At 35.8% G+C, this 72,089-nt stretch overlaps 2 protein-coding genes across 2 annotated transcripts; one reads left to right on the top strand and one right to left on the bottom strand.

The window, feature by feature from the left end:
• Positions 1–32,074: 32,074 nt before the first annotated feature.
• LOC131057591 (uncharacterized) lies at positions 32,075–32,554 on the top strand. Its single transcript, XM_057991742.2, has one exon. The coding sequence runs from the start codon at positions 32,075–32,077 to the stop codon at positions 32,552–32,554; it is 480 nt and encodes a 159-aa protein (XP_057847725.2).
• Positions 32,555–34,634: 2,080 nt separating this feature from the next.
• Positions 34,635–57,717, bottom strand: LOC131057601 (disease resistance protein Roq1-like). Its single transcript, XM_057991750.2, has 10 exons — positions 57,188–57,717; positions 55,942–57,088; positions 55,572–55,838; positions 54,753–55,440; positions 53,418–54,643; positions 52,908–53,169; positions 37,068–37,193; positions 36,552–36,794; positions 36,151–36,311; positions 34,635–35,000 (listed from the first exon to the last, which is right to left on the bottom strand). The coding sequence occupies exons 1-10, from the start codon at positions 57,715–57,717 to the stop codon at positions 34,635–34,637; spliced, it is 5,016 nt and encodes a 1,671-aa protein (XP_057847733.2).
• Between the last annotated feature and the right edge of the window lie 14,372 nt (positions 57,718–72,089).

The following is a 72,089-nucleotide window of genomic DNA, read 5'->3' as shown; positions in this document are numbered from 1 at the left end:
TTGTAAATTAATCATTAATATGTGCAAATTTATCTCAGGACATGATCATTGGACTATCATCAAAGACATTCTTGATTTGCATATAGATATGGTTAATACTGCCTGTTTTACGCAAGCATCACTCAGGTCATCTTGGTCCAATTAAACCTCGATGCTTGTGCTAACTTGCAATATCAAAATCTAAGAAAGTAGTGCTCAGGTCATCATGGTTCAATTATACCATCGATGTTTGCACTCACTTCCCACATCTTAAAAGCTCAATGATGACACAAAGCAATAACCCAATGACTGGTCCGATCGCAGCTTTGCATTTCATTTGTATTTATCTTGCATTTCATTCTTGCATAGGATCACAAAAGATCATCTTATCCAAGGCCAAATCTATCACAGGAATCATCAATGTATCCTCATAGGTGTATACACAATCAAAATGATGACTCATCTCTCTCCCAATGTTGTCGACCTCAAGCGAATCTTATGATACTCCCTCGATTGTACCAACATCAGCACATTTGAATCTTCTTGCAACATGGTATCAAGACAATGTGAGTTCTTTATCCAATCAATCTTATCAATTCTATCAATCAATATCATCTGATCCATTCTATCATGTCTTATACAAGATGTATCTTTCCTGGAACCATCTATTTTGATCAAGTCTTATACAGGATATATCGTTCTTGAAACCAGATGCTTTGATCATCTTTGTCTTATACAGGAGGTGTCATTTTTGAAACCAGACTTGATCTCGATCTCATCAATTTAATCAATCTTATCAATTCAATCAAGCTCTATCAATCATCGCATCGAGAACCACATCACCATGATCAAAGAACTCACATTTCATCAATAAACATTGCAGAAATCACATCATTTCTAATCGGGAAATCAATTTCGCAAAGATTCAAACACTCCAAAGGTCAATTGATCTCCCGAGGGGGAATCATCGTATCACAATTTATCAATCAATGTCTGGGGCATCCTATCGAACCAATATCACATCAACATCATCAAAATGAGATTATTCTTTGAATCAATGCGTCATCACACCTCGCTTCAAAGAGGGGCAAAATGTAGACACCTAAAAATGGTCTGAAGATAATTAATTAAATAAGCAATTATTTAATTAATCCCCCTTCCCAATTTAATTAAATTCATTAGCAATTTGATTAAATTCTCCATTCACCTGCTTATTAATAAATCTAAATATTTATTTAATAAGTTCATTTCAATAGTCCCCTTTGATTAATTAATCCTCCCCCCATTTAATTCATTTCTTCTAATCCTCGAATTAATTAAAATAAATCAATTTATGAGTTGTTGAAAGTTAATTAGCCTTTTCCTATTATTTGAATTTGTAAATTCAAATTCCCCACATGGCTCCTAAGTTCTAACCACCTAACCCATTCCACCTGATCCTGGTTTTAGCTAACCCCATCCTAACCTCCTATGGGTATTCTCCCCTTGAGACACATGGCACTTATGCCACATGTCTCCTCCCTTGGATACTTGCCCTCTTATGAGCAAGGCTCATTGACACTTGTCACCATAGAGATGACAAGTGTCCCTCCCTCCAACCTCTTCTCCAACCTCCTCCAATTTGACCCTTGATATCTTTAGATTCAATCTTGACCATTGATTCCCGCCACCTCACCCCTGGCCTTGGAAATCCTATAAATATCCTCCATTTTGGAGCACAAAGGATCCCATCTCATCTCATTTCAAGCATTGTTATTATAGGCATATCCATTCTTGCATATCATTTAAGCATTGTTATCATAGGCAATTGCAGCTTAGGTCTAGCTTAATTTGATCATCTTCTAGCTTAATTGCATCTATCATTTAGCATAATCATGCATACCATTAGCATAATTAGCTTCTTGGATCAATCTAGCATAATCATACATTCATCTAGCTTGCACATCATATCATTTTAAATGCTTCGTCTTGGTGTAGTCAAGTCACTGGGATTGCTCATCTAGATCTGAGAGAAAATCCACACTCGCATCTCTTAGGAGGCGATAGGTCGCTTTGTCACGGTTTATCTTTCATTTGATTTAAGTTTGCTAACCATGCTTGTAATGATCTATTAAGTGTTTGTGCTACAACTGCAGGTATTGTACTTCACACACACGACATAATGAATGCCTCATTTATCAAAGAAAATTTTGCCTCTAATGGTTTCAAATTTTTATGAAAGTAGGTAGGGTCGATCAAATGACCAATTGGAAACATTTTTAGGTACTTTGTATTGTCTCCAGAACTATATGTTTTTATTTTCATCATAAATGGACCTAATTGCCGCACCCTCAAGAGACAACTATGAGTATTTTTTATATTTTTTGAAAAATATCCCTATATAACACTATACAAAATTATTTCAAAGTCAAGGAAGAACCATCTAAAAATAGAGCTCCACTTTCTAAATTCCTAAGAATAGTGTGGGTTAATCTTTGATAGATCCGTCATTGAAAGTATCAACAATAGAAATGAAAGAAATCACTCAATTTCTGATACAAATAAAAAAGAGTGATAATCTTGAGCTTAATATTAGCAAATTATATGAGGAAGTAGTTGGATGTTCCTCATGGAAATTCTAGAAAAAATTGGTTTCTATGATAATTTGAGGGTATTGATCTTAGAATGAAGTAGAAGTTGAATCCCTTTTTCCTGGTTTTCTTATTATTATTTTAATCATGCAACATTGACACAAAAATAATTAAGGAATTTTTTATGATGATCATTCTTTGTATACAAAAAAAACTCTATTAAATAGAGAATAGACACCAGTTTAACTGAAGTTTAGTTATACTACATAGTTAACATTTTTAATAGTTCCACATTGCTATAAAAGGTTGGCCTAGCCTTACCAAGGTATGGGACCAATAATTTATTTAGTCTTGATGTTGACACAATCACACCACCTTTTATGAGAATTCATCAGTGTCATGTACCAATAAATTCCTATTTTGAACTAATAGTCCCACACATTTGGTTTAGTTCAAAAGTGTTTTAGCCTCATTATTTTTGGTAGATGTTTCTCAATCCTAGTTATATGATAATTATTTATTTCACATACACACACAAGCAACTATTTTGAGATACACAAGTGGTTTCCGGCCATGAAATCATGTGAAAGAGTGGAAGGAGAGGAGCGACTTTTCCCTCCTAGAGGAGCTCCTCGCTCAGGATGATACTAAATATTCTTGAACTAGTCGCATTCTTTATTGGTAATCAAATGAGAGGATATATATATTGATTTCTAGGATTGACAAAGGATAAATGATGTCGATGTTGTCAAGGAATGATTTGCTATTATCAAAAAGTTGATTGTCTTGATCTAATGAATATCTAAAAGTTTGAATTGACACAAACTTTTGTTGTTGCACCTCATAAAATCGATATTGACTATAATGAAACTAATCAGACATACATACAAGGACATTTGGGAATGATCTAACAAAAAATACACTTTAAAATATGTTTCCTTCACTTTCTAGATATATCAAAGTTGAGGTGGTGTCTAGAAATAATTTAAGTAGATTGCCAAGTTAGTGGGTAAATGGGTTCTCCCAGATCAGACCCCTTGGTAGACTATACAAGCATTGATGAGAGAAATTGAAGACAAAATTTCTAGACATGTAGATCAACCTATATGATGATGCATATTCACTTCCTTTATTGTTGTTTTAGAATTGAAGTATGCTCTAACAATTCACTTAATTAAAATAAATGCACAATGAATCTGTTTAAATACAATGCAATAACAATTTGTTGCATGGAATTTGTGCTAGGTCTAGATCAACCAATAATGGCTAATAAAAGTGAATTGGAAAGAACTTGGAATTTCATTTTGATGACTTGAATTTCAAGGGTCGACACATGTCTCAACTATAATATGAAGGGATAAAATGTATGTCACAAAATACTAAAATTTTATCGTTCCCATGTTATTTCCATGTATTTGTAAATATGTTACTATATTAAGACATTCACATCAAAAAAGGGGATGACCCCACAATGTAGCGGTTAGTTGCGAGCCTCCTACATGGGAGGGCTTGGGTTCGAGTTTGCTCAAGGCCCATGTGTCCCACACACAAGCAATGGAGAGATAAGGTGATGCTTGGGCGTGTAAGATATGATGACACAAGGAGATATAAGGGTGCTATTGCCAAGAAAATATGAGGATGAGGCCCCTAAAAAATGTGGTCTCATTGGTTCATTGCTCCAGTCAAAAGTGATTCAGCTTCGGCCCATTACCAAGCAAAAAAAAAACAAAAGACATTCACATCAAAGAAGAGATAAACGTAAAAGAGAATTTGCATAGGTATTCTAATTTTTCAATTACATTTTGTCTTTGTTTTGATGTGCAGTGAATGTAACATAGGCATTGTTGTAAACTATGTGGAAATTCTCAATAAATATGAAAGTAAATATTTGAACACTCATAAAAAGTTACATGTCATTTGAAAAGAATACAAGTATTCTTCTTGCCCCTTCCTTATAATGAGTGCTCCATTGAAACTTGCAAAATAAAAAAACTATATAATGAGTAGCATTTGCTACATGATCAAAATGATCATAAACTACAAGTTGTTTTAATTATATACGGAAAATGAGAAGATCATGGATACAATTTTTTTACTCGTTTAGAAAATGGTATGAAAAATATTTAGCTATAAGGAAATACATTAAAGGTTTATGTAATGTGACCATGCTATACAACTCCAAATTGTGTGGTACAACAAGATACAAATTTTCAAGATAATCTCCTTGTCTAAATACAATGATAAATCTCTATCTAGTTATGTAATTGATCTTCACCATGAAAAGTGTTATCACCAATATATGTCCCCCTTCAATTAGGTGCATCTATCAAATGAAAAGAAGTGGAAGAGGAGGAAAAAGATACATGATAATGATATTTATACAAGGAAAAAGACAATTGAATAAGATATTATTATATTGGAACACATATCATGGGAAACTTGTATGATGCCCCATGATTGCTCCAAAATTCAAGTGATCAATGAGAGAGCTCTACAAACTACATACAAACATGTTAGGATAAGATATGGCGACTTAATATAAGCATGATGATAAGGAACATAAATATGTAATCATAAGATACAGACATGATACGGATTTGAGCATGAAAAATATGTGAGAGAATTTTGATAACAACTCAAGCATAAGAAACATGAATGATGCATGGATAAAGTAGATACACATGGAGTTATACACCATTGTATGGGTGAGTAAGGCTGACATATAGACTTGTGTGGTGGGGCATAGATCATTCACCTATTCTTGAAAGGCAATTATAATAACTTTGCTAAAAGTCACAAGGGCAATTCGGGGCCAGCTGGGAGTGGGGGGGTTAAGAGATCACTATGGTAACTTTGTTTCGGCAGTGACACTCCCCTTGGGCTCTCAGTCCAATCACTTAGCCAAAGCCATAGGAGCATTTTAGGTCATTGACCTTGCTAGAAAATTGAACATTAAAAATCTATGGATAGAGGGGGACTCTAAAACATTATTGAATACCTTTTAGGTAATTCCCCCCCTCATGGACCATAAAAAATTGGATCGATGAAGCTAGATACCTCATTAACAACTTTGATAATGTAAAAATCTCACATGTGTTTAGGGAAGCAAATGTGGTCGCTGACTATTTTGCCAACGAAGGAGTCAAGCTCTCTGACCGACAGACATGGAAATCCTACAAGGATTTAGAAGAAGGAGTGAACAACTTAATTGGATATAATATTATGCATGGAAAAGTTGCCATTTCAAAAAATGATTAAGTGGATCAGAGAAAGGATTTGTGTCATTCACTACAATGGCAGTGCCATAATTACCCTTTCAAATCACATGAAGTGGTAGTTTTGTGGGTACATAGGCATCACTATAGATTTGTAACAAATATTGTCTACTCTGCAAGTGAGAATAGAGAAACTTTCGAAAAAATGGGGGGTAACAGGAAAAGGGTGGAGCCGAAAAGATGTGAAAAGCACCAGAGGAACCAGAATGTATGGAAATAAATTGATAAAGGGGGGCTAAAACCTTTCCTGGAAAACTTCACAACACTAACCCTGACATTATGAGGTATTTCATCAAAAAATGGAAGGAGGAAGGTATTATTTTGTCTGGAAGAAAAGTGATAATCAATGGGGGTCTTATTGGGGAAGTTACAGGCCTCTCTATAGAAGGAATGCAATTCTTCCCTGACAGGAAAATATTTGATGAAGCGGTCATTAAATTCCCAAAAATGGATGAGGAGACGGAAGCTCTGCTTAAGGTTTCAAATAGCTACTTTGAGGCCAGCACCATAAAGAAGCTCTGGAGGGAGGTACTAAGAGCGGTGATGTAATACATAATAGTTGATGGGAGATTCACAAGGGTTTATGGCTACCACTTCATCCTCCTCAACCACTTCAGGTATAAGGTCAAGGTTTCTTTCCCCCATTATTTGTTGTGTTCTCTTAAACATTGTATTCTAGAACACTGTATAAGTCCTAGGAATGTACATTTTTTGCATGTTGGTCTTATCCAACTCATTCATGAGTACTTTGCTAATTTGCCTACCCTGTCTAATCTCATTTTTTCCTTGGACTCGGAAGGGTATGACACTGAAATTAGTGTGTCTGAGGGTAATTCTGATGGGGAATCGGACTGGGAAGAGGAAATTAATCCCCCCCAGTAAAAAGGCACCTAAAAAATCCCCTTTGAGTAGGCCTTCGGGCAAACAAGAGCTCTCTGTGAAAACCCTTTCGAAGGATAAAAAGAAAATGAAAGCCATTCCTAAGAATAAGTTGGTTTCTTACTATGAGGAATCGTTGGGTGAACCCTCTGATACTTATAGTTCCCCTAAAGAATCCCATTCTTCTCACCTTGCTATTGACAGAGAGAACAGAACAAGATTTCCTAAAGACCTCAATCCGGATGAACATTACTTCAAGTTGGATAGAGAATCTCCAGATGATGTGTTGGTTATTGCCAGGAACAACCTAGTGGACCTTTTTAGGGTTTGTAAATGGGATTTTCATGAAATCAATGACATTAACCTAAAGAATAGGGCTGCTACTAGTAAATTGGATGCGCTGGTTGAAAAAGTGCAGCCTCAAAAGACCGAAGGGGCTATCTGGACCGAGGAAGAAAAACTATCCATGGCAGAGTGTCTACAAAGAATGGTAGAACTTATAGAAAAAATGAAAAAAAGAAAATGAGAAGAAAAACATGCAGCTTGAAGGGGAAGTTAGCAAAATTGAGGAAACTTTGAATACCATAATGAAACAAAGTTGACCACAAGATTATGAAGAATTCTGCGGCCACGATGAATACGATAGTGGATAAACTGGAAAAATCCCAATAGGGTACCCTGATTGTGGACCTTGATACTGATAGAGAAAAAGGCCATAAAGAGGAGTCTTGTCCATCCAAGAGAACTAGAGACAACCTAAAGATAAAGGCAGAGTCCTCCAATCAGGAGCTTCAAGACCTAAAAAAGGCCCCCCAAGAGATGAATACTCTGGAGAATGAGATAGATGAGACTATAAAGTCTTGAGGTTAATGTTTATCTAGTTTTAGTTCCTGCTGTCTTTTTGGTCTGGTTTTCTTTCCTTTTGTGTGTTTGACAACTTTTCCATGCTGGTGAACTTAAACTTTTAAAATATTTTTTCCTGTAACTCTGTGGTTTCGGGTCCTTGTAAAACCCATTTTTTCCCTACTAAAAAACTTAGCTAAAAGTCACTTTTTTAATCTAGTGTTGAGGTTGCATGACATGTTTAATTTAGGGAAACACTTCTATAATTCAATAACTCTTGCTTCTCATTGAAATTTTGATGCTTTAAATATTTTTTGAGTAAAACTCTTGGTGATTATGCAAGTAGGTATGCCCAAGAATTATAAGGTTGGAATAAATTGGTGTAGTGTCATATACTATCTCTTCATAAAAATCTAAATAATACATGAGAAGAAACATTAACATGTGGCATGCTTATCTCTAGTTCTACAAGAATCAATCCATCACGAACTATTATCTCTAGTTCTACAAGAATCAATCCATCACGAACTATCAAGCTACAAATGAGACATGGCTGGAAAATTCAAGTAGGTGATGGTGGCTTTAAAAATGAGATTTTTTATGTCACTAAAATAAATTTGATAGTGGAAACACTTTCTACATTGATCGATAAGGATCTATGAGGACATGAGAAATATATTTTAGTGTCTTTAAAGGAAAAAATATTAACACAAAAAATTACATTCAGTAATAGAATTTATCCTAGAAAACTTCGTTTGAGAAAAAATGTAACCTCCTAATCTCAAACCAATATGTTCATAGCAAAAATTTGATTACAACACACTAAGAGGCTCCATCCTTCACAAGGAAACACCCAGCCTAAGTTTGGGGAAATCTTCCCAACATAACCCCTAAAAAATTACATCATACATCTCTTAGGTAGTAATATATTGTTAGAATCAAGGAACACTGACAGGGGAGAGGGGTGAATCAGTGTTATGCCGAATTCCAAATTTACAAACTTATTCTTTATCCATTGGTTAGCAATGCATAATATTAAAGAATATAAACAAGCAGTAAATAAACCACAAATCCACAACATCATAATTTTTACGTGGAAACCTGGAAAGGGGAAAACCACGGTGGGGCTGGAACCCACAATATTCATATTCTATGGCTAGGAATATACATAAATATTACATAGATAGGGAGTGCACTTGCATTGAGGCTCACTGCCTAGAGCTTACTGCTCAAATATAATTGCTCGGAAGGCTACGACCCTTAGGAAAGTCTCGCTGACTTACAGTTTGATTACAATAATGAAATACAGTGAAATTAACTCTAAATTAGCATCTGGCAATGCATGAATGAGTTTTGGTTAAGCACTAGATCTCTGACTGTACTCGCTCTGCAAATACTTTGTTTCTGTCTCAGTTAGCTACCAAATTATCTATGAACCAAATGCGCATGTGAAACTGCACCCAATCACACCAAAATGGATCACCACATCAGTGATATACTGAAAACCAATTGCCAATTCAATCTTATATATCCAGTCATAACGAAAGTAATCCTCTCCAAGTCGCCTATCAAAAAGTATAGTGTGTAGTCACATACCGGCTTCAATCTCCAACAAAAAATAGCACTAGATCAAAAGAATATATTCACATGCTTCCTAAGGATCTTCCCATTCACTGAGATCACAAAATCAATCACCGCAATCACTGAAAATATTTCTGGACCAAAACTGCACTAGAATAACCTTGTTTTATTGGTTGATTGGCTACCGGTTAACTCCTGCTTTCGAATAAGAGAAATAACAACCACCAGATCAAATCTGCAAGAAGAGTAGCCATCAATGACAAACCTAAATCATGAATCAAGCATCGAAAGTCACCGGATGAGTGTCAATTGTGAACAATCTCCCCCTTTGGCATTGATGGCAACACTTGTGAAAAATGTCTAAGTGTTGAAACCTGAGAAATGTACACTAGATCAAGAATGAAATAATTGTAAGGCTCCCCCTTAGATCAATAATCCAAAATATGCATCACTGAACTATACACTCCATATGCAACCAATCTGTACATTTTTCACCTTATCTCTCCCCCTTTGACAACAATGCCAAAGATAGGGTCTGAAGCAAAATTTCCTGTACATATATACACATCAAATGACTAGATCTATATATACTTGAGTACATCTGCATATGCAACCTTAAGGAACCCAAAATAGGTGTTCCACCCTACCCACAATTTCTCCAAAATTGAAATAAACCGTTCAAAACATAAGCATGGAATTCTATTGCATGCAACTCAGTTGGAGTCTCCTGGGTCATATATTGAATACAGTCCATCTTATGGCACACCAAGGTATCTAACTAAGGACCAATTACGTTCTCGAGTTCACCTTCCTGCCTTACCATTTTCTCCTTCTCCTCAAAATTCCCAATCTTTTCCATAAGAGTCAAAATTTGACCTTCAACACTGCCAGATAAGTTAATCGTAGGGTCATAGCTTGGGAAATCTGAGCTAACTAACCTCTACAATTATCTATCTGCTCGTTTATTTTAGTAGATTTTTTTTTCAAAATTAGACAAGACTTATAAATCTTACCACCTTCCATTAAGGCCTCATCAATTAATTTCAGTTCTTTGTCAAGATGGGCCTTATCACTATCAATCATTTGCAAAAATGTTTGTATTCTTGCATCTTTGAATTTCTCCAAATCTCACCTAGCTGATGCCTTGGTCAAATAATCAAATTGAGTAGATATATGTTCTACCAAGTGTTGGAGCTTACCAGATGAACTGGCATTAGCATCAAGTTGCAATTCCAGAACTACCTGTTCTAAAACTTTAATAGATTTCTCAATAAGATTCTTTTCTTCTAACTCAGATTGTGCTAAGGGTTAGTGCAGGATCAAGGGGGGCCAAAAAGTGGCGATGTGAAAAAAATAGCCTTCTTCACTCTCCTAAAAATGCGAAAATCCATGTTGACTTTTTGCTTGGCCTGGGTGTCAGTACACCTTGGCCTAGTAATTACCTATGCAAATCGGATATCCGATTTTTATTTGTAATTTTAATTTAAAAAACATATTATATAATATATAATCTATTATTATATAATATAATATAATATAATATTATATTATATATAATATAATAATGTAATATTATATTATATTATATATAATATAATATTAATTGTTTACATTCAATTAGGTTAAAAATAGGGGATAACAATGAAAACACTGACGAACATCAACTGCAACAGCCAAACCCTCATTTGCCAAACCCCCCCTCAATTCAGGATTTGATTGCACAAAATTTGAATGAATTGAGGGGGATTGCAGAAGTATATCATAGGATCCCCCGTCTAAACCCAATGTTTGATCCTCTCACGTCGATCATAAAAAGTATGGAAACCATGACTGAGGAGTACGATGCCGCCCTTTTGTGGCGAGATTCTATGAGGGAAAAATATGCAGATGGCTTGTCATATAAGGATATCAAGGATCTTGAGATATCCAAAGCCGAAATTGCCTCATTGTTTGTCAATCCCCATACTAGTCAGCCTGTAGATCCCCAAAAAACAAAACTTTCTATTAAATGGTGCACAAATGATGGGATTGTCAAAAACTTTTGGGATCATTGGTGGATGGTTTTTGACAAACCACCCAACAAAAATCTTGATATCCCCTTCTATTTTATAAAAAAATTGTATGCTGAGTTTGTTTTACACAAACATGTGAACTACCTTGACATCCAACCTTTCTAGGGTGTAGGTTTAGGTATGCCCCAAAATAGACCTGGGGCAGTTAGAGTAGTCCAGGGCCCGTATGTCCCCCCTCCTCCTGTTGATCCCCCACCTCTAGTGCAGCATCCTACTATCATTCGTGAGGCAGCTTCATGAACCATATCAACTATTCACTCTTTGAGTAGCCTTTTGGTTTCTTAGACCACATCAGTAGCTCATCCTACTATTGATGGTAGCGGTGCATCTGGTGGCATTGACATGTCATCCTCGGCTCCACACATATGCGTGCCCCATAGTTGTGTCATGTGTGGGTACGTATGCTTGGGTATAGTAGGACAACCCGTCGATGTCTTCACATGCTAGAGGCGAGGAGGCACCGTCATCATACATTGATGATGTAGTGGTAAGATTTGTATTTTCACAGTTCATGTTATATTTTAAATCAAATATTTATAAATTAGATAATATTAAGTACTAATTTTTATTTACATGGTCTATTTAATAGTTGATGACCGAGGATGAGTTGAGACAGATTCAGGAGGGCACCTTGTCGGCCATTTCATTTGGCCTTGATAGCTTGACGGTGCATATATTACTGCACCTAGTCGTTTGTATTTTATTATACCTACATGCTCATCATTTATATTGGTATTAATTAGATTATGTAGTAACTTGCATGTATATCTTATTTTACTCTTGTAGGGCACAAGCAGCATGAGTGCGGAGTAGTGTGATTTAGGATCTGGTAGTGTAGTTGGAGACAACGGAAAGGTAATTGAATGCAAATATGATTGAATGAATAGTTTAAATAACTTATAGTGATTATACATGTCTAGACATAGATTGATAGTTTCATATACTTGTTGTGTATGTATACAGAGAATCCTTGGCTTCACATCCTTGATGACTACACCTAGTATACTTGAAGAAGAAGAAGAGATGCCTCGAGTAGATGTGTGTTTATTTTATTTTTTGATTAGTAGATATAATTTGTTATTATCAGTGATAATTATATGCTAACTTGTATCAATGTCATGTTTTTGAACATATGTAGGTTGTTTATGAAAATATTCAAAACATACCTCCTCTACTAAAGACATACATCAAGAGTCCTGCAAAGTTGAAGAGAAAATGTGGAGATGAGGTAAAGATGAATAGTTCAATTATAGTTCATTTTTATGTTAACTTTTCGAATGTGAATTATATAATATAACTAATATTAATCGTGGTTTGTTTTTCTTGTGCAGGATCCTTCAGAGCCGAGTAGTGTGGTGAAGAGGATCGATTTTGATGATCCATCAGTAGCTTAGGATGTTATAGATAGTTTTGGGATGCTTACAGGTCTAGTTGGCATGTATATTTTGTATATGGACATACATTCACATATTTAGACATACATTTTGTTTCAGTTGGCATTTATGCCATATTTGTGTATGGACATACATTTGTAATCATTTGACATTTTTATATATACAGAAGTTGATATTCAATCATATAAATTGTTGCTCATCTGTGCGTGGTGTTATCATGGAAATCTTTAATCTTCATTCCAATAATTAACAATGGTTAATAATGGCTATTTAATGAACAATACAATTCATTTCATTTCATTTCATCGTAAGTGTTGTTTTTATAATGAACAATATAATTCATTTAATGAACAATACAATACAATTTATGAACAATCAATTCATTTAATCAACAATACAATACAATTCATTCAATGAACAATACATTTCATGAACAATACAATTCATTTAACGAACAATACAATACAATTCATTTAATGAACAATACTTGATATAATTCATTATTGCCCCCCACCTCAGTCGAATGCTTGGAGTTTTATTAGGGCAGCAATTTTTCGGTTGGCGAAAAAATTGTCAGTCTCACTCAATGGAATGTTGTCGCGTGGCCGATTTCTCATTCTGCTCATCGCGATGACGAATCGTTGGCTCCAACATGTCCAGTTAGGCAATATTACCCTACGCATGCTCCTGTTTTGCCCCCCCAACTCAATCAAACGCTCGGGGTCATACCCTACCGGTGTCGTCCCTTGAGTGCCCTAAGTGCTCAAAATTGTCAAACTTTGACGGGCCCTAACTCGGAATCCGTGGCACCTGCGAACATTCCGTTTAAACCTATGGAGCCATGAGAGGGGTCCCTACAAAAGCCTATCTCGGTTTTTCAAGTTGCCCTACGATTTTATTAGGGCAGCAATTTTTCGGTTGGCAAAAAAATCGTCAGTCTCACTCAATGGAATGTTGTCGCGTGCCTGATTTCTCGTTTTGCTTGTCACGATGATGAACCATCAGCTCCGACATGTCCAGTTAGGCATTATTACCCTATGCATGCTCCTATTTTTCCCCCCCACTCAATTGAATGCTCGGGGTCATACCCTACCAGCGTCGTCCCTTGAGCGCCCTAAGTGCTCAAAATTGTCAAACTTTGATGGGCCCTAACTCAGAATTTGTGGCACCTGCGAACAATTAGTTTGAACCTACGGGGCCATGAGAGGGGTCCCTACGAAAGCCTATCTTGGTTTTTCAAGTTGTCCTACGGTTTTATTAGGGCAGCAATTTTTTGGTTGGCGAAAAAATCGTCAATCTCACTCAATGGAATGTTGTCGCGTGGCCAATTTCTCCTTCTGCTCGTCGTGATGATGAACCGTCAACTCTGACATGTCCAGTTAGGCATTATTACCCTACGCATGCTCCTATTTTTCCCCCCCACTCAATCGAATGCTCGGGGTCATACCCTACCGACGTCGTCCCTTGAGCGCCCTAAGTGCTCAAAATTGTCAAACTTTGATGGGCCCTAACTCAGAATCCGTGGCACCTGCGAACGTTCTGTTTAAACCTACGGGGCCATGAGAGGGGCCCCTATGAAAGCCTATCTCGGTTTTTCAAGTTGCCCTATGGTTTTATTCGGGCAGCAATTTTTCAGTTGGCAAAAAAATCGTCAGTCTCACTCAATGGAATGTTGTCTCGTGGCCGATTTCTTGTTCTTCTCGTCGCGATGATGAACCATCGGCTCCGACATGTCCAGTTAGGCATTATTACCCTACGCATGCTCCTATTTTTCCCCGCCACTTGATCGAACGCTCGGGGTCATACCCTACCGACGTCATCCCTTGAACGCCCTAAGTGCTCAAAATTGTCAAACTTTGATGGGCCCTAACTTGGAATTCGTGGCACCTGTGAATGATTCATTTGAACCTATGAGGCCATGAGAGGGGTCCCTATGAAAGCCTATCTTGGTTTTTCAAGTTGCCCTACGGTTTTATTAGGGCATAAATTTTTCGGTTGGTGAAAAAATCGTCAGTCTCACTCAATGGAATGTTATCACGTGGCCAATTTCTCGTTCTTCTCATCGTGATGACAAACCATCAGCTCCAACATGTCTAGTTAGGCATTATTACCCTATGCATGCTCCTATTTTCCCCCCCACTCGATCGAATGCTCGGGGTCATACCCTACCGGCGTCATCCCTTGAGCGTCCTAAGTGCTCAAAATTGTCAAACTTTGACGGGCCCTAACTCGGAATCTATGGCACCTGCAAATGATTCATTTGAACCTATGGGGCCATGAGAGGGGTCCCTACGAAAGCCTATCTCGGTTTTTCAATTTTCCCTACGGTTTTATTAGGGCAGCAATTTTTTGGTTGGCAAAAAAATCGTCAGTCTCACTCAATGGAATGTTGTCGTGTGGCTGATTTCTCATTCTGCTCGTCGCAATGACGAGCCACCGGTGCTGACATGTCTAGTTAGGCATTATTACCCTATGTATGCTCCTATTTTTCCCCCCCACTCGATCGAATGCTCGGGGTCATACCCTACCGACATCGTCCCTTGAGCGCCTTAAGAGCTCAAAATTGTCAAACTTTGACGAGCCCTAACTCGGAATCTATGGCACCTATTAATGTTCCATTTAAACCTACGAGGCCATGAGAGGGTTCCCTACGAAAGCCTATCTTGGTTTTTCAAGTTGCCCTACGGTTTTATTAGGGCAACAATTTTTCAGCTGGCGAAAAAATCATCAGTCTCACTCAATGGAATGTTGTCGTGTGGCCAATTTCTTGTTCTGCTCATCGCGATGATGAACCATTGGCTCCGACATGTCTAGTTAGGCATTATTATCCTACACATGCTCCTATTTTTCCCCCCCACTCGATCGAACACTCGAGGTCATACCCTACCGACATCGTCCCTTGAGCGCCCTAAGTGCTCAATATTGTCAAAATTTGATGGGCCCTAACTCAGAATTCATGGCACCTGCGAACGATCCATTTGAACCTATGGGGCCACGAGAGGGGTCCCTACGAAAGCCTATCTCGGTTTTTCAAGTTGCCCTACGGTTTTATTAGGGCAGCAATTTTTTGGTTGGCGAAAAAATTGTCAGTCTCACTCAATGGAATGTTGTCGCGTGGCCGATTTCTCCTTCTTCTCATTGTGATGATGAACCGTTGGCTCTGACATGTCCAGTTAGGCATTATTACCCTACGCATGCTCCTATTTTGCCCCCCCACTCGATCGAACGCTCGGGGTCATACCCTACGCATGTGACATCCATGAAGGGATATGAAAGGATATTTTGTAAACAATCATAAACCTTTAATGATAATCAAGTTGAAGCCTTGAGATTTATGCAATATGGTTCAAGTCCAAAACTGTACCTTGAAGCCACACACTCTTCCCTCTCCCAGCATACAGTAATGAGTCACAAGTTAACATAGAATTTGGAAGGATTTGATGAGAGTGTTTTGATTTTACTTACGTCTTGTGTATTATAATATAGAACAATTTTCCAATGTGACATCTTCATATGAGAGAAAAGCTTCATTTTATCTCAATACAGTTGTACCTATTTCATTATTAGAAAAAATAAATAAGTTCTGCACTAAACTGCAATAAATAAATTAGTATCCTCTATATTATGGATTTGAATTGATGTTCTCAAATAGTTATTATTCCTACACCTCACACTCACAAGATTAATAATGAAATGAAATTTATGATTCATCAAATGCTGACAAAGTCTAGTCAAAGTTCAACTTCAAGATGTATACAACATATCATATTCAACTTCAAGATGCATACAACTTACCATATTCAAGCTCATGCCAACCACCACTTGGATATTGTTATATGTCGATTAAAGTACAATATATGTAATAAAACCATAGAGTCTTACAAAAAAGCCATCATAGACCATCTATATTGATTAAAGTACAATTCATTTGTAACAAGGGCACACTCACAATGTGAAGTTGCAAAGCCTTGTGGGAAGCATCAAAATAGAAATTTACTAATCTGACTCATACTACTGTCAAAGCATCAAAGATGCTACTGCTAGAGAACACCATGCTCCATTGTGGAGAGAATATTAGGTGCATCTGATGTCAGCATCTGAAAATGAAAGAATTTTATTCAATTGCCAAAATCTAACTGATTTTATTTTATAAACCATTAATGAATAAAAATAGACAAGGTTACTTGAGTGAAAGTTCGATGACCACCTTGACTAGTCAATGTCAAATGTTTGATTCAATAGATCATCTGTCATGACAATTTGATCCACTGTAGATGTGTCCTGGCCACATGCATTTGAATCATCTTCATGATAATAAACACAACAAGACCCACAATTTAATCTCATTAATGCACAAAGGAATATGTACCATCACCAAGAGAGGGCCTTGTCAATGACGAATGAGCTAGCATGAACCTGTATTTTTAAGAATTGTTAGTCTACACATAAATTGCATGGATGAACATAAGTGGTGTTGCAAAAATATGTCCCTTCCAATTATATCGAGTGTACTCGCTATGTGCATGCAAAAACCATGTTGCCCAAAAAAAAGGTTCATTAATAGACCTGCATTTTGAACACATCCTTAATATACACATAACAAACTTGAACATTAAGGTTTAATGATCATTGTTTGAAATGAAATGCATGATAAAAAAATAAGGCACCATTAAAGACCTACTACTCAAGTGTGCCTGAAGGGTCATCTCTTTGTTTAAGAGTATCCAGTATTGCTTCATGATCAGCAGTAGTCACTGCCCATAGCTCTTTGGTCTTCAGTTTTGCTTGATGCTTCAACAACTTGACATTTGTAGCTATAATAAGGTGTGAATACATTATAATGGTTTTGTGTCTCTCATAGTCTTCAAATGCAGGTATGCCATTCTTTCTAATCATGTATGTTCGCAACCAAGTTCCCACAACATCAAATGAACCTGTAGGATATGTGAACCCATCATCATCTGTCACTGGTTGTGTTAGATTTTTTTTTCCCTATACACATCGTGCCAACCAGTATTCTGATCTCTCTTCATTCCCTTGCGGTGCAACAACTGCAAAAACATGTCCTCGCTGTACAAGATCTGATAGACGATCATACTCAAGTGAACTTTCCATGTCATTGTTTGACAAGGATATTGTTTGAGATAAAGGAGTTAGATAGTGGGGAACCCACGTATCAACCCACTCACTTGACTCGCACTGATCCCAATCACACCGAAGACAACTCTGACAAAAACAAGCTAACGCTCGTGTCCAAATGGTCCATGTACTTGCATCTGAGCTGAGAAATGAATGCATCTTTGAAGAATCTTTAATTGTTTGACAATCCAATCTATCTCCCATTGTTCCCTCCTCAACCAACCAAAAGAATCTGCTCACTGGTAAATCGAGAGTACCTCCATGCGACAATGTTGAACTACACCAATCAACAATAGAACGTGCATTAGAGAAATTTGCACCTGAAATCCTCAATTGCTCCTTAACTATAGCTCTCTTCAAACATGCACCTGCTCCATCATGCTTTCCCTTCCCATGCCCCGCCTCAAAAAACACCAAATATGAGGTATATGCTTCTCCACATGCATTCTACTCAACCAATAAAACATACAGGCATTCTTGAATTGACCCGTACAGTTATTTGACCATATTATATGTCAGTCAATTGCAATATCTTTCTCATGCGAGAACTCAAAAAAATTCTCGAAAGAATGATGCACATACTCGAAGGAGTGTGATCTATCATCACTCATATAAAAATGATACTCCCTAATTATCTTCCTATCCTCTTCTGTACTATCAGGAGCATGTCTATATGTAATGTGAACAAAAATAGCAATCTAGACTAAACTGTACTACTGAGACTGTACCTCATTCTGTGGTTGCAATGCATAGTTCTCTACAAAATCAACCACCGATATAATAGTACCAATCGGGAAAGAGTTCTTACACATCTTGAACTATTGATCCAACCACTAAGACCTATGGGTGTGCCTTGCATACTTGTAGAAAATATTTTCGTTAAAATCCAAAATAAAATCAGCAATACTCACTTCTCTTGAGACTAATTCGCATCTAGAACCTTCACCTCCACTCTTCAAATTATATTTCACTGTCTCATATCTTTTTTTCTCAACATAATTATTTCCAAACTTGTGCTCGCTGCCCTCATGAAAACATGAAACAAACTTTGACAACCCACCGCATTCTGAGCACTTCTCATTCAAACAATCATTTCTATAGAAATAGCAGCCATCATCTCTAGGGCATAAAAATAGATCTTGCAAGTCTCTTGATGATCTTAGAAATAGCATTGCACCACACTCCTGCAACATCTCATTAGTATGCATCGTAGAATGAATATGACATAAAAGTTCATGGTACATTGAAAACTCCACATGGTACTTGCAACAACAGGTATTGCGAATCTTAAGAGGAACACAATAAAATGGTTTCAAAGATTCAAAGGCCCTTTGTGATATTTGCAAAGTTGGATGTAATTCACAAAAAATTTTGTACAAAATTGTTTAGCTTGATTCCAAGAAATGTTTGGGATGCAGTGTGCGGTCTCGATTGTCGATTCTTAATTTCAAAACGTCCTTTACATTGGGTGACACTCTAGAATTAGAGTGCCAAAATTGTTGAATCTCTTCCTTCACATTGTCAGTCAACTTTCTATCAATACGTGGAAGCCTCCCACCAAATGCCCATGTATCTTGTTGAAGTGGATTGTCAAGTCTTTGTCTTCGTGCAAGTGCTCTATCCAAAGTTTTACGGTTTATGTTAAAATCAGCACAAGTTTGTCTCATTTGACGAGCCTTCCTCAATTGATGGCTTACTAAGGAGGTTGTAATCACTCTTCGAGCGGCTCTCTTATCTCTGTCTTTGGTATTCTTTCCAATATAATTGAGAGCATCAAATAGATTTTTTGCAATAATAGAATTTCTCTCCGTCTTCTTGATCAATTTAAATCTTTAATTTGTTTAGCAATGGTCTCAACTTTATCATCTTTAGAAATTGAACAAAGAGTTCGCATTTCTCGCTCAATGTCTTATCGCTAAAATTTTGGTTGAAAAGTTTTGTAGCCCACAACCGAACGGTTCTTGTTGACCTCTTGCCTTCAAGATTCGCAATAATGTTCTTATCGATTTCAAATAACCATTTTGGGGTTCTTGAAGGTCTTGGATTTGGAATTTGTCTTTCATCCATGAGAGGGTCTTCATTTCTAAAGTAATTAGGTGTTACATATGGTTCACTTGGTGAGGGAATTCCACCTTCAATGTTAAAGTTTTCCACATTTTCACTTCCTATGTCAAAATTTTCCACATGTTGAGCATTTTCATGATCACTTTCAACATTTTCAAAATTTTCAATATTTTCACTTTCAAAATTTACATTTTCATTTTCAATAACTTGTGGCACATTTTCAATTTCAATTTCCTCTTCAGTTGAAGTAACATTAGCAATATTTAACATACCTTGTCTTCTCCTCCTATGACATTTTCTATCTCTTTCTCTATACACTTCAACTTGGTCATTTGAAAGTTTTCTTTTGCGTTTAGACTTCCGACGACCACTACTCCCCATTTCCCTCCACACATATGCTCCTTCGTGATTGACAATGTAAGTTTTCACTCTAAGAATCTCCCAAAAGCACAAATTTGTCTCTAGCTGTCTGAAACCCCGTGATCCTCGACATAAAATATAAGACCCAGACTGTCGATCGTTGGAATCTATAGAATGGCCCACAAACCCTTTTTTTCTTGGTTTTTAGTACTAAAATTGGATATCGGATTTTATCTAATATCCGATTTTTGTACAAAAATATGTGGTCCCCCAAAAAAATTCCCGTTGTCGCCATTTATGAACTAAACTACCACATGGCAGAAATCCGATATCTGATTAATTCGGATATCGGATTTTATTGGTCATATTTTAGAGAGAGAGGGAGAGAAGGAGAGAGAGAGAGAGAGAGAGAGAGAGAGAGAGAGAGAGAGAGAGAGAGAGAGAGAGAGAGAAGGATAGGGAGAGAGAGAGAGAGAGAGAAGGAGAGAGAGAGAGACAATATGACCCCCAATGTTATGATTTGGTGTCTTAAGGGGTCCTATGGTGTCGTTAGGGGTCATATGGTGTCTTGTGACACCATCAGAACCCTTAAGACACCAAATCATGTCGTTAGGAGTCATATTGTGTCTTACGGGGTCGTAGGACACAACATGACCCCTAACGACACCATAGGACCCCTTAAGACACCAAATCATGTCATTAGGGGTCATATTGTGTCCTACGACCCCGTAAGACACAATATGACCCCTAACGACATGATTTGGTGTCTTAAGGGGTCCGATGGTTTCGTAAGGGGTCATATGGTGTCCATAAGGGTCATATGGTGTCCCATGAACCCTTATGACCTCTTAGGACACCATATGACCCCTAATGACACCATATTGGGTCACTTTGGGTCATATTGTGTCCTAAGGGGTCATATTGTGTCTTAAGGGGTCTTATGGTGTCCCAAGACACCATATGACCCCTATGGACACCATATGACCCCTAACGACACCATAGGACCCCTTAAGATGCCAAATCATGTCGTTAGGGGTCATATTGTGTCCTACCCGCAATATGACCCCTAACGACATGATTTGGCATCTTAAGGGGTCCTATGGTGTCGTTAGGGGTCATATGGTGTCCATAGGGGTCATATGGTGTCCCATGAACCCTTATGACCTCTTAGGACACCATATGACCCCTAATGACACCATATTGGGTCGCTTTGGGTCATATTGTGTCCTAAGGGATCATATTGTGTCGTAAGGGGTCCTACGGTGTCCCAAGACACCATATGACCCCTAACAACTTCAAATCATGTCGTTAGGGGTCATATTGTGTCCTACGACCCCGTAAGACACAATATGACCCCTAATGACATGATTTGGTGTCTTAAGGGATCCTATGGTGTCGTTAGGGGTCATATGGTGTCTTGTGACACCATAGGACCCTTTAAGACACCAAATCATGTCGTTAGGGGTCATATTTACACCATAGGACCCCTTAAGACACAATATGACCCATTAGGACACAATATGACCCAAAGCGACCCAATATGGTGTCCTTAAGGGTCATATGATGTCCTAAGAGGTCATAAGGGTTCATGGGACACCATACGACCCCTATGGACACCATATGACCCCTAACGACACCATAGGACCCCTTAAGACACCAAATCATGTTGTTAGGGGTCATATTGTGTCCTACGACCCCGTAAGACACAATATGACCCCTAAAGACATGTTTTGGTGTCTTAAGGGGTCCGATGGTGTCGTTAGGGGTCATATGGTGTCCCATGAACCATTATGACCTCTTAGGACACCATATGACCCCTAATGACACCATATTGGGTCACTTTGGGTCATATTGTGTCCTAAGGGGTCATATTATGTATTAAGGGGTCCTATGGTGTCCCAAGACACCATATGACCCCTAACGACACCATAGGACCCCTTAAGACACCAAATCATAACATTAGGGGTCATATTGTGTCTTACGAGGTTGTAGGACACAATATGACCCCTAACAACATGATTTGGTGTCTTAAGGGGTCCTATGGTGTCGTTAGGGGTCATATGGTGTCCATAGGGGTCATATGGTATCCCATGAACCCTTATGACCTCTTAGGACACCATATGACCCCTAATGACACCATATTGTTGTGTCTTAAGGGGTCATAAATATGACCCCTAACGACATGATTTAGTGTCTTAAGGGGTCCTATGGTGTCACAAGGCACCATATGACCCCTAACGACACTATAGGACCCCTTAAGACACCAAATCATGTCATTAGGGGTCATATTGTGTCTTACGGGGTCGTAGGACACAATATGACCCCTAACGACATGATTTGGTGTCCATAGGGGTCATATGGTGTCTTGGGACACCATAGGACCCCTTAAGACACCATAGGACCCCTTAAGACACAATATGATCCCTTAGGACACAATATGACCCAAAGCGATCCGATATGGTGTCACTAGGGGTCATATGGTGTCCTAAGAGGTGATAAGGGTTCATGGGACACCATATGACACCATAGAACCCCTTAAGACACCAAATCATGTTGTTAGGGGTCATATTATGTCTTACAGGGTCGTAGGACACAATATGACCCCTAACGACACAATTTGGTGTCTTAAGGGGTCTTATGGTGTCACAAGACACCATATGATCCCTAATGACACCAATCGACCCCTTAAGACACCAAATCATAACATTAGGGGTCATATTGTGTCTTACGGGGTTGTAGGACACAATATGACCCCTAATGACATGATTTGGTGTCGTTAGGGGTCATATGGTGTCCATAGGGGTCATATGGTGTCCCATGAACCCTTATGACCTCTTAAGACACCATATGACCCCTAATGACACCATATTGGGTCGCTTTGGGTCATATTGTGTCCTAAGGGGTCCTATGGTGTCCCAAGACACCATATGACCCCTACGGACACCATATGACCCCTAACGACATCATAGGACCCCTTAAGACACCAAATCATGTCGTTAGGGGTCATATGGTGTCCTAAGGGGTCATAGACCACAATATGACCCCTTAGGACACAAGATGACCCAATGAGACCCAATATGGTGTCATTAGGGGTCATATGGTGTCTTGAGAGGTCATAAGGGTTCATGGGATGCCATATCACATAACTATCATTAGGGGTCATATTTATGGGTCGTAAGACACAATATGACCCTTAACGACATGATTTGGTGTCTTAAGGGGTCCTATGGTGTCCCAAGACACCATATGACCCCTAACAACACCAAAGGACCCCTTAAGACACCAAATTGTGTCGTTAGGGGTCATATGGTCTCTCTCTCTCTCTCTCTCTCTCTCTCTCTCTCTCTCTCTCTCTCTCTCTTTCTCTCTCTCTCTCTCTCCCCCCCCCTCTCTCTCTCTCTCTTCCTCTCTCCCTCTCCTCCTCTCTCTCTCTCTTCCTCTCTCCCTCTCCTCCTCTCTCTCTCTCTCTCTCTCTCTCTCTCTCTCTCTCTCTTTCTCCCTCTCTCCCTCTCCTTCTCTCTCTCTCTCTCTCTAAAATATGACCAATAAAATCCAATATCCGATTTAATCGGATATCGAATTTCTGCCATGTGGCTGTTTACTTCATAAATGGTGGCAAAGGGAAATTCTTTGGGGACTGCAAATTTTTGTACAAAAATCGGATATCGGATAAAATCTGATATCCGATTTTATCCAATATCCGATTTTTGTACTCAAATTTTCAAATTTCAATTTTCGGCTCGGGAATGCTTTGGTATTAGGCTTGGAAGTGACAAGCCTGGAAAGTCAACTGAAAAAACGTGTTTTTTAGTATTCCTTGATTTTCCAAACTTTACACTGGTGGCTGACGACTTTTTTTGTAGCCAAAATTGATAAAACGAAAAGGGTTTTTTAAGGACATTCCCAAATTTCCAACAATATAAGGCTTGTTTTATTTTGACTTTAGTAAATAATTATTATTTATTTTCTAATTGAATTATGACAATAGTCCTGATTGATATACTTATTGAAAAACACTCATAACTTTCAAATGGTATAACATTTTTTGAAATTGAAACATGCATCACATCCTATGCTTCGTCTACTATAGGGAAAAATTAAAAAAATTTAAATTTCATAAGGTTTTGACCAAGTTAAGGTGGTCAGATGTAGGAGTTTTTGAATTTCTAAAAAGTTGTAGTAAAAAAATCATAAATAATTATTTAATTGATAAATTTTTTTAAAAAAATATGTGTCACATCCGGACATGAGTCTAATACTTATATTATAAATATTATAAAAAAATATTAACATTTGATTGTGATTAGGGTGGTTAGACATACGTCTATTTCTTATTTTTTTCCTGAAATTTTAGTACCACTGCATTGAAATTTGAAATTTTCATCAAATAGGATTTTTTTTCCCCAAAAAACAACTAGTAGCTTAGAAACTACAATCAATTTTCTATATATTCTCTTCTTACATATTTTAAAAATAATATTCACAACTTATTCAAATTTTCATGTCAAGTTGCATAACTCTGATTTTTCTAAAATTTCATTGCCACTTAAGGGCCTGTTTTGGCACAACATAAACCTACACATACCCCTAACTCCTGACTAGCTTGAGCTTGGAGAGTATAAACAACAATCATCCTTTCAGTCGGAGACATTTGATTGAAAGTCTTGTCAAAATTGATGTTAAATTGAGGAAAACTACCTTGGCTTTGTATTTTTGAAGTGTCAGTTGCCATGAGGATTGGAGTTTCTGTTACTTTAGCTTTCTCTTTGATTCGATTCTCTTGTTTTTCCTTTTCCTTTTTCTCTGCCTCCTATCCTACATTACTTCTATCCTTTATGGGTGCCTCTTGTGCACTAGTGTCACCACTTGGTGCACCAACCTCTGCCTCAACTGATTTGTCCTGTGCCTTATCTGCCTCAACCTCTGTTGAATCCAAAAAAAATTGCCCTGCAACATCTTGAGTGTCCTCCATCTTATTTACATCATGCACTGGAGGATTCTCTGCCTGAGTGGTTGCATCTTGTGAATCTACTTCCGGAGGGGAAGTCATAGGTAGTCGGTTCTCAGTGAGAAACTTCTTCCAGATTTCAATAGTTTCTCTCCTTATTTCCTCTACTCTTGCCACCATCAGGTTGTTGAATCTATGTTTATTATTGAATGACTTTTTTATTTTCTTGCAAAATCAACCTATCAATTTCTTCAATAGTGATATTGGTGCACTGAATGACCAGTTCACTTTCCTTCATGTCTTTATCCATCTGACATGCAAATTTTCTTCTACCATCAATTAGACTGTATAGATCTTTCAGAAGATATCTTTCTAATTCAATTAAAGTTTTACTAAATACATCCATATGCAATATGACAACTTCTTCAATCTACCTAAAATCATTGTCATCCAAATTTTCATAATAAACAGAGATATTTTTCAAAAATCCATCTTTAATGATTTCATCTATTAACTCTTGAATGGATAAGGGAGGAATAATATGATACTTAGTTTATGTGGTCTCCATCTTATCGGATTCAATCACCTCATCCAAGTCAGATTTGGTTCTCCTTCCTTGTTTAGGCCTACTGGCCGAAACAGGATCATATTTTTCTTTCTTCTCCTTCTGCCCTTTCTTCTCATCATGGGATTGAGATTTCCGGATCACCCTTGCAAACTCTCCTTTCTTAGGGGATTTTTGAGTCTCTGCATATGACCCCGTCTTAGATGCCACTGGAGATACTGCTACATACTCCCTTTGTGGTTCTTCTTCTTCCTCAGAACACCCTTGCCCTTTACTGATGACCCAAAGGGTTTTGAGTGAGCCAAAGGTGTCTTCACCAAAGTGGGAAAAGATCCCATCACCTTAGCTTTGGCTAGATCTGGTGCAATCTTTTGTTTCTTTGCCTTTTCTACTACATCTCTTGCAGCTCTAACTTTCTCCCTAGAGTGACCTTCCTCCACAAGGATTTCCTCCACCACCTTGACAACTTTCCTTTTCCTTGCCGGTTTAGTGAACTTGGTTTGAAGTTCCATGGGTTTTTCTTTGCAAGTTCCGAACCTTTCTTCTTTTGAGTCTACCGAAGCATTCAGTAGGTGTTGTGCATAAGCATCTAGAGTTCTTGCATGAACCTCATACCCCATATGCATGATCCATACTATCTGGGGTTCAACTACCTCCATGAAATAGATTGTCCCTTCATATTTTCTGACAATCTCCTTAGGGAATCTGACCCTCTGCTTCATCTTATCCTGAAAAAGTCTTGAAAAATGCCTACAAAGTAGCATTTTGGTTGTCCTTGTTTCCAAGACTATCAAGACCCTGCTTGATCTGTTGGGCCACCAGTCTCTCAAATGCCCATTGCACTCTACTAGTTCCGAGGATCTGTTTCAAAAAGTAAAGTGCCAAACAAATAACCAAGGAACCATATTTGAAAACATGCTTTTTATCTTGCTTGATTTTTTTCAAATTGATCATTAACTCCTTCAGCATGATAGTGCACAGATCATAATGTGCATCTTCTCTAGGCATCTCATAAGCTGCATGGATGGATGCGCAAGATACTAAATCTAGTCGGTTAGACTGATATGTACGTTATATCCAATGACCATTACAGAAAATATAACATCATCCTCTTTAATTGTGCTGATCATCAACAATCTCCCATCAAATTTTGCATTGGTTAACTTGTTAACTGTAGGGTTTGTAACTTTCCATAACCCTAGCTTGTCACCAGTTTGATTCAAGCATGTAACAACCCTAATTGCCTTTGGATCTTGTAGGGTTGATCTAGCCACATAAACTCATGATGAATTTTGCTCAACATGTATGTTACCCTCTCCGAATGACACAAAGTTCACTAATTGGGTGAAATCCTTTCTCTGCAACTGCATATATTCTGGCTTAGGGTTACCGATTTCGTCCATGATATAGTCAGTATAGAGATCCAAAATGTCTTTAGTGCCGGTTTCTTTGATTTCATAGTGAATATATGCCTGTATATCAGCAACGTGCAAGACTCTGTGTGGAATGGAAGAGAAAGCTCCAACCGGGTCGTCCTCCATGGATTTGTAAGGATGCTTCTTAAATAGAGGACGAGTTCTATCTTTGAGCTCAACAACCAATGGCCTAGCAATCGAAGAAGAGAATGCCATTTCAAATTTTCAGAAATTCAAACTCAAAAAGTTTCTTCAAGAAAATACCTCAACTGACTGTCGAATGCCCTAGTTCACTTGTTGGATCGCTTCTATCTCTCTGATCACCTAGAATTCTAGATCACGTTGTTCTACAACTTGAAAACACTATTCACAAAGTGAAGAATAATTCTTGTATTTTCCCTTCTAACTTTGTAAACCCTAATTTTACTTTGGAATAAATGCACCTTAGATATCCAACTGGATGCCCTGTTTAACTACCAGATGTCAAAATCAACCATCTAAATCTTGGATATCAACTGAAATTCAATTCCTTCCATTTGCAATCCATCAACTAAAAATCTCATTGAGGGGTATTGCAAGATTTGCTTGAGTTTGCCTCCCCCTAAGGCTGGAAGCCCTAGTTACTAGATGAGGGTTCTGCACCGGATTCAGATATAGATCCACTAGGTTCATATTTCCTTACCTACATCTTCTTATGTTGATCTTTGGTCTCATCAACCTTTTCCTTTCCCTTTTCATCTAATTTGTTATTATTTACCAGAGCGATATTCTTGTTTCTGCAATACTTTGCAATGTGACCGATTTTGTTGCATGCTCGACAAATAACATTATTTTGCATAGGTCCGAAGTTCATCTAATTTGGTCTTGTCTTGCATTGATTAGAGATATGCCCAAACATTTCACAAGCATAACATCTTTTGTTTTGAAATTTATTCATTACTGCTCTACACACATTTGACTTGTGACCAAAATTATTGCATATCAAACATTGACCGGTAAAGGTAGGAGCATTGTTCATGTTGTTTATCCCATTATTAATTTTAATTTTGCATTGATTTGCCATATGACCAAATTTGTTACAGGTAAAGCATCCACCATTGAATTTATGAGCATTAGGTTGTCTTACTGAAGGATTCTTTCTCTTCTTCTGATCAAGTTTTGCATTGCCTTGTCCATATCCAGAGGATTCACCTTTCTCAAATTCAAGTCCTCGCATGTCCTTTCCATGTATCTGACTATCCAACATCTCATCAAGCATTGCTGAGCTAGCTTTGAATTTGTCTTTGTATTCATTGGCAGTAACAAGTTCATCTCTTAAAGTAGCAATTTGTCTTTCAACTTCTGGACCATTGTTCCTTGACTGTGTCAACTCAAGCTTCAATTGATCATTCTCATAGGTAAGCCTGAAGCATTCATCTTCTCTTTCCTTCAATGATTGTGCCATATTTTCTTCATTCTTCTTTTGGTCCTCAATCTCCTTAGTTAACCTCATCACAATGGATTGCATCTCATTCGTCAAAGCAACATTCTCTCTTTCAAGCTTGTTAACTTCATCAACTTTATCTTGGTATTCCTTTGTTAATGACCTAAAGGATCAAGCAAATGTCCCCTTCAACTTTTCCATCAATTCCTTCCTCTTCTCTCTAGAGATATTTGCTTGATCCTTTAGGTCATTAATGAAATCATCAACAACATTGAGTTTCTTCTTCAAGGTAGAGATCTCATTTCTAGCTGCATCAATATCCTCAAGTGCCACACTGAGCTGCGTTTGAAAACCCGAATCGATTGAAACAATCTCCCAGATTTTCCTCAAGTGGTTAGGCTTCCTTAGAGGAACTAGGCTCTGAAACCAATTGTTAGAATCAAGGAACACTGAGAGGGGGGGGGTGAATCAACATTCTGTCGGATTCCAGATTTACAAACTTATTATTTATCCACCGATTAGCAATGCATAATAGTAAAGATCATAAACAAGCTCAATAAATAAACCATAGATCCACAACACCAAAATTTTTACATGGAAACTCGAAAAGGGAAAAACCACAGTGGGGCTGGAACCCACAATATTCATATACTATGGACAGGAGTACATAAAGATTATATAGATAGGGAACACACTTGCATTCAGGATCACTGCCTAGATCTCATTGCTCAAATATAATTTCCCGAAAGGCTACAAGCCTCAAGGAAGTCTCACTGACTTACAGTTTGATTATAATAATGAAATACAATGAAATGAACTCTGAAGTAGCACATGACAACACACTAGATCTCTAACTATACTCGCTCTGAAAATACTCTATTTCTGTCTCAGTCAGCTACCATATTATCTGTGAACCAAATGCGCACGTGAAACTGCACCCAATCACACCAAAATGGATCACCACATCAGTAATACATCGAAAACCAATCACCAATTCAATCTTATATATCTGGTCATAACGAAAGTAATCTTCTCCAAGTTGGCTATCAAAAAGTGTAGCGTGTAGTCACATATCAGCTTCAATCTCCAACAAAACATAGAACTAGATCAAAAGAGTATATTCACATACTTCCTAAGGATCTTCCCATTCACTGAGATCACAAATCAATCACCAAAATCACCGGAAATATTTTCAGACCAAAACTACATTGGAATAACCCTAATTTACTGGTTGACTGGGCTACCGGTTAACTCCTGATTCCGGATAAGAGAAATCATGACCACCGGATCGAATCTTCAAGAAGAGTTGCAATCAATGACAACCCTAAACCATGAATTAAGCATCGAAAGTCACCAGATGAGTGTTAATTGCCAACATATATATCTATATAAATATAGAAGCCATAAATGGTAAGATTTATAAAACAATAGAATACTATTGATAAGGAAAATAAGGACTAGTTGGCACATGTAAGTGAAGTGAGAAGGAGATTGCAAGACAACTATTACTCACAAATTTCACTGCCTATGAACCCGACATGGAACAACAAGGTCATGTTCAGAGTTGAGGATGATTTGAATCTTCACAATGAAACTTCTATTACAATTGTGATATATTGCATTAATGGTCTTAAAGATAGGCCCGTGGGTGCCATGAGGGTCATGCTCTATAGCCTCCTCAAGGGGTATGAAGGATATAGACGCACATGGAGGAGCTTATGTGTGTTAATGTTAGGCTTCCTTGTGGTCATCTGTAGGGTATTCTCAACCTTGTTGCCATGATTTTTGATGGAGATCAACAACTTAATGGCTTGAGCTTCTTCCATATATAGATCACATGGGTAAACCCTAACTTGATGTAATTCCTTTGTGGGCATAAAAATAATACTCTATGTTAAAAAATGACAATTTGGAATATGTAAGGTGGTCATCTACGTTTGATTATATTATCGTAGTTCAAATAAATTTGAAAGAGCATTCAACTTGTGCATTGACTCTAACCTAGGTTATTGCAACAATTATTCAAGGAAGCATACACAAGACAACTATTATGCCTGAAACAAACATGGTCTCATCAAATATAATGATTGATGGATATGAAGAAAATTGGTTTTTCAAAAAGGCACTTTCAGTACTATTTATAAGGATTTAGATAAAATGGGTTTACCAAATCAAAGCATAATGATAATATTCAGGGTCCACAGATCTACCAAGCTATAACTCAATGCTCAAAAGAATTACAAAGGAGTTGATATAGTTTAATATATGTGTTTTTAATAGAACAAGGAGAGCACCTTTCTTTTCAGATGCCTTAAATTTCTGATAGTTCTTCAAAATATCAAATGCCTTCTATTTCTCCTAGAGTTCTTCAAACTGTCAATCTGTTGTAGTTGGTTTAGTTTTTCACATGAATTCATAATTGTATTTATAGTGAGTTTTTGATGACCTACAACAATGCACATTTTTAAACATAAATGCATCTACCAAAAACAAGATATGCATTAACAACAAACCAAAAGAAATCTAATCTATGCTTCTAGCTATCAAATAATCGTAGATTTCAGCTTAGCAAACGAATTGATAAGACAACAAAATCAAATTTTTTATTGCCAACTCACAAAACTGCATCATATAGGCACAAGAAATGAAAGTAGATTTAAAAATATTAGGGTTTTAAAGTTCTTAGATTCTTGAGTTGAAGATAAGATGTTTGTAGGGAAATGGAAACATTGGCTATAACTAAAAACAATAGTTGCAAGTTCAATTTTCAATTTGTTTTGAGGCATGGCAAAAGTCCGCGTGAGAAAACTGAATTCCGACACAAGGAATGCTCACATAATATGGTCTATTAGCTAGATAAAATGAATTAAACAACAAGAACAATTAGAGTAAGAGGACAGTCATGGTCTTTTGGAAGGTCTTTGTCTTCTTCTATTACCTTTTGTAAAATCAAATTAAACTGGGTAAATGAAAAGACATAATTTCAAATAACAAATGATTTTAAAAATGAAATAATCATTTAGATCACAAGGCTATAACATATCATAAATAAAATAATCAAACAACAAGAACAAATGTAGTAAGAAGGGAAATCAAATAACAAGAACAAATATAATAAGAAATGAATTGCGTTCATCTAGAAGATCTTTGTTGTCTTCTATCACTTATCTCATAAGCTATTTTTAGTTTCATAGATGTTAAATTTTTTCATCTTCTAAACTTCTAGAGACACCTAGATGATCAAAACTTATACGTAATGGGAGTCAACCAAAGCATCAGCGCCCAAAGATTTAGAAACGCCTGAAATAATGATAATTAAATCAGATTGAGAGACCTTAGATGGCAAAGCATACAGAAAACAAGTAACATTCACGGTCAAATCGTCTTATTTATTTATGATTGAAGGAGATGACATAAGCGATAACGTACTCTGTCATTAAACAATTAGAGCAGGCTCCTAGTGGGTGTTTTTTTAATGTTCTCATAGACGGTCCAATCGTCATATTTATCCCTCCCCAATTCTGAAATCTCTCACAATCCGCATTTGATTAGTCCTCTTCTGAGAAAATGGCGAGTTCCAAATGGCAGGGCTCTGTAGAAAGCAAGGTGATGGCCCCGCTGGAGGGCGTGTGGAAGATAACAAGTGATTATTACGAGGTGAAGAAGTGGTTTCCGGGCATGAAATCATGCGAAAGAGTGGAAGGAGCGCCTGAACAAGGCGTGGGCTCTGTGCGCCGCTGTATAATAAGCTTGCCATCCGATGAGGAGAGCACCGAATTTTTCCTCCGAGAGGAACTCCTCGCTCAGGACGATAGTAAACATTCATTTTCTTATCGCATGACAGACACCGATTTGCCGGGCTTTATTGGGCATGAGGGTACCATTGAATTCTGTGAACTAGCGAAGGAAGAGGGCAACTGTTTGATGAAATGGTCTTTCCAGATGAACCCCATTAATGCCGGCCGTAGCAAAGAGGATGTTGAGGCCCTTAGGAGATCCATTCTCACTGGCATGGTCAACAATCTGGAACAGCTCACTTCTTCATAGTTATGCCTTTGATCTTCTTTCCTTTTTGGGTCTGGGTCGTGTTGTTTATCAAGACAGTTGATTTTTTTTTTATACCTGTGTGTTTTGCAGGCCTTAGTGACGTTTGTTTCTTTTCGGTGTGAGTAATAGTTTGTCAGTTTCATCTTCTTTTTGACGATGGATTATATAGGGTAATCATTTAAAATATGAATGAAAAATGTAAAAATAAAATTCATTATGAATCATTTTAAAATGTGGATGTAAAATTGCTACGAAGTTTTATAATTTAGGGGAGAGGATCAATAGTTGAGCACTTTAACTTCTCATTTTGCAAAATCTTATATGGAAATTTCAAATCACTCTCTCAAGGTTTTTACGACAAGCTTACTTGGCAAGTCCTTTACTTATAGCTAAGGTTTCAGGGCCACATCATCAAATATGATGGTATGTCAGCATGCTTTTTGCCAATGCATCCAAAACAACTTGCCAAGTAAGCTAGATGAATTAGGTGCGGCAAATTCCTAATACTAGCTCCTAATCCATTTAGTTTATTTAAATAATTATAAATAAATTATAGTTAGTTTTAATACTAATCTTAATGTTATTTGTAATTTGTTTTCAAGTTAATTAAGATTGTTTTTAAAATATAACAACAATAAAAAGTAAAATAAACTTTAGCTTTTTATATTTTTTTAGGAATAGGCTGGATAATGGTTTTAGATAATAGATTCTTGTAAGGGATTTGTTGTATGCTTGATAAAAGCATTGTAGATTAATATTATTGATACCAGTGTGCAAATTTAGATAAGTTTATTTATCATTTTTGACATCAAAAAATCAACAAGATATATGATTAATTGATTGAACATTTTTTTACTTTTTTATATAATTAATAAAATTATAAAGAATGATTATCTTTTAAAAATATATTAATTTTCTTAATAAATATAATTGTAATATAAATTTCATATAAATTAAATATATAATTTTAATTATTTTTAAATTACGTTTAATAATTTATAATACATAAGATAGCATTGTATAAGGGGCAACCAAAGAGTCAGAAAAACAGCAAAGCCAAGCTAAGAGTCAGAAAAATAACAAAGCCAAACAGTCAAGAAACATGTCTAAGAAAATAAGCACCATTGAAGAAATCAATAATGGCAGTCATTGAGACATTGTATCAGAATCATCTCATTTATCTGTACCCAAAACTTCCGAAACATCTCACAAACCCCATTTGTTTAGTCCTCTTCTGAGAAAATGGCGAGCTCCAAATGGCAGGGCTCTGTAGAAACCGATATCATGGCTCCGTTGGAGAGCGTGTGGAAGATAACAAAAGACTTCTACGAGATATCTTTTTTGAATGAGTGCCCTTATGAAAGGTTCAAGTAGATTATCTTGAATTTAATTCTTTTAACTACCTCTCATCCCTCCCTTTTTGAACTGTCTTACTCATTTGTTTTAACTTTGATGGTAGGTAGCTATTTGGGATTGAGTACTTATTATCTATATTATTGTACATTTATGAATACACTGTAATACATATGATATTTGAGGTGATCCATCCATTTTGTAGTTGTTATATATTGAGTCCATCTCTTAGTCATTCATGTAATAATGATTTTATAGAGTTTGAGTTCTACATTCTTGAAGGTAAAATACTATCAATTATATATGGTTTAGGTCACTACATTTTTAAGTAATTAATCTGAAACTGCTATTTACTTTCCAGAAATCCACCTTTTGTTTTTATTATGTTAGTAGGGAGAAGGCCTTGAACCTATGAAACAACAAAATCACGGAGCAACAACAAAACCGTGGCCCCAAACAACCAGTCAAAGAGGCCATAATCAACATTCAAAAATGGTCAAATATAACCATGTCCCTATAGCTAAACGTACTAATTCTAACTAATCACCATCTGCCTATCATAATACCAGTATATCGTGTATCATCAAAATTAAACAAAGCAACAGTATTCACCATCAAAATAAAGTATAGTTTAAGAGGCACGGAGGCCCAACATCTTATAAACATAATAAAAACCACTAACCTCCTATACCAAGTAAAGCACTTAATAGAAAAAAGAGGGGGATGCCTAATCATTATTAATCAGGTTCCAATTGCACTTCAGCCTATCAACCTGGATGGCCCAAGTGTCCTCATGCATGTCTTCCTCACCTTCCACGTCCACCTCTTTCTTCCCATGTTTAGTTAGCTTCCTTTTTTTCTTCTTTATTTTTCTTTGCCCAGACACCACTCCCATAACTGCCTTCTTCATCACTCCATCAGTGATTTCACAGAGAGAACTAAAAGCCTCAAAGAGATTATCAAATTTTTCTTTATAATCTTCATTTATTTCTTCCAGGCTAAGAACCCATTCTTTGAGCTCATTTATCTCATCCTCCACATTATTGATGTTGTTCATATATTTGACACCAACTTTATTGATCAAATTGTGAATCTCATCACAAGTATAAAGATTGTGTCTCAAACATTAATGTTGCACTCATTTTGTGGTATTGGCATCTTTCTAATTTCATTTGATGCAGGTTATTATTACTCCATAGACATGAAACAAATGAAAAAATGATTATTCAAAATTTAGTCATTTTCAAGAAAAAATGTATCCTCTTAGTTGTATGGTTAGTAGTTGTGCCTACCACTTTACAAGCATTATTATTTGTAGCAATCACAAAGCTTCTGAATTATCAAAGTTGTATGACCTCTTAACTATCGATCTAGTATTGATTCTATGATCTTTTTAGTATTTGGACATTCCAATTAGATAAAATATGGTGAATAAATATCTTGTTTTTGATTAGGATAAACAGGTTTTGAGGGGACCTGAAACCCCTTACAACAAGTTTTGAAGGGACTCGAAACCCTCAAATTTTACCAGGATCCAGAACCCAAAACAGACAGCTGCTAACAATACATCAAAGACAACTAGCAGCCTAAAACGAGCCTATCAAAAAAGATATAGCAATGAAGCCTAGCCGAAAGAGGAGGAGGCCAAAGCCTTTCACTAACACAAGGGTTTTAACAAGGCTCCCTTAACTTTCAAAAGAAATCAAGGGTTTTTCCAAGCACCCATAATCTGATTAGTGGGTTTTACAAGGCTCCAACAACCAACAAAAAGGTTTTCCAAGCTCCCATCACCTGTAACAACATCTCTAGGCCATAACAAAGGCCACGACCAAACCAAAAACAAGAATTGGCCAAACTGGGCCCTTGAAAACTTTCAACATCTAGTTCATCCCTAGCAAAAACACAACACATGGGGTTTTGCCAAGCTCCCCCAACCTTGATGGGTTTTAAATGGCTCCCACAACTAGAGAAACCAAGAGGGTTTTGAAAGGCTCCCTCAACCCGCAACACAAACAACATCATCTTGAGAAGATCCTCAACCCAAAACCCATGCGGCCACTCCACCTCCTTAGGAAGGCAAAACATCTTAGAAAGAGAACCATAGGATCAGCAAAGGCCCACGTGGGTTTTGAAAAGGCACCCAAAACCTTAAACATGAAGAAGACCGGAACTGAGAACCAAGGGCCCCCCTATATCACCACCTCAATAGGGACCAAAAGAGGTAAGATAACTATAAAACAAACCTCAGAACCAAGCCATCCACAAAACAGAGCACCCATAGCCTCCCACCAACACCTACCAATAGAAACCATAGCATCCTTCTCCACCTCAATAGGAGAGAGGTTATTTCCAAAACCAGCCATCTCCACCTCAATGAAAGACAAAGCCACCTCTAAAGGGAAAACTGGAAACAACCAAGAGTATTGAGATAAAAGTGATAGAGCCATAATGAAGGGAATAAACAGGGTAAAACTAGCAACAAGGCATAAGGATCCCACTAGCGCTTCAGATGGAGGGGGAGAAAAACCAAAAACAGTAGCAACAAAACCACCAGGGTCTCAAATTCCCCATCCACACCCACACATGAGGAGAAAAAAGACTCAGTGGAGAGAGATGAGAACACTCCCCGCGGGCCACAAAAGACCTGAGGTGGAGCAAACCACATCCACCTCCGATAGCAGCTCTCCAACCCCAACCACAACCCCATCCGCATCCGCAGCTTCAATCGCCTTCACATCTCCGACAACCTCGCAAGAAACCCTTCCCCCAACACGCAAATCACCGCTCCCACTCAAAGAAATTAAAGAAGAGATCTCCTCCACGATGAGAAAAGAAATCCCATCACCAACCCCCACTACCCAAGACAAACCCAAAGAAGAACGACCCACTGCAACAAAGGAACCACGAGAACAGAGGAAACATGCATAGGAAAAAATAGAAGAAAAAATCTCCTGAAGAAGTTGCAAACAGAAGATGGAATGACCACTGGGAAGGAAGATAATCTTGGTGGACCAGGACGACAACCCACACACCTCCCTATGATGATTTAGGGGACCAATCACACCAGGGCTCCAAGTAAGAGATCTCCCAAACGAGCCAACAGGCCACCACTGACACCCCCAAACTATCTCTACCTCCCACTCAACTCCTCAACTAGAACATAGAAGGGGGAGAGCAGCCACAAACTCATCGTCTTCATCTGCTTCATCGTCCCCACCACCGGCTTCTCCAGAAACCCTCTCTCCCGCCTTCGCTCCCACCTCCCCCATTTCAAAAACTCTATCCACTATAAATGATGTAATTATTAATACTTAAATTATATGATTTCTACAATTTATAATTTAATTGCTATTGTTTCTAATTTTGATTGTGTGTAATTTTTTGTATCAATGTTTTAAATTACATTATGTGATCCATCAACAGAATAAAATAGTAGTTGTTACATCCCATCAATTCCCACTTGAGTTATCACATCCCCATAATGTCCCAATAGATAATAAATCTCTAGAGAAATTAATATATTTGCAAGTATCTTCTACATAAAGGACACAAGAAAGAACATTTAAAAAATCTATCTTTGTCCAACTTGAATATTTAGGTTCATGATTGTCTTTGACATCTTCCACAATAGGTTATGTCATCATTTATTATGTATTGTTCCTTTCTCTATTCCATAATCCCTTTGCATTGTTCTTTCTTTCTCCTCCAATTTAGATCACTAATATAGTTCGGTTATCGATAATTATTTCTAACTGCCAACGTTTTAAACCTCTTACCTTAGTCCTTAAGGCTAACCCTATGTTCAACACTTTACTCTTCTTCTCAACTCTATTCAACTAAAAATAAATTTTAGGTAATTTGATTTTTTGAATGAGTGCTCTTATGTAAGTTTCAAGTATATTTTTAATTCTTTTAACAACCTCTTATCCCTCCCCTTTTGAATTGTCTTATTCATTTGTTTTAACTTTGATGGTAGGTAGCTATTTGAGATTGATTATTTATTCTCTATACTATTGTACATTTATGAATACACTATAATACATATGATATTTAATGTGATCCATCCATTTTGCAGTTGTTATATAATAAGTCCATCCCTTAGTCACCCACATAATAATGTTTTAACCTTCTTTCATTAAAGTATAACCATTTGATAAATGATTGTATAGTTTTGAGTTTTACACTCTTGAAAGAAAAATACTATCAATTATATATGGTCTAGATCACTACATTTTTAATAATTCATCAATAGGCCCTACAATTATCACACAATTTGTTATGAGCATGTGGTGGTACTCTAGGTTTCCTAAGAAAGTTTTGGTCTTAGATACATTCTTAGGTGGAGGACAATTTAGAGCTATAACCACTTTAATGGGCCTACTGTCATTCTTTACAAATTATGTATGGATAGTGTACTAGAAGGTACAATAAATGTACACTTTTAAAAATTTAAGGTTATCCTTAGGCTTCTACCTCTTTCAAACATTATCCACAATACTTGAACATGATATTTGAGTAGTTCATACATTATCAATAATCTACATATACTTCAAATAAATCATCTATAAATTCTTTATAGATGTTGATTGTAGTATATCAACAAATATTCATGATGCATTTTTTAGTCCAAATGCAATTAATGTATACATAAAGACTTGCATTTGACAGATTGTCTTAGGTTTGTCCCCCTCTTTAATTTCAATATGGTGATATCTAAGAGTCCATCAATAAAAGAGTTTAGCTCCCTCCCCACAATAAATTCCTATACTTCTATGTAAGGGATAGGAAAAGGACCATGTATACATACCGTTTTTAATTAATTGAATTTTATGTAGATTCTAGTTTCACTAGTCCTTTTGTGTTGAAATGCCATTATATTGATCCATTCTCCCTTCTTCAATATGTTTGATGATACTACCTACCAATATTTTACAATATTCATGTTTATTGTATCTTTAACATTTGGATTTAATTGGTAGGGTCTTTTACCCATTAATTTAATTCATTTTAATTGTATCTTCATAAGCCTTAATTGTTTAACAATGTCTCTAAGTTAGTAACTTTGTTAGAAATAAATCCCTAGATTAATTTAATTATTTTGTCTTCTTCTCAATCCTTCACAACTCTCACTATGTTTATTTTTAAAATCTTATATTTTAATATATAATATTCCCAACTGCAACCTTTCATCAATTATATATATATATATATATATATAAAAAATAGTGATTTTGTACAAATTAATATATAATTCCCATTAATAATTAAATTCAATAATCTATTCGTTAAAAGAATGCCCTAATTCGCCTCTCACTAGAGCAAGAGTACAAGGGGTTGGAAAATGCCGACAACAAATAGATTTTATAATTAAAGTTTAACAATTACAAAAGAAATGGTGAGAATTATGCAATATGGCACTATAAAACTTTTGTATTATAATTATAATATTGTATAATTATGGAATGAGAAAATGTGGAAAAGAACCTTAAAAACACTAGGTAATATTTATTTAATATTGAAATAATATTAAAGGTGGGGTTCTATGGAGGGTTTTAAGCTTGTATTCTATTTTTCATGAAGAAAAGGTCCTGTGATATGTTTATAGATTTTTTAGGATTATTTTGAAGTAGGGGGTCTCATGAATTTCGTAGTGCAACTGAGTATTAAGAGTTTAAGCTCTCAAATTTAAGGAAGTTGGTGGTCTCAATCATTTTTTTATTTAGCATATTCAATTTAAATGAAGAAACACATATTAGAAATAAAAAATGTATTGACAAAAATTGAAAAACTAGAGATACTTGACTAGTGACAGAAAAAAGTCTAAGTTGGTGGGACAATTTATAACCTCCACATTTTTTGGCTTAATCCGCGAGGAGAAAATAACAGTGTGGTGTAGAAAGAAAGGTCATGCAAGATAACGAGTGACTTGGTATTACATGCAATTGCTAGACAAAATGCTCTGAATGGGTGAATGTCTATTTGAACTTCTCTTAGAAAATAACATGTGTTGGTTTGAAAGGCTAAGATATTCTGTTGGAGTAAAGTTATTGTCAAAATACAAGTTGAAGAGATTTCCAAATTTGAAGAAAAGATCGTATAAGGGCCAACCAAAGGCTCAGAAAAATAACAAAGCCAAGCTAAGAGTCAAGAAACATGTCTAAGAAAATAAGCAGTGTCGAAGGGATCAATAATGATAGTCACTAAAACATTGTATCAGAATCGTCATATTTATCTGTCCCCAATTCTTCCCAATATCCCGCAAACCCCATTTGTTGTCCTCTTGTGAGAAAATGGCAAGCTCCAAATGGTAGGGATCTGTGGAAATCAATATCATTGCTTCACTAGAGAGTGTTGAAAGATGGAATGACTTAAACATCAAACACTAAGCTTACAATTCTAGGCTTAAAAGTGTTAAACATACAGAGTTGACTGACATTTTCTAGGGTTAATATGTTGCTTAATGTATATGGTCATAATAAGAATACACTTCTAGGCTTGAAAGTGTTAAACACTCAGAGTTGACTAATACTCTCTAGACTTAATATGTTGCTTAGTGTGTGTGGTGTAAGACTACCTGTGGAAGATAACAAAGGACTTTTGCGATATACACAAATGGTTTTTAGGCATGAAATCGTGTGAAAGAGTGGAAGGAGTGCCTCAATAGGGTGTGGGCATTCGATGAGGAGAGAACCAATTTTTATCTCATAGAGGAGCTCCTTGCTTAGGATGATACTAAACATTCTTGGACTCTTGGCTTGACCAATACAAAATCACTGAGCTTTACATGCTACCAGGATACCATTCAAGTCTATGAAACAGAGTAAGTGGGCAATTGTTTGATGAAATGATCTTATGAGATGAACCCTATCATTACACGTTCAAAAGGGAATGACTTAAATCACACACACCAAGCTTATACTTCTAGGCTTAAAAGTTTTAAATATTCAGAGTTGATTGACATTTTCTAGGTTTATTATGTTGCTTAATGTATGTTGTCACACCAAGAATACACTTCTAGGCTTAAAAGTGTGAAACACTAAAAATTGACTAACATCCTCTAGACTTAATATGTTGCTTAGTGTGTGTGGTTTAATGCTGGCCATTCAAAAGAGGACATTGATGCTCTTTGGAGCACTATTCTCATTGGCAAGGCTAGGATTCTTGAACACCTCGCTTCTTTGCAGTGACACTTTTAATTTATCTATTATGTTTGTCAATAAAATTGATTTCATGTATGTGTGGTGCTTTGTAGGGTTGCCTATGAGGGTACAAATAATTAGGTTAATTTTAAGTTACTTAAATCTAAAACTGGTATTTATTTTTGAGAAATCTACCTTCTATTGTTCATATATGTGTGCCCAACCTTATTTATCAAATTATATGTAAGGTGTCATCTTATCATAAGTATAAAGATTGTGTCTCATTTTTTAATGTTGCAGTCATTTTGTGGTATCATCATCTTTCCAATTTCATTTGATGTAGGCTATTGTTCCTCCAAAGACTTGAAAACAGATGAAAAAAGGATCATTCAAAACTTTTATCATTTTCAAGAAAAATAAAATTCCATGAGAATTCTCTTAGTATTCTGGTTAGTAGTTGCGCCTACCACTTTATAAGCATTACTATTTGTAGTAGTCACAAAGCTTTTGAATTATCAAAGTTGTATGACCTCTTAATTATCCATCTTGTATTGATTCTAGTATCTTTGTATCAATTTGACATTTGAATTAGTTAAAATAAGGTGAATAAACATCTTGTTAATGATATCAGATTTTCACAATTCATAATTTAATTGCTATTATTTTTGGTTTCATTTGTGTGTAATTTTTTGTATCAACATTTTAGATCACATTTTGTAATCCTCAACAGAATAAAATAGTGGTTGTGACATCCCATCCACTCCCATTAGAGTTATTACAAGCCCATAATGTCTCAATAGATAATAAAGGGTTGGAGAAATTTATGTATTTGTAAATATCTTCTACATAAAGGACACAAGAAAGAACATTTAAAAAATCTCTATCTTTGTCCACCTTGAAAATTTAGGTTGACGGTTGTCTTTGATATCTTGCACAATAGGTTGTGCAATCATTTATTATGAATTGTTCCTTTCTCTATTTCATAATCTCTTTGTAAATTGAGTTCACAAAATATGGTTGTATTATAAATGATTATTTCTAACTTCTAACCTTTTGAACCTCTTACTTTAGTCCTTAAGGTTAACCCAATATTCAACACTTCACTCTTTAGCTCAACTCAATTCATCTCTTACTAATTTTTTTTTTCTAATGAGTGCCCTTATTTAAGGTTCAAGTAGATTATTTTGAATTTAATTATTTTAACTACCTCTCATGCCCCCCTTTTTGAATTGTCTTACACATTTGTTTTAACTTTGATGGTATGTAGCTATCTGGGATTGTGTACTTATTCTCTATACTATTGTATATTTATGAATACACTATAATGAATATGATATTTAATGTGATCCATCCATTTTGTAGTTGTTATATATTAAGTCCATCCCTTAGTCACCCATGTAATAATGTTTTAACCTTCCTTCATTAAAGTATAGCCATCTGATAAATAATTGTATAGAGTTTTGACTTTTACACTCTTGAAGGCAAAATACTATCAATTATATATGGTCTAGGTCACTAAATTTTTAATTTCTCAAGTTTTTGAATTGACTATAATATGTCAACACTCTATTTCTCACTTTGAAATTTTTATTCTTTATATTTCTAGTATAACATGCTTTTGACATCTTTTATCCCATGTTTGATCATAAGTAGAAATAGAGCATTTCCATTAGGTTTTTTAAGTTCAACCAAATTTCCTTGATAAAATCATCCTCATTTAATCTTAATGTGCTAACCTAAGATTATGTATTATGTTATTTAGGTAGTGTAATATCCAACCCACATACTAGCTAGAAAGGAAAATCTTTGTAAGTCTCAAATATGTTGTTCTCTACATCCATTAGAATATTGGTTTCTTTATATTCTAGTAAAGAATTTCTATTGCTCAATTTTGTTAATGCAATGCCTACAAGTTTTGGGAAATCTTCATTATCCCATTTTCTTGTAGATGTTTTAATAGTTCAACAATGGTTTTGTTCACAAAATGGTTCCATTGATCACTTGTTATACTCAATCGACAAATAAACCACATTATGATAGTTCCATATATACACTTTTTGGTAGATCTATTTATGCAATCCTTTGTGGCTTCTATCTTTTCCAGTCTAGTCAAATAGTCAATTTAAGTTCTAATTAATTGTCCATGGGGCTTACAAGAAGGTGGATCTATTGGTCCAATGAAACTAATTTTCCATTTCTTGAATGAAATTGTGCCAAGACTAAGCACACAGGATCTTATCCCTTATAATAGGTTTTCTCACCCTTTGAAATATATCACATTTATTATGAGTATACTTGTATGCATCTTTAAAAAATGTTGACTACCATAAACCAACAAATAAAACTTTTCTTCCTATACCATCTCCTAATTTATGTCCACCTAAAATAGCTTCATTCACTTCTCTCAAGATATCTTGTCTCTCATGTTCTGGGACTATTAATTAAACACCACATTTTTCTAATAACATGTATTAACTCTCAATTAGTGTCAAAAGTAGGGACTGGACATCTTTAATATTTTACTTTCTTCTTTTGTATGAATTTTCAGGACTTATGTTATTGTTAATAGTTTGTAGTCTTTCAATTCAAACGACACCACATCTACTTTAAATAAGTATGAAATAGATAATTCATCATCACTTGGCCCCTAGTATTTCCTTGTATCTATCCTTGAAAAGTAATGAAATCCTTGAATATATTTTCTTGGTTTCACCATGATTTTAAAATCAAACTCTTAGAATGGCATCAATCATTGATAAATCCCCTCTTTGATCACATATATATTCACAAGATATTTCATTTATTTTTAATCTGTATAAAAATTGAAGTGGGTAAAGAGCTCATGCAATTTCCAATATTTTGTAACATGTATATAATCGTTAAACCCTCCTTAGTGCATCTTGTTTGCACACTAATACTACACCAATTGCTAGACCTCAAACACCCAAATGGAGTGGAAAGTTTGTTTCAAATCAAGAAAGATCAAAATAGGTTCTTGGGCAATCTTATTTTTTATGACATCAAAACCTTATTGACATTAATGTGTTCATTCAAATTTATTTCTATTTTTTTTAATTTATTCATCAATAGGCCCTACAATTATCACACAATTTCTTATGAGCTTGTGGTGGTACCCTATGTTTGATAAGAAAGTTTTGGTCTTAGCTACATTTTAGGTGGGGGGCAATTTACAGTTATAACCACTATAGTGGGCCCACCATCATTCTTTACAAATTATGTTTGGATAGTGTACTAGAAGAAACTGCAAATAATTCTAACTAACCCGAGCCAAAGCACTTATCGTAACCGTAACTAAAACCCTAATCCTAATCCAAACCCATATTATAATTATAATTCATACTCTAACCCTAACAATAATTCTAATCTTGATGATTAGCAAAATAGAACAGATCCATTAGAAAAAAAAACATAATTGATACTACAGAGGATAAGGTTCTGACTATTGAAGGGGGGACTACTGGTCACAACAAAAGAACTCGAGCAAGTACTAGGAAGATGACCCAGCAAGCCAAGGAGTTGGAGGAACTGAAGAGTGTTACTGCCTCTATGGTCCAGCAGGAGCAAGAAGCGATGGAGCTTATCATAAACCTTTCTCAGGTTTGTTGCTCATGGTTGTCCCTTAGCTATTTCTGTGTTGTCCCTTTGCTTCTTTCGACTTCTTGTTGGCTTTTTGTCTTAGCCAACTATCTCTTTTTTATGTTTTCTATATCTAGCCGGTGTTTAATGTTTTATCTTTTAATTATCTCTTTGTAAAAGGGTTTTGAGGTCCCTTCAAAACCTGCTTTTCACTTAACCAAAAACAATAATTCTAATCTTAACCCTTCTACAAATCCTATCTCAAACCCTTACCATAACCTTAACCATAATTTATTAGTGTAACCCTAACCATAACACTACCATAATTATCATGTTAATCATAACACTAATCGTAACCCTAATCGTTAACTAAAACTAGTTAAAACTATTATACATTTAAAAATAATTATTGTACACCTTATTATATATTTAAATATAAAATTTAATATATATTATACACTTTAAGAACTATAAAACAATACTTCACTTTTAAAATAAGAATATAATAATATTATACTTTTCATATAATACTCTAATAATATAATATTACTAATAAACCTATAAAAATAATATTATAACTAAAAATAATTTAAAATAATAATATAATAAATTTAAAATTTTTCAAATTTATATTATGAATATTATTTTCAATAAATTATAAAATAATGTTATAATAATCAAAAAAATATAAATTAAGAGTAATATTATATTATAATATTATTACACAAAAAAATAGAAAATAATAATATTATATATTATTATAAAAAAGTTTAATCATATAATATTATATAGTTATATATTGAATTTTTTAATATCTTCCACGTTGCGGCGCAACTGCTACTAGTTTATAAATATTTGTTTTTTATCACACACACACGTCAAGAGATATCCTTCTTGAGGCACATATTTTTATCATGTAGTGTAAACTCTAATAAGTGCCTTGAGAAAGATATCTCTTGATATATATATAAGCTAGTTAGTCTTTAAAACACAACAATAATATAAAAAGTTAAAAACAAAAATATTTTGATTCTAAAAATATAATATGAAACTACTTTACTATAGACATACATACCCTACCCCTTCTCTCCAATCTGCAAGGCAACCCTTCTTTACCCAGGAGGAGCTCGCTCATCGCTTTGGACTGTACTAACCATTCTTTTGCATACCTTGTCACAGACACCAACATTCTGGGCTTCTCTGAAGTAGAGGAAGAGGGCATGAAGTCTTCTTTGGTTAAATGGCATTTCGAGGTCGATCCGGTCAATGACCTTACCAAAGAGGGTGTTCACAGTCACGCTTTTAAATTTTATTTAATTTTATTGGGTTGCTTGGCAATGGAGAGGATTTCACGTATGTGTTTTCTTTTGTGAGGTATTGAATTATGTAACATCTGTTGCAGTTCAATTGATTAGCTTAATTGGTGAGGACATGATTGAACCAGATGTTATGAAAAATACATAAAAAATATTCCTTTATTCCAATATCAAATATTACATTTGATATGCATTTTATAAAGTGGCGGAGACGATAGAAAGCAGTTAAATAGTTTAACCGTGCATAAACTACCTCTCTAACTATCTACCCTAATCAATGTAATACATTATACTAACAATCTCCCCCTGTTACATTGTTTATCCAGAACCCCCCCCGGCCCCCCTTAAGCCTTACATAATAAAAATTGCTGATTATAGAATATATATAGACACATTTTGTGAAATATTTATTTGAAGAAACAAATTATGAATCAAGTTTAGCTCCATCAAGCTATCTCGTAACCCTTAGAAAGGTGTAGCCTCTATATGATATCCCAAATTATTCAACAACAATCCATACTGAGCCCTCTAACCACATGGCTTCATCAAGTTTCCTGATAACCCTCAGAAGGGTATAATTCTCAAACATAGCCTTGAGTACTACTGGACAACCATCCATATTGAGCTTTACACCAAACCCCTTACCTGTCTCCATAAAACAAACATCACAATACATGTATCTTCAAATATGCCAGCAACAAGTAATAAACAAGAAACCAAAAAACTAAAAATGCTTTTCAAGCAAAACACCATCTCAAAGTGAGAAGCTAACTTGAGATGATGGAAATCCTCCATCCTCCTGTGCCACTAGCCTCCAATGAAGTGAAGACTTATAGCACTTCTCCAGAATCACTAAGAGAATCATAAATAATAACTTGATCATTTGATGAATCCCCATTCTCAATATAAGAAATGTTTTCTTCATTGATTTTGTCTTTTGAACTTTCCTTTAAGAACATCTCTAGCTTGACTTTTACATGAACAAGCTCTGTGACCTTTTTTCTTACAGTAGAAACATTTAATGTCTTCATTACTTGTGCTTGATCTTTTATTATGGTTTTGAACATATAATGCATTTTCCAGTTGAGAAACACCTTCTAAATCTTCTACATATGTTCACTTTTCTTCTGCTAAAAGGGCTGAAATCATATCTTCTAAACTCTGGGAGGTTATTTGGCTGAGTGTAAAAATAATATTATTGTATTTTGCAAGCAAGTTGTTTAATAAAATAGCCTTAGCATCTTCATCATTTACTTGAGCCTTAACTTCTGCTAATTGTCTGATAAGAGATCTCAAACTACTTATATGACTTGACATTTTGACTTCATTTTCCATTTCGAACCTAAACAATTGTAGTTTTAGAGAGAATTTTGCATTTAGTGCCTTTGGTCCAAACAAGTTATTGATATTATCCCAAATATCTGTTGATGATGTATCCAAATCTATATGATGTAATTATTATGAATTAGAAAGAGCAAGACCAATAATAGCTTTGGCTTTATCATCTATGTTCTCCCACTCTAGTAATATAGAGGCATCTATAGGTTTCGTTTCTTTTCAACGCACTATTCCCCATAAATTTGTATTCATTAATTGCATCTGAATTTTTATTTTCCAAGTATGAAAGTTAAAACTAGAATATTTATCTAGCGTGTCAACCACAATCTCCATGATGAAATATCCCTTTTATTTTCCAGTAATTACTTCACTAAAATTGCAATATTTGTTTCTAAGCCCTAACTTCCCCTTGCAGATTAAAGAAAGAGGGAATTGCAATCGATTTACATACACAAAGATTGTTGGGATTGTCACAACATATACACAAAGATTGTTTGTTGTTCTCTCACACCATTTTCACAGACACATAAACATATGCACAACTTCAAATACTCATTGCATATTCACAGGCGTTCAGGGAGACCGCTCTGATACCTGTTGTTATGAAAAATACATAAAAATATTCCTTTATTCCAATATCAAATATTACATTTGATATGCATTTTATAAAGTGGCGAAGATGACATAAAGAAGTTAAATAGTTTAACCGTGCAGAAACTACCTCTCTAACTATCTACCCTAATTAATGTACAATACATTTACTAACAATGTAATACATTATACTAACACCAGATTCAAATTTTCAATTTCTATGTTTATTATAATTTTGTAATCCATATATAAATATAGAAATTCCCATTTCTTTGTAATAGATCTTTTTATGTAATGATTTTTTTCACCTAACGCTGGATTTGTATTTGCAAATAATTGATCATAATTTGTAATCAAATCCCATGGTAGGATAACATTTAACACCTTAGGTTAGGGGTGCCCATCTATGAGATTTGACGGTTTTTGAAGTTTTTCATGTATTTTACAGTCTGCAATAGGGATCTGCAAATCATGGTGATGTCAAACAGTTTGAAGAAGAATTAAAATTTATTATTTTTTTTCCATGTTTGATGATGTAAGTTGGTATTTAGTTTTGGTTATTAGACAAATTTTCAGATTGTGTGGTTCTTTGGAATCTATTACTTTTATTTACATTCATAGGGAGTGGAATGGAGTAGTAGATTGTTTGGTCAAATGGGCTTCCAATTGAATGTATGGTTGGAATTTTGTGGATAGGGTGCAATTATATTTTTAATTGTCTCCCATGTTGAATCAATTAGTGGATACTAACAGGGTTGTATAATGCTTTTTAATCTACTAGATGGTTGGCCCTTTTTGCTTTGTACTTTGAATAAATTTTTACCCCTCTTTTAGTTTAATATAAATAAATCTATAAAGACTTCCATGAAAAGAGGGTACATGGTGTATATGGTGAAAATGGATAATGGATAACAACAATAACGATATTGAAAGGCTAAATAGATTCAACCACAAAACCCTAGCCTAACAACAACAAAGATCCACCATAACATATGAAGATTACCTAAGACAATGCAAATCAAATGAAATCACAAAGATTATACCATCACATGTCCAATAGGGTTTGGATCTCCATCCTTCCTATCTCCATTGATCTTGCTTGATATATTTGCTCTCAGATTTTGTGTGCACAAGAGCTCAACAAAGAACAGAATGTGGTTGCTAGTAGGATCGTAGTGTAGTCAAGTCCTTAAGATGATTGATTAGAATGATTGATTAGCCAGGGTTTGATAATGAAGGAAGTATCTCCTTATATAGAAGACACAATATGAAATGGAGGGATAAGATTGAAAGGTGTAAAAGGAGGTCGGCTATAATTAGAGGGTAGGTAAAAGAAATAATAAAATAATGAAAGGGGTAGGTAGTGTATGAATTAAGAGATGAATGACATGTGTCATGGGTAGAAAAAAGCTAATGAATGAATTAATTAATTAAATATTTATTTATTTAATAGAAGAAGTTTAAATAAATAAAAATATTTATTTAATTTAGGAAAAGGATAATTTAAATAAATAAATGTATTTATTTAAATGAGAAATAAGGCTAGAAGAGGATAAATGAATTAATTAAATAAATAAAGATTTATTTAATTAATAGAAGAATTAAGCTTAGATAATTAAATAAATAAAATATTTATTTAATTAGATTGGACAATTTTAGGTGTCTACACATGGTATTTGATGTTAGCATTAAAATTCAATATAAATAAATTGACAATATATTTAAAGACTTGGAGTATAAGCTGGTGCATGGCTTTATATCATTATAAAAACGTATAAAATATGGTTAGTGTTTATTTTTGGGTGCCATAGTTTTTAATCAAGTTTTTTATTTATTAAAAAATAAACTAGCATACTTATATTTTAAAGAATTTATGTAAAATATGTCAAGAGATATCAATTTGAAGATAATTACTAAATCATTAAACTTATTTACTATATGAATTATATAATCAATTATATTTAGATAAATATATGTAGAAGACACAGAGAGATATCATTTTAGAGGTGTTTATTTGCTTAAAAAAAATATAATAAAATTAAATAGACAACATTAAATTTAAACATAAATCAAATGAGAAAAGCTTGAGACTACATAGTTTAGATTTCCTTGTATATTTCAATCACCATTTCATATTAATGAAATAAAAAATAAAAAATTCATGTGACAAAATAATTAATTTTTAAGTTGTGAAAAAACTATTGAATCCAATCATTAGATATAATACTAATACAATACATTAATATTATTACCATTTTAAAACTTTTTGATTGTTTATATTGTTGCATAGCCTGACAGACATCATAATAAATTTCTTATCTAAAACTTGCCCTACATTATTACTCTTTAATTTTGTATGTGTCTCTCTCAAGTATTTTAAGGGCTAATTTTTTCTCTCTTGATCGATAGCTCTAAACTTACTAATCTAGCCTTCATAGTAAAATTGAATACTTTAATCACTTAATCTAATTTAATCATTATTTTAGACTAACCTTTTAGTTGAGCTATTTACCCCTCGGGCTATCGATTGATTACTCTCCCCATCCATATATAAGGACTCGACTCTACCCCTTAAAATAGTAGGGTAGTTCATCTACATCTTAAAAATTAAATATTTTTTCTTCCCCTATTTTTATTGAAAAATATTTAACATTAAAGTATAAGATATAAGGAAAAATTTCTTAACGGTGATAGTGATGTAAGCAAGTTTGATATTTACGTCGAGGCTTGAAAGGATGGACACCGTTGGATTTTTAAATTGTTTTGCTTGTGTGTCACCCATGTCCAATATAATCACATTGTTAATTTTTATTTTTATTAATTCACATGTCATGACGATCAACATTCTTACGAAGTCAAATCAATGCCTTGGTACATTTGGATATTTTTGTGATGTTTCAAATAAGCAACGACAAATTTTAGGGTAGTATGGGTTGGCTAGATTTGATTATACAAATCATCCATTTTATCAATTATTTGCCATTAATAGTAGAGGAAAATGTCTTGAAAAACATTTAGAGAAATTGGGTTACTATGAACCATTAGTAGCAAAGGATGGAATCATCCATTTTATCAATTATTTGTCATTGATAGTAGAGCAAAATGTCTTGAAAAACATTTAGAGAAATTGGGTTACTATGAACCATTAGTAGCAAAGGATGGATGGTAGCATATGAGTATCAATTTTGAAAGAATAAGTATGTATTGGTTATACGTAGAGAAATAGAGAAACATGTATTGATGTCATACATACATTTGTTTACAATTTATATATGGTAAACTTTTTCTTGATAAGTAGGAGAAGATCACTAGTTACTATCTATGTTCTAATTATTGTTCACTCCTTGCTCACCCAACCCTTCAATTACTAATTTTTAAGAAACCAAGAAAATGATAACTAAAAGCCCATTAATAAATTTCACATGTACTAATAGCAGCCCACTTTACCCCTAGTAGTTAGAATTTTTGTATTTTAATTAGAGTTGTGCAACTTTATTGGTACCTGTAGTGCACGAATACCAAAGCATTTGTGCATAAGTATTTGCCATTTTTGAGGTGGTTGTAGTGCACGATTATTGGGGAATCTTTAAGTAGGTATTGAGCAACACTTTGAAATGACTACTTTTTGACCCTTGCATTAATAACAAATCCCGTAACATGCATTATAACTACCCAAAAGCTAGAATAATAATCATAAGCAGTTAAGTCAGATACAAAGGTCCAACTAAAATAAAATCGCCAAAATCCGATGTATCATTTAGGATTTGTGGGTGCACAAAATTTGGTATAATGACTATTGGTATACTTACCCTAACCCATGTTGTGTGGAACAGAACAAAATTGTTCTAAATGATATGGAATAAATCTTGTCTTATCCATACATCTGAAACTTGCATCACTTTCAGTTTTTACTTGTATGTTAGATATACCTTTGAGCAAACATTGATATAATTGATACAAGTTAGGTAAAGAAAAAATATCTGCATAACATAATTTGATACCAATATTAAGCTTTGTTGTCATGCCTTTTTGGGAGTTCTTTGGTTTGGTTTAACAAAATTCTTAAACTATAAAAGTAAACTAGTTTGTGTTGTCTTAATTGGGTTCACCAAAATGAAAATAGAAAAACACAACTCGTAGGGTTAGTTAAGGTTAATCAACAAAACTTATATACACAGGCCAAATTAGTTAGAATGGATCAAATAACACTTGTGGAGATCAATTCTACAACAACAAATATGATCCAGGGAAAACAAATAATCAATTTTTATAATTGATATCTTTATCACTTAATGCCCTAAAATTCCAAAACAAATATATATCAAATATCTAACATATTATTTTTCATCATCAATCATCTATAAGTAAATATCATATTTAATTATTTTAATATCTTCATTTGTTTTGAATAGTTTCAATTGCCAATCCCAATCTATTTATCTAAATTAATTTATACTATATATAATATATTTAAATTAAAAAATAATTATTACATTAAAAATTATTAAATATATAAATATCTTTATATAAATTAATAAATAGTATTAATTATTATTAAAAACATCATTCCAAACAACTTATTATTAATGTCTTTCTCCTTACTATTTTTTTTTTAAATAATTAAAAAAATAGATAAAGACTCTCATGTAATTGCATACATTTCTCTCTTCGTTTAAAATTAACAACACTCACAAAATGTAGAACAAATCTACCCTTACATATTCAAAATATTAAATTCCTTTGGGTGAATTTTTTTTTCAAACTATGAAAAATAATTGGGTATTTAAGAAACAAAATTCTCTTCCTTATTACAGATGAGGAAAGAAAGTTCCTGTCCTTCATGCTAAAATAATCCACAGGAAGTCATGTGAAAGTATTCCATTCACGAGAGATATAGCCTATCAACAATTGTATGTAACACCTGCATACTTCTCCACTCTTCACCTTTTCAGACCCATATCTGAAACCCCTTCTTCATTATTCCATGCCACTTTAAAATCTCTGAAATTTCCCTCATACAATAATGTCCTACCATTGTTATTATCCATTCTCCTTGACGCACTTTAAGGTAAGAACTGTACCATTCAAGTGATTCATTTATATGCTCAAGGGAGGAAGAGCTATCAACCACAATTACGCAGCATAAAATATCTCTCAGTGCTTTGCATTCTTCATTGTTTTCAGCGTCAAACTTAACAATGTCGGTGACTGCATCGGCGGCAATATCAGCTGCATCAAGAAACAGATGTTCGTTAAACTTGACTCCGCTCCATCCACTGCTCTTCCAATCACAACACAATATTCCGGCACACTCTGAAATAAAAGACAAAATACTCTTCAGTTCAAACATCATCCAGGGTAAATTATTTTCATTCACATATCACTTCCAAAATCACATGTCAAGATATTACGCTATCTTGTCAGAACTAATGACCAAAACAGAGGAGAATTTCAATAATGAAATTAAAGGAAATCATATCAAAATTGGACTTATGATTGCCTGTTAAAAAACAGTATCGATATTATTACCTTCAATTTATCAATGCAATTCCGTACTAATGCATTGCTACAATACCTAAGTCTCACATATCTTGTTACATACAATTCTTCAATGCCTGCCATGTACTGCAGCTTCTCAGAAGAGTCAATCTTAATTTCCTTCAAGCAGAGTCTTTTTGGCAGCATAATGTTCTGTAACTTTCCACAAGATTTGATGTAAATATCCTCCATGCAGTTCAGGCTGGAAAAGTTAGGCAGCTCCTCAAGCTCGGGACACTCAGTAATGTACAACACTGTCAGCTTTGTAACATCACTGGTTGTTGATACCCTTTGCAAATCTGTGCAACTTCTTACATACAGACTAGTCAGACTTGTTGGCAACATAATGTTCTGTAACTTTAGCTTTCCACAAGATTGAATGCTAATTTTCTCCACGCAGCTGAGGTTGGAAAGACTTGGCAGCTCCGCAAGCTCAGGACACCCAATAATGTACAACTCTGTCAGCATTGTAAGATCACCGGTTGCTGATATCCTTTGCAAATCTGAGCAACTGCTTACACACAGACTAGTCAGACTTGTTGGCAACATAATGTTCTGTAACTTTAACTTTCCACAAGATTGAATGCTAATTTTCTCCACGCAGCTGAGGCTGGAAAGACTTGGCAGCTCCTCAAGCTCAGGACACTGATTAATGTACAACTCTGTCAGCATTGTAAGATCACCGGTTGTTGATATCCTTTGCAAATCTGAGCAACTTGTTACATACAGACTGCTCGGACTTGTTGGCAACGTAATGTTCTGTAACTTTCCACAAGATTCAATGTGAATTTGTTCCACGCGGCTAAGGCTGGAAAATCTTGGCAACTCCTCGAGCTTAGGACACTCATCAATGTACAACCCTCCAATCTCCAATTTACCTGACACGCTTTTCAAATTTTGACAATCGATCAATTGAAGATATTTGAACTCCCCACATCCATTGATTATAACTGCCACCAGGCAAATTGAATGTACAAAAACTAGCAACTTCTCAAGCTCCAGATAGTCAAAAGAGCAAAAGCTTGCGATCTTTTTACACCCATACTCTATTGTTTTTAGATTTTGACAATCATTCAACTCTAAATGTCTCACCTTCATATTTTTGTCAAATATTATCGCCTCCAGACATCTCATACCGCTGAGACGCAAGCACTCAAACTCCAGCTTCCCACAATCAGAAATTTCAAGTTCCACAAGCTTTGCAAGATTATTTATTCCTGAGACAGTTTTCAATTGACACCTTTTCCAGGCAGCTCAGATGTTCAAGCTTTAGTTCCTCAAGCTCCGTACATTCACTAATGTTTAACTGTACCATCTTCCTAAAACCGTCTACTCCGGACACCCTACTGAAAATGTCATAACTTCCTGACACACTCTTCAAATGCTTACAATCTACAATTGTCATCCTTTCCAGACAGCTCAGATGGCCAAGACTTAGCTCCTCAAGCTCCGGGCATTCACTGATATTCAACCGCACAAGCTTTGCAAGATTACACAGTCCTGACACACTTGTCAAATATTTACAATTTGTAATATCAAGAGAGATTAATATATTTGTACTTATTAAATCCACTTCCGTAAGACTTACCATACAATGAAGTTTGATAGACTCAAGGCTTGGATAGTGAATTCCACTAATTAAGATCTTGGATACCAATTTTTCACAACTAATCTCTAGCTTTTCAAGACCACCCATGGGAGCTCTAACACTGCTAGACATTCCTCCATTGTTCCAAGCCACTTCCTGGCTAAATTTGAAATTCCATATAACCAAAGATTCACAAGTTATCCCCACTTCCGTTTTAGTGGAAGCCTGTGCCCCTACTAATGTGGAAGACCTGAGACTCAGACTACAAAGATTCATATTGAGAGATTCTAATAAAGATAAACCCTGAATTGGCCATCCATAGGCATCTAAGACCACCTTTCCTAAATTGTTTGATATTCCTGACATATCTGGAATCTTTTCCAAAAAGGTTTCATAAATGTGCAGTTCCTTCAACTGGGTGGGCGCCTGAAGTCCAAGATAAACTTGTATAAAGCTCTCAATGGTTAAAAAAAAAATCTGGGCGATAACCACTAAGAAATGAATTCCACCATAAAGTTGAAGGAGATTTAGTTTTAGAATGAAAAGATCAAAATTACCTGCATGCCATTCTCCCAAAATGTTTCGAGTCTTTCTCGTTTGATTTTCAAACAATGCACATTTTGTTGAAAAACCCATGACGGAATGTATATTTGTTCTGTGGATTTGAACTCAAGCTCGAGCCATAGTAAGGAAGCTGGCCTCCCAACACAAATATTTGATTGGCCTAGAAAGAATGTAACTTGACAACTCATGGACTCATCGAAAATAGAATGGAAACACCTGACATTAGCTTTGGCCAGGATATTTTTGAAAACCATTGATTCCTACATACCACACAAGCAGCTCAGTTTTATATTAATAAAGTAACAAGTTAAGATTTGTAATATTACTTAACACAGAAGAAGTCTGGAGAGGTTACAAGCATACCAAATATTCCAGATCTTGACGACGCCACCAGCGAAGAGGAGTGTGGAGTTCAAATGCCATTTCTCTTCCCAAGTCCCTTAGGTGGTCATGCATTCTCAATTCAAGTTCCTTATGTACATGCAGGGCCTCATTCAGGCTCACAATTTCTGTTTCTTCTACCAGACACTTATCTTTGAGGGTTTCAAGTGCATGTCGAGCGTTCCATCCTGAACCCTCCCATACTCTTTCAGCGATACTCCTTAGCCTGCCAACAAAAAAACAAGCTATATCCATAAAAACTTGTTTTTCTTCACCACCCAATGCGTCAAAACTTATTCTCAGTGTCTGCTTTACATCTCGTGCCAGCGTCCTTTTGGCTTCAACCAATGCTGACCTCCAAAAACTGTGAGGTTTACCATGAACATGCCGACCCAAAACCCGAAGAGACAGAGGTAATCCTCCACACATGTCTACAAAGGCATCAACCAGTGCCCCGTACCCACTAGATGAATGGGGTTTTCCGAAGGCATGCCAACAGAAGAGTTGTCTCCCATTATTTCTATCCACTCCTTTTAAATGGTAACCGGAAGTAATCCCTGCATTTATAAGCACCCCAACATTACGAGTTGTAACAATAACCAGAGTATTGTCAAATTTATTTAAGATATCCATAATCATTAGAGCATTTAGCTGCTCCACATGATCGATGTCATCCACAACAATTAGAAAGCTTGAAGATGGACTCCTCTGAATACGATCTTTGAGATAGCTTGTTCCTTCTTCTGTACTTATAAAACTGGGACTACGATCTTGAAAAAGATCGTTAAGAAGCTTAAGTTGCAAAAAAGGTAATTGCCTTCTCTCAAAGCCTTCTCGCACATCAAACAAAAAACTTACTCTGGAATAATTTGAACACTTTAGATTAAACAACTCCTTGGCGAGAGTTGTCTTCCCCGCACCTCCCATGCCAAAAATGCCAACACCCTTAGCCTTATGCTTCCCTTCTTCAAGCCCACACTGGTTTTCAAAATCTAATACAAGCTCATTAAGGCATCGCCTTTCAAAATCTTGCACAAGGTCGTCAAGCCCTACTGGATATTTGGCAACATGTAAACATATTTTCTTTTGTATTTCCATTCGCACTGCTGCTATTATGTTTTTGCAGTCACTGAAAACCAATTAGGGAGAAAAAAAGCAGAGCATGAGAATATAGTTAACCAAATTTGGAAAAGAAAAACAATTACTACCAAAAGCAGAGAAATATTACCCTTTAAATTCTTCCCCAGCCACAAATGAAAGGGATTGAAGTGCTTCCTTCCACTCTGAAAGCTTCTCTATGTACCTCTTCTTGTTTACATATTTAGCGAATGCTTTGGGATAGTCCCCCTTTTCTATGAAGCGGAGATCTGACGGTTTCACTTGATAAAACACAGGAATAATCCTGGCCTTAGTTTGTAACATAAGAACTAGCTCAGCTAGACACCAAGGTGACTCAGCATATCTTTTAGAAAAAATGGCGACATGCACTTTAGCAGATTTAATCGCAGTCTCAATGGTAGAAGGAAATGAAACTCCAAGTTCCTTCTCTTCCGAATCAAGAAATGCCCGTATACCAGCCTTCTTAAGGGAGTTGTAAAGCTGAGAAGCAAGAGTTGTTTTGACATCGGGGCCTCTGTGGTTGATGAATACATCATGCAATCTTGAGGATTCACAAACCTTTCTTCTTGTGCTATCAGATTCTATCTCAAGAAAAGCATTAGATCCTTGATTTTGCTGCTGGGATGAAGAAGACGCCATTGACTCCAGTTCAGACGCTAACAACTAAAAAGAAAGAGCACGACAAATAGGATTTGTTTGCACAAGATGAGGTAATGCGGAAGAGCAAGGGTAGAGTGAATTAAATAGGTGGGTTCAGTCCTTTCCTCGAAGTAACAAGGAAAGAGGATTAAGGAAAATGCTCGGAAATGAGACAAGCGCCGGTCTGTACAAGGAAGCAGGCAGGCTTGAATCCAGCAAGGAAAATGCTTGGAAATTACACAATCCAGGTAGGTTCAAACTGCATTCCTTTCGTGTGAAGCATCCAAGGGGCTAAAGTTGACTAGAGAAAAGGAGAGGGATAAAATATATAAAAGATCTTATCAAGTCCAGTAGGGTAAGTGGGATAAAATATATATGAATCTAAAGGACATAAGATTTAATTTGGTTTCGAGTCAAGTCCACTAGGGTAAGTGATGTAAGAAAGATGCTTTTCACCTAAATTTTTATTTTTAAATTTGAATTTGACTTAATTTAGAGTGATTTTGTTGGGGGAGGTGTTAAGTAGGATAAATAATATAGGAAAGCAACTTCTTGTTATTTTTTTTTTTATGTAAGTCTAAATAAATTGGATTTGATTTGACTTATTTATTTTTGTCTGTTTTTTTTGTTCAGTAAGAAGCTGAGGCCAAAATATATTAAGGTAAGATGGATTAAAATATTAATCATGATTTTTAGAAAAATTATAAAAATCATAATAAAAAAGGACCAAAACAGTCCCATCAACAAGGGACAAAAGCTACTGCAATGAGTATAACAGACTACAATTTTGAAAACCATTAAACTAAAACATCTTTTAAAAACAAAAAAGATAACCCAATTAAGAGTCCGAGCAGTATAAAACATGCTATAAAAAGATCATAAAGCCTATGAAAGAGGAGAGGAATCCGTATCATGTGGTTGACAAAAAGAAATAGGGGCACCTTAAAACTTGTTAATCCATCACATCTAGATGAGAAGAGGAAAGGTGGGCATGTCCAGAAGATGACCTGGGAGAGAAGGCCGCAGAACTAGACATAGGAGAGGCAACTGCAACATGCTCCACATCACCTTCCTCCCCGCCATCCTTCTCACTCGAGTTTGAACTCAATTCCACTTCATTGTTGGTATTAAAATTTCCATATATTTATAATCCACCACCCAATCCTCTATTTGGTCTACATTATCACCAATAATGTTGAAGACAATAAGATTGTCCTCCGTGAACCCCATCGGGTGTTTGAGAAATTGGACACTTCTCTGGACAATAGAAACTCTTAGATCCCAAAAGGTTTTGTTCCAGATTGTGACAATTGGAAATTGTGGAGAAGGAATACTGACCTCCATTCTGATAGTGTAATGCATCCTATAGGGAATTGTTAAATCTTTGTCAATGCATAGCAAAACTTTATCTAATTCCCCCAGAAATTTAGCTTTGAAGAGCCTTCTGCAGAGTGCTTCCATAGCCACCTTTGATTCACTAACCGTGAGGGTCATGTGAAGAAAACAAGCAAGAATATCAATGTTGACTCTATAACGGTGATTTGTCCTTATGAATTCACCTCCAAGAACATGACAAACAAGATGGAAGAAGAGCTTATGAGACTAGTTAACCACTTCACAGAGTCACTTATGACTTATCGGTCTGAGGAAAGACATTTGCCTTTTTGAAGCAAGTAGAGTGATGGAGGTATCTATTGGGAAGAGGAACACAATGCTAATAAAATGTAGAGCTTAAGGAAGAGGAACGCAATGCTAATAAAATACAGAGCTTGAGGAGAGAGTTGGAAAAAGAAATGGCCAAAACCTGGGAGAAAAAACCAACAAACCCAATCTAGTATCGAGAGAAAAGCTAAGAAGGTAGGCTTGCTGGACAGGCTAAATGCATTTATCAAAGAAAGGATCATAAAAGTAATCTAAAAGAGTGCGGGTGAAAGCAGAGGATGTCAAATCAAAATATAGCCAAATCTTATACAAAAATATTGCTTGAGGAAAAGTCATAAATGCAAATGAGTTGACAGTTAGACACAAATTGGAGAAGATATGCCAAATTTGGACAAGGGTCAAATTAGAAAGGGCATAGCAAGAACCAAATTTATCCCATGTTAAATGACTCATTCACTAACAAATCCTTATCAATCCAACCATTTAGCCATAATCCACTACTCATCAACTCAAGGTAACATTAGTGAGCTTGGATAGCCAAGCAACCGAAGAAAATATGTGGTAGAATTAATGAGAAATCTAGGAAAGGAATAGGGAGTATCCCACCTCGGCCACTAGCTTATTTTATATAAACTTGCTACTAACTGCAGTCAACCCCAATCAAGCAGCTAGAATAAAGGACAATAAGAATTTAAAATTCAAACTTAATCGTCCATGGGAAAAATGAGAACAAAGTGCTCCCAAATTAAGAATTCAATGCTATCCACTGAAATCCACTTTAACCCCTATCAAACAGTTAGATCATAGAGAAATAAGAATTTAAGATTAAAAAATAGTTGCCTATTGGGAACAAGCAACTGCTTTAGATAACAAATTCAAAGTCATTTGTCCTTAAGTAAGCATACCCTATCCAGTAGTTATACCATAGATAATAGAAGTTCAAATTTCAAATCTAACCACCCTTGGAGAGAGCAAGTTATCCACCAAACCCAACATTTTGAACTCATTACAATCTGCCCCTGAATTTGCCAAATGATCTGCTATAACATTGGCCTCTTTGTAGGATTGAAGACTACTGCTTCAAAGGAATTAACCACCTCCACCACTTTCCCAAGCAATGAATTGAGCCTCCAATTTGGAGTAGAGCCCACCCTCAAGCCATTGATTATTATGGTAGAATCCTCTTCTATTTCCTGATGCCTTATGTTTAACTCTCTGTAGAGAATGGCCCCTTCCAAAATACCTTTGAGTTCAACTAAAGTATTAGTGTCATCTTCTAGATGTTTGTCATCTTAGTTAAAATTGAGTCATCACAAGCATGAACTACACAACCAACTCCAGAGGTTCCAGGATTATCTCCAGAAGCCCCATCAAAATTTAATTTAGCCCAACCTATCTTAGGAGGGAACCAAACACAATTAGCTCTTTTTGAATTGCTCACTTGATCCCCATTGCCAACAATAGGGGGAATGTTCAATCCAAACCATTTCATTATGATAGAGCCATCCCATTTTGAAAATTGAACTTCCTTTTTCAATTGACCTACAATTTTGCTATTCATCACTTCCACAATCGCAACTTCTACCTTGTTGATGAATGACTCCTGAATCATATTTTTCCCTTGAAAAATTCTTCGGTTTCTCACTTTCCATAGTTCCCATAGGTTCTAGGTTTTGTTTATATTATTTTGTAATGACTGCAATGAAATTTTTTTTGTATCTAATAAATTGAGTAAGCTAGAAATATTATTGGAGGTAAAATAAATATAATCATGGTCATGCCATTAGAATTATTTATAGACTAAATTTGATTTTATTCAAATTAGATGAATTAGATTAGATGTGTACTTGCAAAAAAAGAAAATTGATTTTTATATTGGTTATTTTAACATGAACCAATATAAGAAAAGATAAATGATATTTTTATAATTATTTTAAAAAATAAATTAAATGTAGGCTAAAATATTGTTGCTCAAGTTTTTGATTCTATATGCTCATTTGCTAAACAAATAAAAAAAATTCAATGAATTAGATACTTTAGTATTCATCCTCGAGAGGGATTAAAAATATACAATTATTCATTAACCTTTATTAAAAAAATTTACTGTTAAATTTTAAAATATTTTAAACTAATAGATGCAAATTTTAAATTTTTTAATCAGAATCTCTCATATTTTAACTATCACCTTTTCAATAAATCAAAATTGATTAAAATATGAAAAAAAAATTATGCACATGTGCCAAAGGAGAAGCGTACAAAGTTGGAGAACAAGGCTATGAAATGTATCTTCATTGGATATAGTTATGGTGTTAAAGGATACAAGCTTTGGGAACCTGTTGCACTAAAAGGTAATACATAGTAGAAGTGTTATTTTTAGAAAAAATAAGTATCTTTTTATTACATTGCAGCTAGAACAGACTAAACAAGAAGATGTGATTCAATTCCCTCTTATGCCTGAAAACGTTGAATCGAGACCCCTAGATAGGATAGAAGTTGAGGAGAGCTCATATAGCTCTAGATATCCATAAGAGGAGGAAGAACCTCCAACTCACCTTGTTCGAAGGTCTACAAGACATAGACAACAACTTGAAAGGTATTCACCTGATGATTAGAGATGTATTTTTTTTTTGAATACTAAAGTGGATGAACCTAGATCTATAGAAGAGGCATTAGGTATGAATGATGCAGAAACCTAGAAGATTTCTATGGAAGAAGAAATGACATCTATGAAAAATAATGATACATGGGTTGTTGTACCATTTCTTAAAGGATGAAAATCTATTGATTGTAAATTGGTGTTTAAAATAAAGATTGGTTCAGATGGAGGTATTGAGAGATATAAAGAAAGGTTGGTTGTGAAAAGTTACTCTCAGGTTAAGGGTGTTGATAATGGTGATATATTTTCTCCTGTTGCAAAAATGACATCTGTAGACACTTAAAAATAATTATTTTTAATTCCTCGCATAATTAATTAATTAATTATGTTAATTCAAATTCCTCTCAATATTAATTAAATATAATTAATATTGTCACTATAGCATATGATTGACGTATTTAATAAATCAATTCCTTTCTTTATTCTTTTAAAAAAATCAAATCCTCACAAATCTTCCCCTTAGCTAATTAATTTCAATTAATTAGTTAACCTACATGATTCCTACAAATCATCTTCTTAATTCATTCTTCTAGAAACTCTTGAAACTCACTTAACATTATTCTTCTAATATTTTATTCCCTCCACTCATTCTCTCTCCTAGTCAAATTCTCCTACAAATATGAATCCCACTTAACATTTCCTCTAATCCCCCTCCTAATGAGTCGTTAATAGTTAATCATCATGATTAGTCACAAAGTCAACTCTTTGTCCTTTTCATCCAGCCACTAGCTTTAAATGCTCTTTTCCTAGGTGAATGTAAGATTTTCGAAATCACACATTCCTCTAGGCATCCCCTCTCCCAAGGAATTTTTAATTTCTTTTTATTCCTTCAATCCCCATGATATCCTTTTTTGGAGAATTTTCAATTCCTCCAATGCATCTTGTGGAGTGTGGAGATACGAAATGCCTTTAAGGCATATTTCTTGGTCTCCACACCCTCTCTTGGAGCTTGTGTGAGCTCACAAGTAAATCTTAGCCCTTCATCTCGAATTCATCCTAGCCATTCGTTTTCCTCTCCTCTTCCTATAAAATAGGGCTCCATCCCTTCATTCTACAGATCTTGAAATCCAGTAAGTTTATGCTGCCCTTTTGAGCCCAGGAAATCATCTTGGCAACTTGATCATCTCATCCTTATCATTTTTCAAATCCATTCCATTTACGCACAACATTGGAGAGCCATCCACATCCAGCAATCAAAGGAGCACATCAAGTGGAGCATTATCAAGGGGCGCCTTCACTTTATCAAGCTCAATCCGAAGGAGAAGGTAAAATAGCAAGGTGAAATGGTCTTTTAATGATATTTTAGCATTCTGCATGTTTATTTCATTATGTTTTGATCATTTGACCTTCAAATCTGTTTTCCCCTCTTCAACATCTATTAGATTTTTTCTTTCTATTTTTGTTGCTCATGATTTAGAGGCTGAGCAAATAGATGTGAAAATTGATTTCCTTAATGGTGATTTGGAGGAGGATATTTATATGACACAACTAGAGCGACATGTGGTAATAGGTAAAATTTATTTGTTTTGTAAATTGAAGAAATCTTTGTATGGCCTCAAACAAAGTTCTAGGATGTAGTACAAAAAAATTGATACATATGTGTTGAGTTTGGGATTTGAGCGTTCTAAATTAGATCACTATGTTTATTATAAATCTGATGGTGATCATTTCCTATACATTGCATTATATGTTGATGATATGTTATTTGTTCATAAAGGGAAAGGTATGATTTCAGAATTAAAGTCTCAACTTGTTGCTAAATTTGAAATGAAAGATTTTGGTGTAGAAAAACACATTTTTGGGATAAAAATTAGAAGAGATAGAGTGAACAGAAAGCTATGGCTAGGATAGAGTAAGTATGTGAATTTAGTTTTATGGAGGCTCAACATGCAAGATTGTAGACCATTGTGTGTTACTTTTATAGTTAGAATAAAATTATCTATTTTAGATTTTACTACATCCCCATTAGAGATTCAAGACATGATCAGAGTGCCTTACCAGAGTGTAGTTGGAAGTTTGATTATGCTATGCCCAAGTAGTTTGAGTTCTTTACAGATATATGTCTAATTTTGGTAGAGTTAATTGGGATATAGTTAAAATAGTCTTTAGATATTTGAAGGGTACCTCAAACTATTCTTTGTGTTATTATGGTAATTTAGTAAGAGATGTGATTTTCCATGATATTCATGATTATGTGGATTCAGAATGGGCAGGTAGCAGAAGATCCACTAGTGTTTATGTGTTTACTTTATCTTGTGGTGTAATTAGTTAGATGAGTAAGCAATAGAATGTGGTTTCTTTGTCCACTATAGAACCAAAGTATATGGAATCTACTCATGCTTGTAAAGAATTCATTTGGCTTAAAATGTTGTGTTTAGATATCAAAATAAAACAAGGTGCGGTGTTAGTTTATCGCGATAGTCAAACTGTGATCTACCTAGCTAAGAAGTCGACATTTTGTGCCCAAACCAAGCACATTAATGTTCAATATCATTTTGTTAGAGATATGACGAAAGATGGTAGGGTGAGATTGGTTAAGATAGAGACTTTGATGAATGTTGTAGATTATTCAGCTAAGGTTGTGAGTACAAATAAATTGAGATGGTGTTTGGAGTCTGTGGGCCTCATCGCCCCTAGAAATTAATTTTTGGTGTAGATACTCCCTTTTCTTTGGCAAGGTGTTCAACAAGTGGGAGAGTGTTGAGAAAATGGTGTCTCAAACTTGCATTTACATAAGGTTACTATTTATAGTAATTTTTTGTTTGAGCATGAATTGATTCAAAATTATCCCCAAAGCTTCGGATTGGCCAGATAAGCATGCTGATAAATTTTTCGTTGCAAGATCATAACTAGATTTGAAGATATTAAAGTTTTTTTTTAAAATTTGCAATGAAAGTTTTAAATTAAATTTTGAGCACTTTAGAGGATTCAATATGGCTTGAAAACTTATCATAAGTAGTGTTGTGAGTTGTGACATGATAGCACATGTCATGAGCTTTTTGACACTTCAAATAGTTCATTAATCAGACACCCAATTCAAAACTTATGGCCTCTAAGAGTTTGGTCTCCTGAAATAGGAACTATAAAAAATGCATCGGACACATAAATGAGCTGTAAAAGGGAGGTATGCATGTTGATGTGTGTTTTAACACATCATAGGGCATCAAGGATTGGAGATAAGATTGGTTCCACTTTATTGGGTAGTTTTAGCCCATGGTTTTATAATACCGTTTGACGGTTTCACGTATTGTATCTCCTATATACGAGGGGCATGAGATGGAGGTTGTGCATATGAGTCTTATAGCTATTGAACTACCTCTAAATCTTTGATTGGTGATGCTCATGCGAAAAGCTTGCTTTGCAAGTATATTGTAATATGTTATTAATTTTTGAATAATATATTAGGTGGCTTTTGGAGTGTGGGGTTTTTCTCTCAAAAGGGTTTTCCCTACATTAATTATTGTGTTATGGTATGCATGCTATTTATGTTTATTTTTGTTAAGTTTTTGTAACTGTTGTAAGGATCAGCAATTTTTGTTGCATTACCCTCATCTCGAGGTTAGCGTAGGAAGTTTTTCCACTACTTAACTTCCTTACAAATTTGACTTGGTATTGATCTTAGAATGTAGTAGAAGATGAAGCCCTTTTTCTTAGTTTCTTATTATTTGAATCATGCAACATTGACACATATTAGTACATTTTACATTCTCATCATGTAAATAGTTATTTGCATTATAACCACTTCCGGGAGCAGATCAGTTTCAAACTTTTTGCACTGCTTGAGCACCCGGAGGGAAGGAAGAGATGAGATGTGAGCAAATCGGTTTCAATGAAGGAGGAATAGATATAGCACTTGGAATGAGATAACGAGAGTGATGAACCATGATGGGATGGATACTTGGGAGAGATAGATTTGAAACTTGTACTAATGCTAGAGAATAGGGTTAACCTAACCCTTATGGAGAATGGATGGTCAACAAATGGAATGGATCAAGCTTATAAGGATGATGAAGTGAAAGTGCCTACATTCGCTTGCCAGTAGCTTGCCAGTTTCCCATGCTGTTATGCCAGTTGCAGGAATGGTCTAAATATTGACAACTAGCCCTACTATTCTAAAGGGGCCTCAGCCGATGTTATGATTTCGCTACTAGGAGCTACTGCTTCTAAGGACTCTTTAATAGATGATGCTGCCCACTACGTATGTGCACAGAATAAACTATACGAAAGTGCGGGCTAAAGCCGAATAACTGGGCTAATCCACAAGTGGTGATCAGGTGCAATAAAAAGTACCTATCTTTCCCGGTTTACCGGCTGGGTTAACCAATTGAATAAAGGTACGTGCAGAAGGACGATTTAAGGAGTGCATACGATTTGAGGAGGCTTGGGAAGATACAACTGATTCCATGAAGTGTCCCAGATGGATGAATCACTTTGCCTAAGATCCCATTCCAGAATGATTTGTTAACACCGTTGATTGAGTAGATATTTATTAAGGGGCAATGCTTGCCAACCCACTACTATCTATGCCACGACGAGGATTGATATTGGGAACCGCACTGATGCAATGATGCTCTTGAGCTTGCCTGAAATAAGGGAAAAGAGGCACCTACCTCTTTTTTAGATGCCGGTTCTGGGCGCTTTTTCAGCAGCATTCTCCTCTAGTTTACATCTAGGTCGATATAACTAAGTAAAGCTACCTAAATGGAAGCTACCCTAGCGATGCAAAGAAGAAGCCCAGGAAAGAAGGATGCATTCACAGGATATTGGTTCTCAACTTGGTTCCGAAGGCTACCCCACACATTTTTGATATCCCCTACGGTACTGATCAAACCCACCTACTCAAATAAAGGTATGATGCGAGGAAAAAGAAGGCTTCACCCGTGATTGATGGTTCTTATGGATCGTTCTCCCCTGCTCCTTATGCTTAGAAATAGTTTATTCATTGGCCCTATCGGTTCTTGGAAATGTTAGAATGATGGGGTTCCAATCATCTCCAATTCGTTACCAATCTTTACCTTGGCACCTGAAGAACAACTTTCATAACCTTTCTCGGCGCACCAAAACCATAGCAAGGTGGGGAGGCAGACCCATGCATGAGATAGCGTATAGAACGGATCACTCAAAACCACCCCATGCTATCAACTACCCTTCAATAGCTTCTGGCATGAAATGTCGCCCGCCATGCCTACTATAGCTATGGTATGCCTTTCGGCACGTTAATCCTTCTAATGGGTCATATGACTATGCCCTACTATTCTATGGGGACCTGCCCCCCTCCCCTTTCTAACCCTAGCCCTTTAGCCCTACTATCTGAAGGCTGCCAGTCTGGGTCGTATGACTGTGAAAGCGACCCCCCCTACTATTCGGGGGCCCCCTACCATTCTATAGGCAGCAAGAAGGCTTCTTGTTTTCCTTCCAATTTGCAATGGTTTAGAATAGTAGGGCTGCTTTGTTTCCCAACAACTATAGATGAACCGAATAGGCATGTGTAGTATAGAATCGAGCCCTATTATTCTATTATTCCACTATAGTCTCACCCCCTTACCAACTACAGTTTACCGGAACTCTAGTTTCCCGCCCAACCTGATAGCGAGGGGTGGGGGGCATAGTATGGCAGAGGTAGATTAATTGTTGATGTTGATCTCGAGATCTAGACTAGCTCCCTAGATTGATATCTATGAATGGGAACCCTACCTTCCTCCTCCCACTTATTGAGGGAATTTATGGGGCTGATGTAGCAGGGATGCATCGAGATATAAATAACTTTATCGAACTATTAATTAAAGCTTTAAGACTTCAATAATGGATGGCTTCGAGTGGGGGGTAATTCTAGTTGATTCGGGTCGGGTAGCAGGTGCAAAGGTGTTAGAGATCGAAGAGGAGAAGGGCCTAGTATAGCAAGCCATTTGTTCCTCCCCATCCATAGCCGGAGCCATCGAACGTTATCTCTCATGGAAGTTCAGATCGACTGCATGGAAACCGGTCTCTCTGGTCAATCCCTCAATCGACGAGAGGGGAATAGCCCTTCTCTGGGATGCGAGGAAAGGCCTGAATTCAGTTTCTTATGCAGGGATGCATAAAAGAATATAGGGTGGGTTTTTTGGCGAATAGAAGGTAGTGGCATTGGCCATATGTACTAAAGGTTGGCTGGCCTTTGGGTTGGGAGACATGGCCACCCCTCTTTCTTCATTCAATCCGGAAGGAGATTGATAACATGAACTATCTCTTATAGCTTCTAGTTGGATGGATAATGGTATTGGCTTATAGGCCTACCAACGACTTATAAAGGGTATCAATCTGGCACATTCTAGCTTTTGAATAAAATATCAGCTGTGGTAGGATAGAGAGTGAAGGGGTTGGTTCGCCTCCATGCTTGCCCTTCTATCTCCTCTCAGTTGGTTGAATTGCTTTCATCAGCTATTGCTGTGAACAACTGTTCATAGTGGATAATTGCTTTCATCCTATTAATTATTGTCATAAATGCATGCTAGGTAGAGAAATAAATGCACTTTAGGTATGTCTAGAAAAATGTCAAGTGGGGGGAAAAACATGAAGGCGCGTTTGCGTTAGTGCCAGACGTGTCTGGGTTAGCTAGGCGTGTCTGTGTCATGAATGCACATTTATGTCTTCAAGGTCAAATCAGCAGTTCTGTGATGAACATACGCTGTTGATTGGATAAGCTACTGAGAGGATACACTCAAGCAGGTCCTCTAGGGAAGACTAGGATAGCAAATAGGGTTAGGATTGACAATTTTGTGATAGAACATCCGTTGCCAATTAGGAAACTACTCAAGAGGATATACTCAAGCAGAGGCCCTAGGATAAGATAGGTCAAGGCACTTTGTGATGAATAGTGAGTACCAAGACATAGTACTTTGTGATGAACAGGGAGTACCAATAGGAGCAGCACTTTGTGATGAATAGGGAGTGCAAAAACACGTAGTACTTTGTGACGAACAGTGAGTACCACTAGGATAAATAGCAACACTTTGTGATGAATAATGAGTGCCACTAGGATAAATAGCAACACTTTGTGATGAACAGTGAGTGTCACTAGGATAGATAGCAACACTTTGTGATGAACAGTGAGTCTCACTTTAACTGACATAATTGATTTGCTTGACTGTAGGAGGACCTACCTATGCTGGAGTCACGAGAGAGATTTCCATCAACTCAGAGTTTGTGAGCAGAGTTGATAGTCGAGGAGAGAGCAGCAGTTCAGGCTATCGGCCTGTGACATATTCTGTATGTGCCTGAGTTTCGGGTGAACATGGGGTTGTTGACTGCGCTGGCTGAGAGATGGCACTTAGAGACATGTATGTTCCATTTGCCGATGGGTGAGATGATAGTCACCTTAGAGGATGTTTACAGGATATTGAGGATACCAATCGACGGGGAGTTGATACCCTATGATCGAGATGGAGACAGGGAGGCCCTGAGACGAGTGTTCCAGGATCCGGGACTAGAGATGAGGGCTGGACATGTGGCATAGGACACGATGACATAGACTGGATTAGCATTACCAGTAGTGTTGGCAAGAGTGATCAGTGGGTTCCTCTGTCCGGATAGGGCGACACGAGGATTGGTTGTGTAGCCATATATATGTTGACATCATTGTATCATGACACTTATGATTATATATATGAAATTCATCTTTGGGGCAGCTATATGCATGTGTACCTATGTGATGTATGTTTCGATGTGATGCTTATGATATGGATGCAAATATATACATGATGAAATGCAATATTTTTGTTCTTTTATGTTTTTAAATATTATTCCAATGTAAATGTGAATGTATGAAATGTAGATGAATATGATAATGCAAATAACTATTTACATGATGAGAATGTAAAATGTACTAATATGTGTAATCCCGGAAGGTGATTGTGAAATCTCTATCCTGAGAAAGTAGTGCAAAAGACCCAAGTCATTCATAGCAAATCTATCATGCAAAGTAGATTTGACCCTGCTAGTGATGGATGCAGTACATCTTGTAATGATCAAGTCATCAACATAGAGCACAAGTATCAAGTGAGAGTCATACTGTCGCAAAATATAGACATTCGGATTGGAATGACACCTGGTGAACCTTGCGAAGAGAAGAAAGGAATCCATCTTGGCATACCAAGACCTGGGGGCCTGCTTAAGGCCATAGAGAGATTTCCATGTATCAAAGCTGGTCCATGTCTCACATGGTATCAAAGCCATTAGAGTGTCATTGGTTTGCTAATTGAGAGAAATTGATGCTATTTGGTATTATGTATTTTGGAACTTTCTATTGCAGGTTTTTATTGAAGCTTGATGGTTTAAATCCGAGGTTACCATTGGATTGAGGAGGTCCAAGAAAGTTAGTTTTGCCTTTTGTTTCATCAAAATCAGACTTCGGAGGCCAAACCTAGAGGCATTTGAAGTTTGACATTGCGGCAGAAATTTTCCAGAAATTATAATTTTGCAGGCAATTTTCAAATAGCGATATCTCACTCATCCGAAATCGTTTTTCTGAGAATTTTTTTTTGTTTTGGGATAGAATTTCGTGATCTGTACAGTGGTGCAAGAGTTTTCTAACTTTTAGGTACAGGTTTTTCAGAAATCGTGAAATCCCAATTTTTAGAACTTTGGAGGCTTCATTTGGGCTCATATGGACTCCTTTTCAGGTGCCGTTTTTTTTGAAAGTGCATATTTTTTCATCTACTTTCATAATCTGTCATCTGTTTGTAGTGATTTTAAGTAGAAATTGTACTTTCAGTATTTGGCCATTTTTGGCATATTTGGTACTTGCATGTTGCTTGGATCTCAGTTTAGATCACTAGCAGTATTTGTTGAAGTCTCTTAGATCTCATTTTGAGAAGTTGTAAATTGAAATCAGAAGTCCACTTTGCCTTGTTTTGAAAGTGGCCCATTGTATACGCACTAAGTATAAAGTGCCAAAATCACCATTTTGGGGGGATTTCTTGATTGAGTATTTTGGGGGGGTGTTTGTGTGATTGTGCCTCTCTCTATCTTGTGTTTTTTCATTTTGGTGCTATGGGTTCTCCTAAATTTCCACTTTTAACTCCTCATAATTATGCATCATGGAAAATTAAGGCATGGAGTAAACTAATGGAAAAAGGACTCATTCATTATGTAAATGAAACTATTACAACACCACTTGATCCTAAGGCTGATCCTAATGCTCAAATTGAATGGCTTACTAAGAATGTTATGGCACTTGGAACTCTTAGAAAGTATGTATCAGATGACCTCGTTTTTCATATTGATAAGTGTACAACAATTAAAGAGGCTTGGGATATTTTAAAGAAATTGTATGGTCAAGTTGATGAGATTAAGGGCTACAAGCTTTATAATGAACTCACAACTTTGGATCCCAAGGATTTTGATACAATCCAAGATTATGTCACAAAAGCAACTGAGCTAAGAGCAAAGCTAAAGGATTGTGGAATTGATAAAAAGGATGCTCAATTGGTTTATAACTTGTTGGACAAGCTTCCTTCAGAGTATGCAGCTTTTGTATCTAGCTTTCACACCCATAGGTTAGCTCAAGGTTCCTCATATACTTCACCCTCATTTGATTCATTCACGGAGATGTTGATACTTGAGCAATCTAAGTTGACCACGATGTGGATTCTCAAATCTTCAAAGTCACAAGCTTTGGTGGCTAACAAAAGGAATCAAAGTAATCAAGGAAAAGGCAAGAATCAAAAGCAACCTAAGTCTAAACCACAACAAGATAGAGCACAATCTTCCTCTCCACAACAAGGTGATTCACCATTCTCACCTAAGAGGAAATCATATAAGGACAATCTTTTTTGTGGATATTGCAAGAAGTCGGGACATGATGAACATCATTGTTATAAGAAGGATATTGATGACTTGAAGAATCTTCTTGAGAAGAATAGAATCAACCTACCTTCTAGAATGTCTACAACGGCTTCTTCTTCCAAGGATAAAGGAAAGAATCACTCTTTTGGGACAGATAAATGAAAGGGAAAAGCTCTTTGTGCTACTACAAGTCTTGATTCAGGGAGATGGCTTCTAGATTCAGGGGCTTCTC

Source organism: Cryptomeria japonica, chromosome 6 (genome assembly GCF_030272615.1).
Source record: "Cryptomeria japonica chromosome 6, Sugi_1.0, whole genome shotgun sequence".
Lineage (NCBI taxonomy): Eukaryota > Viridiplantae > Streptophyta > Pinopsida > Cupressales > Cupressaceae > Cryptomeria > Cryptomeria japonica.
Note: the sequence above shows the minus strand (reverse complement) of the source record. Positions and strands in the feature narration are given on the sequence as shown.

Bases quoted from the DNA above. Each gene is read 5' to 3' on its own strand.
- LOC131057601 (XM_057991750.2), bottom strand. From the start codon at position 57,717: ATGGCGTCTTCTTCATCCCAGCAGCAAAATCAAGGATCTAATGCTTTT. The intron at 55,839-55,941 runs GTATGCTTGTAA...TGTGGTATGTAG, and splicing joins GTCAAGATCTGGAATATTTG to GAATCAATGGTTTTCAAAAA. The intron at 36,312-36,551 runs GTCTTTTGTGGC...GGTTGTTTCCAG, and splicing joins TGTGGTTTGCTCCACCTCAG to TTTTCCCTTTAGAGGTGGCT.
- LOC131057591 (XM_057991742.2), top strand. From the start codon at position 32,075: ATGGCGAGTTCCAAATGGCAGGGCTCTGTAGAAAGCAAGGTGATGGCC.